The sequence below is a fragment of the Solanum stenotomum genome, chromosome 7 (genome assembly GCF_019186545.1).
Source record: "Solanum stenotomum isolate F172 chromosome 7, ASM1918654v1, whole genome shotgun sequence".
Lineage (NCBI taxonomy): Eukaryota > Viridiplantae > Streptophyta > Magnoliopsida > Solanales > Solanaceae > Solanum > Solanum stenotomum.
This window is the reverse complement of record NC_064288.1, coordinates 56,917,174-56,987,845: the sequence shown is the minus strand read 5'-3', so window position 1 is coordinate 56,987,845 and position 70,672 is coordinate 56,917,174. Positions and strand designations below refer to the sequence as shown.

At 30.4% G+C, this 70,672-nt stretch overlaps 8 protein-coding genes, 1 long non-coding RNA gene, 2 other non-coding genes and 1 pseudogene across 15 annotated transcripts in view; 6 read left to right on the top strand and 6 right to left on the bottom strand.

Moving 5' to 3' along the window:
• Window positions 1-7,290: 7,290 nt before the first annotated feature.
• LOC125871789 (protein NRT1/ PTR FAMILY 5.7-like) lies at window positions 7,291-10,906 on the bottom strand. Its single transcript, XM_049552458.1, has 4 exons — window positions 10,702-10,906; window positions 9,440-9,657; window positions 8,476-9,017; window positions 7,291-8,258 (listed from the first exon to the last, which is right to left on the bottom strand). Exons 1-4 carry the CDS (start codon window positions 10,847-10,849, stop codon window positions 7,394-7,396), a joined length of 1,773 nt encoding a protein of 590 aa, XP_049408415.1. The 5' UTR covers window positions 10,850-10,906; the 3' UTR covers window positions 7,291-7,393.
• Window positions 10,907-19,522: 8,616 nt separating this feature from the next.
• On the bottom strand, window positions 19,523-21,460 carry LOC125871726 (putative DEAD-box ATP-dependent RNA helicase 33). Of its 2 annotated transcripts, none has more exons than XM_049552382.1 (2): window positions 21,364-21,460; window positions 19,523-20,709 (listed from the first exon to the last, which is right to left on the bottom strand). In XM_049552382.1, exon 2 carries the CDS (start codon window positions 20,700-20,702, stop codon window positions 19,650-19,652), a length of 1,053 nt encoding a protein of 350 aa, XP_049408339.1. In that variant the 5' UTR covers window positions 20,703-20,709; window positions 21,364-21,460; the 3' UTR covers window positions 19,523-19,649. The 2 variants fall into 2 exon arrangements, with proteins under 2 accessions (XP_049408339.1, XP_049408338.1); XM_049552381.1 differs by having other exon boundaries at window positions 21,369-21,393.
• Window positions 21,461-21,556: 96 nt separating this feature from the next.
• On the top strand, window positions 21,557-21,627 carry TRNAG-GCC (transfer RNA glycine (anticodon GCC)). Its single transcript has one exon. It is a non-coding gene; the product is annotated as a tRNA-Gly (tRNA).
• A 1,221-nt stretch (window positions 21,628-22,848) lies between these two features.
• Window positions 22,849-25,542, top strand: LOC125871758 (uncharacterized). Its single transcript, XM_049552421.1, has 5 exons — window positions 22,849-22,965; window positions 23,104-23,224; window positions 23,887-23,990; window positions 25,005-25,136; window positions 25,227-25,542. The coding sequence occupies exons 1-5, from the start codon at window positions 22,963-22,965 to the stop codon at window positions 25,251-25,253; spliced, it is 387 nt and encodes a 128-aa protein (XP_049408378.1). The 5' UTR covers window positions 22,849-22,962; the 3' UTR covers window positions 25,254-25,542.
• A 4,648-nt stretch (window positions 25,543-30,190) lies between these two features.
• Window positions 30,191-36,912, top strand: LOC125871495 (probable proteasome inhibitor). 3 transcript variants are annotated; one of them, XM_049552100.1, is made up of 9 exons: window positions 30,191-30,463; window positions 32,529-32,703; window positions 32,868-33,014; window positions 33,097-33,183; window positions 35,768-35,845; window positions 35,973-36,007; window positions 36,093-36,156; window positions 36,230-36,307; window positions 36,608-36,912. In XM_049552100.1, the coding sequence occupies exons 1-9, from the start codon at window positions 30,289-30,291 to the stop codon at window positions 36,675-36,677; spliced, it is 909 nt and encodes a 302-aa protein (XP_049408057.1). In that variant the 5' UTR covers window positions 30,191-30,288; the 3' UTR covers window positions 36,678-36,912. The 3 variants fall into 3 exon arrangements, with proteins under 3 accessions (XP_049408057.1, XP_049408055.1, XP_049408056.1); XM_049552098.1 differs by having other exon boundaries at window positions 30,194-30,463; window positions 36,599-36,912; XM_049552099.1 differs by having other exon boundaries at window positions 30,199-30,463; window positions 32,532-32,703; window positions 36,599-36,912.
• Window positions 36,913-38,168: 1,256 nt separating this feature from the next.
• Window positions 38,169-39,100, bottom strand: LOC125871220 (uncharacterized). The gene is made up of 2 exons (XR_007446980.1): window positions 38,976-39,100; window positions 38,169-38,586 (listed from the first exon to the last, which is right to left on the bottom strand). It is a non-coding gene; the product is annotated as an uncharacterized LOC125871220 (long non-coding RNA).
• A 735-nt stretch (window positions 39,101-39,835) lies between these two features.
• On the top strand, window positions 39,836-41,880 carry LOC125870084 (F-box only protein 8-like; annotated as a pseudogene).
• An 8,272-nt stretch (window positions 41,881-50,152) lies between these two features.
• Window positions 50,153-53,986, top strand: LOC125870716 (uncharacterized). 2 transcript variants are annotated; one of them, XM_049551216.1, is made up of 6 exons: window positions 50,153-50,469; window positions 50,977-51,055; window positions 51,831-52,009; window positions 52,647-52,707; window positions 53,405-53,462; window positions 53,766-53,986. In XM_049551216.1, the coding sequence occupies exons 1-5, from the start codon at window positions 50,350-50,352 to the stop codon at window positions 53,419-53,421; spliced, it is 456 nt and encodes a 151-aa protein (XP_049407173.1). In that variant the 5' UTR covers window positions 50,153-50,349; the 3' UTR covers window positions 53,422-53,462; window positions 53,766-53,986. The 2 variants fall into 2 exon arrangements, with proteins under 2 accessions (XP_049407173.1, XP_049407172.1); XM_049551215.1 differs by lacking the exons at window positions 53,405-53,462; window positions 53,766-53,986 and having other exon boundaries at window positions 52,323-52,688.
• A 2,717-nt stretch (window positions 53,987-56,703) lies between these two features.
• TRNAP-AGG (transfer RNA proline (anticodon AGG)) lies at window positions 56,704-56,775 on the top strand. The gene has a single exon. It is a non-coding gene; the product is annotated as a tRNA-Pro (tRNA).
• A 230-nt stretch (window positions 56,776-57,005) lies between these two features.
• Window positions 57,006-60,458, bottom strand: LOC125870695 (rop guanine nucleotide exchange factor 7-like). The gene is made up of 7 exons (XM_049551192.1): window positions 59,755-60,458; window positions 59,292-59,408; window positions 59,023-59,177; window positions 58,773-58,847; window positions 58,401-58,691; window positions 57,958-58,308; window positions 57,006-57,820 (listed from the first exon to the last, which is right to left on the bottom strand). The coding sequence occupies exons 1-7, from the start codon at window positions 60,266-60,268 to the stop codon at window positions 57,344-57,346; spliced, it is 1,980 nt and encodes a 659-aa protein (XP_049407149.1). The 5' UTR covers window positions 60,269-60,458; the 3' UTR covers window positions 57,006-57,343.
• Window positions 60,459-66,421: 5,963 nt separating this feature from the next.
• Window positions 66,422-67,373, bottom strand: LOC125870714 (probable glutathione S-transferase). The gene is made up of 2 exons (XM_049551213.1): window positions 67,027-67,373; window positions 66,422-66,886 (listed from the first exon to the last, which is right to left on the bottom strand). The coding sequence occupies exons 1-2, from the start codon at window positions 67,333-67,335 to the stop codon at window positions 66,548-66,550; spliced, it is 648 nt and encodes a 215-aa protein (XP_049407170.1). The 5' UTR covers window positions 67,336-67,373; the 3' UTR covers window positions 66,422-66,547.
• Window positions 67,374-69,249: 1,876 nt separating this feature from the next.
• The window catches only part of LOC125870703 (probable glutathione S-transferase), a 1,597-nt gene continuing 174 nt past the window's right edge, over window positions 69,250-70,672 (bottom strand). Inside the window, exons 1-2 of the mRNA XM_049551198.1 lie at window positions 70,422-70,672; window positions 69,250-69,763 (exon numbers count right to left, since the gene is read on the bottom strand). The exon at window positions 70,422-70,672 is cut by the window's right edge and continues 174 nt beyond it. Coding sequence (XP_049407155.1) covers window positions 69,395-69,763; window positions 70,422-70,672 — 620 coding nt within the window. The 3' untranslated portion in view covers window positions 69,250-69,394. The remainder of the gene's footprint in view (window positions 69,764-70,421) is intronic.

The window sequence follows — 70,672 nt, the reverse complement described above, 5'->3', positions numbered from 1 at the left end:
AATAGAAATATCAATGGCATGGTAATCGACATCATTCGTTCTGACATTATTACATGAGAATGGGACCTCTTAGAAGCGGGCGGATTCCGGACCCGAGATGTTCACCTAAATTTCATCGACAAAAAATTATATTATATATATAAGACAATTATTTTTAATGTTTATTCCAACACAAGAGTAATAGCTTGCTTCATAATTCATTTCGACGTTCTAAGTTTAAATATGAAGTGTTATATTGTTATTTTTCGAATCTCCTGAATAAAAATCTTAGATTCATTATTGCCTCTTCGAGCAATAAAATATTGATCATAAGTCAAGGCAACACGTTAAAATTGTGATTGGGACAGGTCTATGGATCCATAAGAAGCCCAAATGAGTGTAATTTGTTTTTACAAGCTGGATTGTGGCCCACAAGAAGACTAATTGTAGGCCCAAATTTGTGTTTTTCTTACTCAGCATCTATCTTGTCCTATTCCTAGGTTTGTTATATTTTTTGAATTTTCCACTACCTAACCTAACAATTGACCATCTTCAATGAACATTTACTATAAAGTTTTTTGTCATGCTATTGATAGATTAGTGTACTATTCTATCATATAGTTAATCACATTGAATAGACTTTGATAGATACAAGGTATGGGAAGGAGATGAGCGGGAAACATATCTCTGATAATATTTGTCTAATTTAAACTTTTATTAGATTTTTTTATTATAGATTTTAAATTAATTTATTGAAATTAAAAAAACAACAAAGAAAAGAAATATTACACAAGAGATTTATACGAGGAAAACGAAATTTTTTATTATGTATGAGGCATTGTTTGATTGACAAATGGACATGAATGGGACCCATTTGCCAAGCTAATTAATAAAGGGACATCTTTAAGTCCCTTTGTATTTTTGGGATAAGGGTCTAAAAAATATCTCAACTTTGGTTGAGTTTGCTGTTGCGATACTAAACTTTCATGAAGACCTATTACCTCCCTAAATTATTTAATATCGTATTTTAAACATATATATTTTCCCACATGGACATAAAAAATAATGTAAAATTATAAATAGTAATGTGTCCAAGTGAGCACATATATACCTTTAAAATATACTATTAAATAGTTCTGGGGGTAAAAAATACACTATTAAATAGTCTAGGGAGGTAATAGGTCTACATGAAAGTTTAGTATCTCAACAACAGATTTTACCAAAGTTGAGATATTTTTCAGGCCCTTATCCCGTCATTTTTTTAGTTTTATGCCCCTTGTTCAATATATTTTGTGTTTTAATCTTTTTAATAATTTTTTCTTCTTTAAGATTAAGTTGATCAAATCTTTTAAGAATTTTATTTGCTGATCTTATTAGTTTATGCTATTCTTTTTTTACGTAATGAATTTTAATTTTAATTTTACGATCATTATATAAGTTTTTAGTTTATTATTTTAATATTAGTTTTTCTATTCTGTTATTTATTCTATTATAATAAATAGTTATTTGAAATTTATTTTTTAGTTTATAAAATCAAGATATAAGTAATTTTTTTAATCCTAACAATTAATTTTTTTAAAACTATAAAATAAATTTTGTAAAATTGCAAAAATTCTATTAAGGAATAAATTATTAAAATTATTATTTATATTTATAATTTCTTAAGAAACGTATAAGAAAAGTAGATAAACAATATTTATTAAATTTCACCTAGCTTGAATTTTAAGAACAAAAATATTGTATAAATTGATGGAAATAATATGTATTTATGTTGATGTTTATGGATTTTTTCGTTTTTGAATTTCATGACAATAGTATCAAAACTTATGCAATTGTTTGTCAAGAGCATTGATGCTCTTTCCGTTATATTTACTTATTGAAGAGTATTTGTGGATTGAAGTGCTTTTGGATTATGAAATTGTTGAGCGAAAAATAAAATAACTTATTAAATTTGTACCTTCTTTATTTTTCATATTAATAATCTACTTTCTTTTACAAATTTCTTAAGAAATCATAAATAGAATAATAGTTTTACTAATTTATACCTTAATTTTTTTTGCTAAATTTATAAATTTTATTTATACTTTCAAAAATAATTAATTGTTATAATAAAATAGGAAAATTGAAATTAATTATATCTTTGTAAATAAACAAATTATTTTATATAACTATTTTTAATAATATAAATAATCAATATTGAGATAAAAAATAATATCAAAATGTTAGAAATAGAATGAGTCCGACAAGATTTTTTGGATTTCATATTTTTCATGAATAAAGTTATTTAAGTGGAAGTATAAAATTTGGAAGAATTGTTAGAAAAGAAGCTAAAGTAAAAAAAGTAAGAAAGAGAAAAAGAAAACGTTAAAAGGTTGAGAGAGAGATGAGTTTGGCCATTTTTCTTAAATGGATCCACTTGGTAAAATATAAGTATAACTTACATAAATACCGTAGTGTAAAATTTAAATTAGCTTCTATCTATATTATTTTTGTAATTACATAAATTTCATATTTTTAAGGCATTTCGGATATATAATTAAGGATCCGGATACATTATTGTTGATACATTATGCATCAATTTAAGGGAAAAAAAAAGCTGAAAAATCAAATTAAGATCTCATAGTATCTATTTGTTGCACTAATTAAGGGGGAAAAAGAAAAGCTGAAAATCAAATTAAGATCCCATAAATTACGTTATTCCATTCCAAATTATTGTCAAGAATTCAAAATCCTAGCAAACCAAAAAATTCAAAAATTAAATTTCTTCTTCTTGTTCATCTTCTCTCTCTCTTTCATAAAAAAATTTGTCGAAATTTTGAATAATCGAGGTGAGTTATGAAGGATACAAAAGTGATGGAATTGTTATTGGACAATCAATTTCTTTTGTGAATCTTCAAGTTCATCGAATATCCTTTCGATTTTGATTCAATATTGTCGAAAATTTTGAGATTCAAAATTCTTCTCCAGTTCATTGAAGATCTTTTTCGTTTTGATTCAAAATTGTTGAAAATTTTGAGTTTCAAAATTATTCTCCTAGTTCATTGAAATTCTTTCAATTTTGCTTCAAAATTATCAAAATTTTTGAGAAGATACATCATGAAGATCCTTTCAATTTAAATTGATAAGTGTTGTATTTCTATTAGATACATTAAATAAGAACGTGTTGCCCATAAGATTTATGTTTGAGATCGATGCATTATTATTTGGTAATTGTTATGTATTAGATGCATTTGGTGTAAATTCAAATTTACGTACATAACTAAAAAATTAGTGCATGATACATTATTATTTATGTATCTTATTTTATTTGAGATCATGAAGATCCTTTCAATTTAAATTGATAAGTGTTGTATTTCTACTAGATATATTAAATAAGAAAGTGTTGCACATAAGATTTGAAGTTTGAGATTGATACATTATTGTTTGGAAATTGTTATGTATCAGATACATTAGTATAAATTTTAATTTCATATCATAACTAAAAAATTAGTGTATGATACATTATTATTTATGTATCTTATTTTGTTTGAGAAAGACTATATTTTAAAATAAAAATAAAATACATTATACATGTAATTGTTCCAAAATAGCTTCTTCTTTTTTGTGTGTGTAATAAATAACACAAAGTTTATGTATTAAGTACATTTATATTGAACATGATAAATACTAGGGGTGTACAAAACCGAACCAAACCGCAAATCGAGTCAACCCGGAAAAAAACCCGACTAGTGATTTGGTTTGACTTGGTTTGGTTTTGAAAAATAAAACCCGACTATATTTTGGTTGGTTTGATTTTAACTAAAAAAAACCAACCCGAGACCAAACCAATCCGACATTATATATATAATTTTAAAAATTTATTTTATACATAAAAATATTTACTTTGATATAATTTTTAAATATTTCTTATACTTTTTCATAGTTTTTATCTTTTAATATATTATTTCAAGTTTGAAACTTAGAATTATGAATGAGCTAATAAAGATTATAGTTCACATATGTTGGTAATTATAATAAAGCTTAAATCAAAATCAATTCAACACTAAGAATGACAATAATATTGAATATTTGTTCTTTAGTTTTACATTGGGTTAGACAATTAAAATATATAATCTAATTTTAATTTCCTTTAATATTTAGTCATGTAACTAATACTTATTAAACTTAATTTTAGCATGATTTAGTACTTTTAAATTATGATCATTTTCATTATGACTTGTTAATTTGCAATATTTGTTTTACACGATTTCATTCTTATTATTTTTGTTGGATATTTTAGTGTCATTAATCATATCATATTGTGTTATATTTTTAAGAAACATCTTAGATAGTTGTATTTTGGTAGGACTAAAGAAATATTTGAAGTACAAGTAAATTATATGTTTGTATGAAATACTTTACCGGAAAAACCCGAAAAATAAAAAAGTCCGAAAATACCCGAGGTTGAAAAACCCAAGTTTTATTGGTTTGGTTTGGTTTATAAATTTAAAAATCCGACACAAATGATTTGATTTGATATTTGAAAAACCAGAACCAACCCGACTATGTACACCCCTAATAAACACTAATCAAAGATTCAACAACATTAGAGTTATGTATCAATATCTTAAATATGAACATTATACATTGCATAAAACAAAGGTTATTGTAGCAGTGTATCTGATCAATGATAACACTAACAAAGACTAAGTTAAGACTCAAAATAAACGAGATACATTAAAAAATTGTATCTTTGATAGTGATGGCCATGCTATGGCAGATCCAACTTTTTTCTTCTTTTTTTTTGGACGTTTTTCAATAGTAGAAATATTAAAATAAAATAATTTTTTTTCAAGAAAAAATTTCAACGACAATATGATTAACTAAAATTGCAAACGTTCAATAAGATTTCAATGAGGGCAGGGGGAGGAGGTAATTTTATTTTTATTTTTTAAGATGAAAAAATTTAAAAATAATAATAAAAGAAATTGAAAATTGAAGTGATGGAAAGAAATCTACCTCTTGAATAATTTGAAATCATTAATTGGAAATAGAAAAGATTTGAAATTCAAAAAATAGATTAATTGATAAACTTGAGAGAGACACCTTCTGAAAATCGAAATGAATTTGAAATTTGTAACTGCTAAAGAAGTGGAGAGAATTTAGGGATAAAATGGAGGAGTGAAATGGGGAGTGGAAAACGTGGGTGTAGGCTGAAAATAGGAGTGAAATATTTATGTATCCCGAAGATTTTATGAATTGGGGGAATTAAGANATAGAAATCGAAAATTGAAGTGATGGAAAGAAATCTACCTCTTGAATAATTTGAAATCATTAATTGGAAATAGAAAAGATTTGAAATTCAAAAAATAGATTAATTGATAAACTTGAGAGACACACCTTCTGAAAATCAAAATGAATTTGAAATTTGTAACTGCTAAAGAAGTGGAGATAATTTAGGGATAAAATGGAGGAGTGAAATGGGGAGTGGAAAACGTGGGTGTAGGCTGAAAATAGGAGTGAAATATTTATGTATCCCGAAGATTTTATGAATTGGGGGAATTAAGGGATTTGTGCAATTTTTAAAAAAGGTAGGAATAAATGAATATTAAGGTAAGTAAATGTGTGTATATAAGTAATTTTCCCAAAATATAAATGGACCTCATACAATTTTTATCTGCCACATCATACTTGTGCCTCATGCATGGTAAAATTTTTCGAGGAAAACCATCTAAGCTTCTTGTTGTCTATTTGGACATATATTTCGTTACACTTTAGATATTTCAACATGAAGTTCAGATGAATAGATTTTTGTTTAGAAATAACTTGTTCTTGAAATTTCTAACATATGATTTATCATTCAAATTTACCTCAAATGAGCTCAAATTTAAAACATATGTTTTATGTTACCTATATCGTAAATAACAAACTTCAATAATCAATTTGTCAGAGTAAGAACAACTCATTTTACAAGAATGATGGTTTGCCATTGATTTCAAACTTTTCTAATAATACCACTTGATTTAGACTTACTTTTCATATTCGAAATTCAAGACTCACTTTTAAAAAATATCATACTTCAATTGTTAATTCAAGACTTACCTACATTTGCATACTAATTATTTTTTTTAAAAAGTAAGGTACAAGTTAATTGGGGGCGACTAATTAGAATGTTTGATGAAATTTATCGCTTCGAAGTTGTATATAGATATCAAAATCCCAAGATCTAAGTCCTTTTACTTGGGCCATTCTATTGAGTAACTAGCCCATAGTAAGGTGAGGGTCAATTAGAAAATTAATTGGATAAATTACATAAATATATAACCTAAGATATCATAATCTCTAAAATACTTTACCATTTCAAAAAATTACAAAAATCCCCTCTCAAATACATTTCTATCCCCTCTCAGATACATCCATATCTCCTCTCAGATATATCCCTCCCATTACTTAATGTATCATTTACAATGTATCGGACAATCAAGGAATGTATCCGAGATTTTTGTAATTGGAGAAACTTCCGGAATAGGATGAAATTGGCCCCAGTATGGGATTTCTGTAAGTTATAAAAAATAGGAAAAATTATTTAAATACACAACACTTCTTTACTTATTCTCAATATTTCCCTACTCTTTTCCTAAAATACAAAAATCCCTTATTTTCCCCCAATTCAACTTAACCGGATACTTTATTAGTTTAAGTATCCGCCCGTGATTAATTAAAGTATCCGTGATGCTATATTATGCATCCGCCTGTTAATTNCTACAGGATACAATTAAATCAAAGTGTGGTTATACCATTTAATTTGAATTATTAGTTTGCCATTATATACAATTTTCCCTATCAAAATCCCAAGATCTAAGTCCTTTTACTTGGGCCATTCTATTGAGAAACTAGCCCATAATAAGGTGAGGGTCAATTAGAAAAATAATTGGATAAATTACAGAAATATATAACCTAAAATACCATAATATCGAAAATACTTGATCATTTTAAAAAATTACAAAAATTTCCTCTCGAATACATTCCTATCCCTTCTCAGATGCATCCATATCTCCTCTTAGATACATCCCTCCCATTACTTAATGTATCATTTACAATGTATCGGACAATTAAGAAATGTATCCGAGATTTTTGTAATTGGAGAAACTTCCTGAATAGGATGAAATTGGCCCCAGATGTATGTATGGGATTTCTGTGAGTTATAAAGAATAATTCAGCCCATATTGTCTGGGCCTTAGCCAGAGTGAGTGAGTGGCAAATCTCAGCCTACCAAAGTGGAGTGTTTTTGCTCCTAACATAACAAAATATGAGTTGAAGTACTATATGTATTTAGGAACAAAAATATATATCAAATATGATTACAGAGTAAATTTGCCTTTCTTAGCTTGATGACTATACTAATTCAATTATTTACTAGAGATTGATCAATCTTCTAAGCCATCACTTCGCGATCATCGCCATCGTAGCAGTTAGCCACATCTGCTGTTCTTCTACTATGCACATTCTTGTAAGAATAGCTCCTTGCAACAACAACATAGATGAACAAGTTCACTGCTGTTATTGTAGCTAACAAGTAGTAGAAATAATCCAATCTGCTGCTATTTAGATCCTTTCCGAACCAACTCTTACCGCCTTTTTCTGTTACATGATCCACAATTGTGATCAATAAACTGCTTAAGAAATTTGCAGCACCGAGGACGCTTAGGTAAAATGCAATGCCTAAACTTCTCATTGTATCAGGTACTTGATCATAGAAGTATTCTTGTAATCCTACTAGCGCGAATCCATCTCCAATACCAACGATAAGAAATTGAGGGGCTAGCCAGAACACACTCATTGACATTGAACCCTTAAGTAGATTTTCTTGAACAATGTTAAGTCTTTTTCTTTCAACTAATGCTGCAACAATCATAGATGCAACTGAGAGTATCATTCCAATACCGATCCTTTGAAGAATGCTAATGCCTCTCTCGTTTCCTGTTGCTCGTCTTAGGAGAGGTACGAGGATTTTGTCGTAGATAATGACAGTTGCTATCATGCCTATAGCTCCAAGGGCATACATTGAAGCCGGTGGGATCTGAAAATCATGAGTGATCTTCCTGTTAAGTGTCGCGCCTTGTTTGATGAAAAATGTTGAAGATTGTGCTATGCAAATGCCAAATGGTAAAGTGGTTAGCCAAATGGGGATCATGTTGATAAGTAACTTCAATTCTTCCACCTTTGTCACAGTTGCAAGTTTCCACGGATTCTGTTTCGCGTCTATTACCTCATCAAAGATTGCAGCTTTATCAAGAAACCTACAAGTAGAGTTGCAAAAAATGTTTTCATTACGACAACAACAACAAATCTAGTGAAATCCCACAAATGGGGGTTCGAGAGGGTAACACAGACCTTACCCCTACCTTGTAAAGGTAGAGAGACTGTATCCTAACGACCCTCAACTCAAGTGCATCAAGTAAACATAGCAACTAATAAGGAAAGCAGTGCAGGACATTCATAAAGTCGAAATCTTACTTAAGCCCTTTGGTATGACATAGCCTCCTTCGATTAGTTTCTGACTCTTGAGTTTCATGTAGATAAGCAGGACTAGATGGATATGCAAGGTTTCTTTTCTTGATTGCAGCAACAAGAACTTGTATCATTGTTGTTAAAGGACTTTCAGTAACTTTTCGATAACGATAGAATCGTCTACCAACACAAAAAATGACTAAACTAGCAGCCATAACTAGTGTTAGAATGACATCTGCCACAGCCCAACTAACATGATCTTGTACATAAACAATCAGAGTGACACCAAGTAGTACACCAGCACAAAGTCCAAAACTCCACCAATTAAAAAAAGACATTTTCTTCCTTTTTTCTTGAGGATGATCATCATCAAATTGATCAGCTCCAAAACTCTCTAAAGAAGGCTTGTGTCCACCAGTTCCAATTGAGATTAAGTAGATAGCAAAGAAAAAGACTACCACATGAACCTTTCTAGGTTCTTGACAAAGGTCATTACCACAAGGCTTCAAGCTTGGTACCACGCTAGACATTGTCAAAAGAACCAAGCCCTGTTTAACAAAATAACATATAAATGAGATTACTTTAGTTGTTTCATATAGGTAAATGATGATTTGGTTAACCAATTAGTATGAAGAACTTAATGATTCTTGGATGAAAATTTGTGTCTATAGTAAAGTGATAACTTAAAATGTGTTCTTTTTGTTTCATTTTATAACTTAGTATTTGACTGAACACGAAATTTTAGAAAGAAAGACCGACATATGATAGATATCAAAAGCACCAAACACTTGTTGTCTATTTGGTGTGAACTAGGTTGCACGGACTCTTCAGTTTCGATGCTGCACCAGTGTTGGTATCACTAAAAATACACTACTCTTTTAGAATCCGATACGCACCGATTGACTTTTTTTGAAGAGTCTAATATATGAATAGCTCAAAATGTGAATACTATAAAAACTGTGATAATTACCAGTAGGTAGACAACAGTTGAAGCAAGAACTGTGTAAAATCTGCCTAAATATGCATCAGAAACAAACCCTCCTAGCAGTGGCATCAAAGTAGTAACTCCTGTCCAATAATTAACACTTTTTGCTGCAGTTTTAAGGTCTTGATGAATGACCTTTGTTAGGTAAATGATCAAACTTGTGGCTATTCCAAAGTAACTCAACCTCTCACTGAATTCAATTGCTGTTACATTCAAAATTAACACAACTCATAAGTTTCTCCAATTACATAAAATAATGCAACTTGTTTACACATGTCCATTTTACCAGATTTATAGTCACATAAATATCTATAACTTAATTATTTTTTAGATCATAAATTTCAAAAGTCTTTATTTTTTTCTCAAAATTCGAGTCAAGTCAAACTACATCAGATAATCAAGTCAAATCACATTTAATTGTGGTGGTAAACTTTGTCATAAAGCTATACTTAGTGGCAATTAGTTTTGCTTTTTCATTTATAAGATGTATGAGAACAAAATAGTTGCTTCTTACTTACTCCTCACTTAGGTTTTAGTCCAGTTGGGGATGGAATCTAGGACAATTACAGTGCCCAAAAAGTGATCATACAACTTTTTAGTGGTTCTCATTAATTAGTGACTTTTCTTAAAAGGGCATTATTCTTTTTATGGACAGAGGAACCACTGACTAATCAAGTCTTGGGGTGGAGGCTAATTATTCTTATGCTAATTTTTTGTTCCGGTGTATTTGCATTGAAGTCTGACTAGATTTGAATTCGCATCAGGAAGTCTCACAGTAGGGGTAAAACACTTTCTAACAAATATGACTTTATACCCATGGAGACTCCAACCGAAGATCTTTGGTTAAAGATGAAAATGTACTTACCGCTCCTTTTTATGCTAATCTTAATATGATTTAACTTAGTAGAAGTGTCAAATCAGATAAAAGGTAACTATCATAATAAGAGAAATAGTAACCTCACAAATAAGACAAATAATGTCAAATTCCACCGTTTACATAAAAATAATCGTTTATACTGTCGGTGAATACAACATAAATCCATATATAATAAGTAACTTGATAACTTCTACTAGTATTTTCAATATTCACCAACATCAGAAAAATCATTTAGGACTTAAAAACTTTGTACATTAATAAAACAGAGTTTGTATACATTTTGTTCATGATCATTGAGATTTAAAGCCAAAAAATGAAACTTTTATGTTCTAAACTTCTAATGACATTTATTAGATGAATTTTTTCTTACCAATAATCAAGAAAGAGGCCTTCCAGCCACCAGTTGAAGCTCTAAGAGGAACTCTGCCTTTGTAATCAACAGAAGAATCATACACCCATTTTTGCTCATCAATTTCTGTTGTTTTTTTCATCTTTATCTCATCCATCTCAACATTCATCTTTTCAATTTCTCTTAAGATAATATAAAAGAAGATATCTTGTTGTTGGTTAAGTTGGCAGCTTTTATTCTTCTTATATAGAGAAGAGAAATCCCCTGTAGACTTTTGAGAGTAGAAGAGCCCAAAAGAATATAACAAAAAGAACCGTCAGGTGCACAAAATATTTCGTGTTAGTAGGGTTCGAGAAAGTCCGCCCTCTAATGATAAGAGATAGTCAGACTATCATATAATGGTGGTTGATTTTACTGCTCAAACTTGTGATGTATAAGTTATTAAGAGATAACTTTATTGTTGCTTCCAGACTCTTGTTATGCGAAAAGAATATATCGTTGAAGTAAAAAAATAAAATTTCTTGTCAATAATTGAGATTAAGCAAATTAAAAGTTTTAAGAAAAGGAAACAGTTCATTTCCACTAAATTAAAGTAGTATCATTAGCCTATAATATAGTAGGAATAGCATCCATATTGTTGTCGATCAATTAGATTCTCCTTTTAGGAATTCATTTCACAAAAAAATTGTCATGATAGACATTGTTCAAGCTTACTTGTTTTTTATCTGTATTGGAGCCTGATTAATTCAAATTCATCCTATGTAGAGTCTTATTCGAAGAAAAATGCTTTTCTATCAAGGATTTTTTCATATTCAAGACTCGAAATTAAACTCTCTGATTAAGGAAGGAGCAGTCGATCCACTGCACCACATCCTTTGATGGTGACATTGTTGAAACTTGATGTAGCCTATAACTATTATGACCAAATTACTAGAGATAAGTTATCAGTCTACATGTATTTTCACATATTTAATCCCCAAATTCAGAGGAACTAAAAAATCAATATTAGTTGAGTTGTAGCAATCCATCTTTCATTTGGTTGACGTAATTAATTAAGTAATAATGGGAATTAAATTCTTTACTTTGACAAAACAAGCTTCAAGATTATTTTTCACATGTTTAATTAGGTGTAGAAATTGTTTATATATAGACTTATAGTAATCGTACAAGGTGAAGAACACATTGTGAAGATAGTATTTTTAGCAATATATGTGGGATGTTTGAACAAAATTTCGTAATGAATTGAAAAAATAATGAAATTACATATAAATTATAGGTGTAGTACTCTTAAACGATTAGAGGAACTGCATCACACTGTATTAAAGATAATTTTAGGCTAAGCTCGTCCAACAACAGGTATAAATATGACTCAATTTTACTTTTACTTATGTCAAAAGGTAGATTGAAGATGCACCCATCCAAGAAGAAGCTAACTTTGAGTTTCAAAAATCAATTGTGTCTGACACATAGTGAATCTCAAAAATTGGCATGTGAATCTGAGTAACGTCACTCAATCTAGATTGTTAGAATTAGGGTGTGTCAACAAAATCTCACAATGATAATTAATTTTATCTAAGAAATAATTAATATATTATAGTTGTATAAAGTGGACCTGCATGGATATGTTTGACTTATCCTTTTTAATAAAGTGAAACATGCCTCTATATGGACAGTATTCATATGCAAGTAGGTTTACATATATTGACAAAGAGTACAATTATGGGTTGGCTGCTTGAGATATATTGTCAAAGATTTTCATATAATAATTGATGATATAATTTCATTGAATCATATTTCTTCTTTGTCGTCTAAATGTACATAATTAATGTGTGTTTAATAATCACATCATCAAGGTTATGTCTCTTTTTTTAATTATCCGTTATGGTAGGAGGAAGAAGAAGATGATGGATAGCAGCAGATTCAGAATTCTTATTTCGAATTTATGATTTCATAAGAATTTAATAGGATTTGTTTAAATTATGTATTCTCTCTGTTTTAGTTTATGTGACATTAGTTGATTAACACAAAATATATGAAATAAGGAAATTTTTTGTTATGTTTATTAAATTGATTTTATTAAATTCATCTTGATGCTTATTTATAATTGACTTTTCTTCACAATAGAATGTTAAGTGAAACCCAACAAAGGTAAAATGGAATGATGCTATTAAATAGTTGTTAAATAAGGAAATGTGATATTCTTTTTTGAATGAACTAAAAAGAAAAAAATGTCATATAAATTAGAACAAATGAAAATATTCACTAAATATTTGATTATAAACTCAGTTATTATTGCATATTAATTAATTTGAAAATATTAGAGATCATAAATTTTAAATTCTTAATCCGCCGATAATAATGAATTAACGCTATTAATCAATCTTATACACCAAGTAGATCAAAACTAACATTTAATTAATCAAGAATAAATAGCCACTTCTTGAATTTGTCTACTTATTACTGGTCGTAGCAGCTACATATAATAGTGTAGTAGCTTAAATCAATAGATTAGATTTGCTTTTCAAAAGACACCACTAGCTAATTAATTACACTTGTTACCAAAAAAAGAAAAAAGAAAAAAAGAGAAGCTAATTAATTACTTCACATTTAAATAAGGTGAACTAAATATCTATTTTGTGAAGAAGAAAAAATATTCACGTTTGTTTGTTACTGCTCAAATTTATAGCTTAAGATTTTCTTAAAAAACCAGAATCTTGATTAATTATTGTTTTATATGGTGCTAGTATATATTAAAATAAGATATCTGAAGGTCAATGCTAAGTGAAGAAATAATTAATTAATTAATTTAGTAGTTTAGCTTGCATAAGACAAGAACTCGTGTGGTCTTAATGGAGTAGATTATTACTTTTGAAGGATTGAGGTTTCATAAAAACACTTTACTAATATAATATTATGTGTCATAAAATGATAAAGATTTTCTTAATAAGATTAAAAATTTCTGATTCGAAATCTAAAAATAAAATATTTCTTGATAAGAATATAAATCCTTCATTAGTAAGTTTTTTTCTCCGTAATATCATCAATTAATTGCCTAAGATCCTTTGTAATAGTCTTCAAATACATATTTATATATAATAGTAAAAGAATATCTTAAAATCGCAAATAGTTAAATTAAAGAATAAAAGTGATGAGTTGAAATCCTTTAAGACGAAAACCTCATGTACTCACAAGTACTATAATAGATTCTGAATTAGATTTTGGATAAATTTATATGCTCCATTATGTTGTTACTAGTAAATAATATTTTTTTTTATCAAAAATATAATTTAAAAAACAAATGTCATGTATGCATTATTTTTATTTCATATTTAGTACTCTCATAAATGGCCAAATTGTGCTCTCAACGGATCAAATAACAACCTTACAAATTATGTCGGTAGGTAGGGACGATGGATAATTTTTTAAAAATTTACTAGCAACTTTTATTTATAAATTCAATTTATCTTTTATTCTAAATTAAGTGTCTGAACATAAGATAAAGTATTCATATTAGATAATTTATGTTCAAATCTTGTAAAAAAAATTGTGTGTAATCTCAAATGTTTATCACTTAGATAACTTGACCACTTAAAAGACATCATCTCCTTTAATTATACCCATCATCCTTAATTGAGACATGCTTAGGGTTTTGCGACTTATTTAAGTCAGTTCATATAATTTAAAAAGTGACATATTTTAAATTAATTTATAAGTTCAGTAATCATTATTTGAGAACACGTGCAAAAAAAAAATAAACTCAAATTTAAATTGAAAATATCTAATAGGATGATCTGATCATTTTATAATGTGTTCAAATGTTTTATTGAAACTCGTAATTCGAATGTCTAATTCCCCCATCCCACAAGTATCCATCCTTTCTTTTGCTCTTCTTTGGCTTAGCTTCACGAATGCGTCAAAGTCCTATTTTAATGAGTTCATTATTCAAAAGATCACCCAGTCCTCCCTGACAAGTTTTTTTATTCTCCAATTAAGAGAAATTACCTATTAAATTAACTAATGTTTGGTGTAAATTCAAATATAAAATTAAGAGTGAATAAGGTTAATTAAGAGTCAAAGTTGAGGACTGTGAATTCCCACCACAAAGGTGGCTAATACAATCTTCATCCATAATCCATTGTACAAAAGTCAATAGAATGTGATTCATGAGTGCAAGAATTTGGTTCTCTCTTAAGAAGTGATATATCCCTTAATAGTTTACTTATATTATATCGATATCACATCTAAATATTATTATATTCCATCCACGTATCTAGCCAATAACGAATTTACGGTGTAATTAACGAATTTGTGTGAATTTATAAATTAAATTCACTAATTATTTTTAAATATTGATTGTGAAGATTAATTAGCTATAAAAATTTCAAACTTTTTCACATCTGGTTATCGTCCAAAGAAGACCTTACTAGCTAGCTACAAAATCAATAATTTCTAGTTGTGAACGCATATTCATGATACTCGATGTCAATTAATAATTCTCCTACATCTCCTTACTGAGCCAACAAACAATTATTTATATTTGATATTTATAAAATTAAATTTAAAAAATACCTTTAACAATTGTAAATTTAAAAATAAAATACATCACTTAAATATAGTAGTTAATAATTATTAAATGGGCATAATAAAATATTTTGTATTTATTAACTAATTTAATATAAATATTGATCACGCAAATAAATATTATTTGTCATATAAGTACATTCACATCTAGTGGACGGTGAGATTGACAGAGATAAGTTTAAGGTCAACGTTGATTAATGTTCGTACAATATGTATTTTGCCAAACTAGCTACATTGAAATATATCGTGATATAAGAAAACATTTGAAACATAAAAAGAATACTGAAATTGATATGTATAATTAAAGAAGATGAAATGTTTTATTAGGTTAACTTATCTACGTAATGGATATTTATAGTAGCTGAGTAAAGAATTTCACGAAGGATGTCCAAAAAATAGGGAAAAAAAATTGTTGCTAATGAGATTCAAACACATGAGCACTGAGGGCACTTTCAGGGCATCTAAAATTACTGGGCTACAACACTTTGTTTTATGTTATTTAATCACTTCGTATATCATTTGACTTATATATACAATATTATTTTCCGATAAAATGAAGGCTTCACTATTCAGGTTTATACCCTATCTAAAGTGATAATATGCTTCATCCAACTAACATTTTTGTTAGTTCAAATCAAGCGTTATTCTCATTGTCATTCAATGGAATCTTATCTCATAAACTTCTTGGAACAAATCCTAGGAAAAAAAATAAAATTAATAACTAAACAATCAAAATAGTTTTGAAAATCTAAGGATTGAAACTCGTTGAAGTGTGAAATCATCTTATCTAAAAATTTAACACATTTCAATATGATATTAGAGCAGACAGAAATTCAGGGATGAAATCTCACTGTCATTCATATAAAAATTTTTTTCACATGTTTGACCCATGAAAAGACACGTAAGGAGGTGTGTTGAGAGGATTATTTAAGATTCTTTCCCTTAAGGCTTAAACTACCGACATGAGACTCCTCCACGCTTTAAAACACCATAACATTCTATGACTACTTAATTCAGAAAGTGATTAAGGTGTGTGGTACCTAAATCATACTATTTTCGTCGACTTTTCATTGTCATAGTTTCTTTTTTTTAGAGTTAAACTATAAAAACTTTTACTAACATTTTATGATGTATTTTTTCATTATATTGATATGCAAAAAAATTACAATTTATAGTACATTTCGTATAGTTTTTGAATATCTAAATTTTTTTATTTAAAATATCAAATTAATGTAATCTAATTTAACTTTAAAAATTAGTGAAATTGACTTTTATAAAACGTAGCATGACAAATAAAGCGTACAGAAGAAGTATGTTCGATAAATCGTATGGTATTTACTAAAAGTAGGCTGACAAGTGGATTTGACTAATGGTTATAGTTGTTGAATGCTATTAATTATTTTATTATAATAATTGAAAAGAATTCGAGTGCGAATGATATACAAGTTCAAAATTAAGTAGATAATGATTTTTTCTTACCTTTCTTTACTTAAATATTGTATCTAGAATTCAAACTCGTGACGTGGGATTAATTTCAACTCAAAACTGGATCGTATTAAATATATATATAATTATAAGCAAAGTTCACTTTGTTTAGAAGTCATAAGAACATTGTTGTAATTTGTGGTAAGGGCTTAGAAGAACATTGATGTTGTAAAAATTATTCTTTACTGGCAAAGTTTGATTAATTGATTTAATCAGACTTTATCAAACTGACTTCTGATTTTTAATATAAAAAACTTTTCGAAAAGATTTTTCGGCCAGAAAACTATTCTCATCATAAAAATTAAATGTTCAGGACCTGTCGTTGGTGGGAGGTGACAAGTATCTCGTGAAAATAGTAGAGGTGCGCGAAAGCTAGTCCAAATACCACGATCGTAAAAATAAATAAATTAGATGTCAATATAACTCTATAACTAATCATAGTGGATAGGAATAATTTTGTAATGTTAAATAAAAATTAAAAAGATACTAAATGCAAGTACTACACTTATAACTTTTTGTGCCTTTAAACTAGATTTTTGTGTATCATTATCACCAGCATTTTAAAAATTAATGGAATCATGACTAACTTTAATTTACTAAAATTAGAAAATGTCTTAAGTTGCTTATCACCGTATAGTGGGAATATTTTAGGTTCCCCTTAATATCTTACTTTGATGAAATCCACTGCTATCACTAGATAAGATACCCAATCTTTAATTTTTGGAAAGTTTACGAATATGTATAGTTCGATCAACTAGTTTGTTAATATGATCGAAATATATATAACATCTAACAATTGGTTGAAAACTTTATACTTCTAAAGTATACATCTTTATAACTTTGTTTTAAAGAATCACAATTTTGAAGGTTAATGCGGTTGATTTGGTCGATTAACTGTTTGCTTTTTAGGTGCAAATGTTAATGATTAGTGAGACAAAAAGGATATAAATTAGATTAATTATTGAGTGGAAATCTTCAAGATCTTATTGTAAAGATGAAGCTTTCGAAAAATTAGTTAATATTTTCTCATTTATCTTATGTGATAATTCAATTTGCTTGATCCACTGAAAACACTCTTTCACTTGACTAACTCAACTTAAATACACTAGATACTTTTATATGTGTCACTTTATTTTTGATTCATCATTGGTGATAGATGAATCCAAAAAGATCATTCAACTTATTCTTTCAATTGAAATTTGTCTTTTAAAGTAATTTAATTAAAATACTTTTAAAACATAGGTATAAAAAGAACATATTTTATTTAATTTAGCTATGATATGCTTACATAACTAGCTATTTCAATTTTCTTTGCTTTTTTATTGTTCTAAGCAAGATTCGACTTCTAGTAATCTTTCTTTGTCATATCAAGAATCAAATCGCAGCCAATCCATATTCACTGTCTAGTACATGAGTTGTTTGGTAATTGATTAGAAGCTAAATTATTAGTAATATATTAAATTTTGGATATGTAATAGCATATTTGATAGCATTCTTTTGTTAATATATAAAATTCAACATACATAATACGTTGTCTGATTTGCAATTTAGAAACTTATGTAATTAGTTTGTATAAGTTATGAGGAAATGTATATTGTTATTATACATGATAGAAGATGGAACAAGTTATCCTGGACAAGTATAGGTTGACATTGGACAATGAATATTCTGGGAGTACCTTTTGAGTAGTAAAAGAATATTCATTGTCCAGTGTCAACCTATACTTGAGAAAATGGTTGGAAGAATCAACTCCTGGACTGCAAAGCACCTATCCTATGCTAGAAGGTTATATTTGCTCAAGTGGTAAGCACCATCCACCTCAAACCGAATCACCAAGGGAGGAAAAAGGTGGAAGCTTATAGGGAGGGGTTAAAGAAAAAAAAACAAAGTGTGATGAACTATCAATAAGATGATACTGAAATTGATAGAAACAACGTACCTAGAGAGGTGTTGAGATATCAAGAAAGGCTTTGTTAGCATAGGGCAAAATTTGGTTGTCCCAGGATTACAGGAGGGTTCAATGTGTTGGAGCCATAGACAGGCTGTTATGGAACCTATGCAAGGAGGAGGATGAACGCGAGTATAGTGGGTACATGAGTGCTATGGGAAGGAAGAGGGGCCTAATAACTGAAGCTAAAGCAATGCAAGCATCTTGGATGGTTCAGAAGATCATCAAAACAAAGATTATACATTGAAGATTATAATCTTTGTTTTGATGATCTTTGTTCACAGTATGTGGACGCGGAAGAAGTATGCTAAATGCAGTGCTATATTACCAGTCAACAAATCACCAATGAGTTATGCAACTCAGTATTCAGTTGGTTTTGAACTAAACAACCTCGACATTAAACAATAAAAATTGAAATAATCATTTCAGTACTCAAACAATTAAATTGAAGAACTTCCTAGTCAACAAACAACATATAAACTTCAAGCAGAGAATAACATGAAGTCATCTGGAAGCAAACTGTTATATATTGCTACTGACTTAGGTCCCAAATCTCAAATCTTCATCTCTATTCCACACAGGAAAGCCTGAATGTGGGATACCATTCACTGAATGGAAGGTGCACAACAAGCTAAAATTACCGGAAATAATAGTAGAAGATACGAAAGTAGCAAATTATTATCGTCCCTCCTCACACCCTTGAGGGAGAGGCGAGGATAGTAATATTCTGCGGGCAATCATAAGCAATTGTAAGATCAAACTCATAATAAGTTGTATATCATTTTGAATCCTAAAAAAGCTTCACATCCCCAGTTCAGACTTCACGTATAGTTCTTAATTGTTTCCGATGTTGATTTAATCAGTAAATAGTTAAAGATGCAAAAATATACACCTATGAACAAGGATGATTTATATATTCTTTCAACCAAACCTGAGCTTGTCTACATCAGAACTCTTAATTGTCTGGTTGAAGCTCATAACTCCCATCGTTTTGCAAACTCAATTCAAACACTGGAGAATCTGAATCATCAAACATGTCTACCAGATTAAACCTTCCATGCTCTCCATCACTATCAACTGGGATATGACTCTTATTCTTTACTCTAGACATCCCAGCTTCCGCTGAATTAAATTTTTCAGCATGGACAGACAACTTCCTCTGATTTGTGCTCTTCCTGAACTTATTCTGCATGCCCGTGCGATTGTTGCCATCTCTTGACACTTTATTAGAAACTAAACCCTCATTTCCTTCTCTATTGGATCCACTTCTTAGTTTTGTTGAATTTTTCTGCTCATTTCTTTTACTCTTCATTCTCACCTTCTTATCACTTTGTACCTCTTTCTTTGCTAACTCCGCCTGTATTTGAGCACAAACTAATCTATCACTTCCACTTTGAGAATCTGAACCCAAATTTGAGGACTCATTAGAACCATGATCAGCATTCTCAACGTTTCCATAAGGTTTAATGCTATGAACAACCCCCTTAGGGAAAAATCTTGCTGAGGGTAATCCATCTTCAGGCTTGAACAATTCTGGCCCATCTTTGTCAGACCACATATCAAACCCTCCAGGCTTTTGAAACCGATCTGCCAAGACTCTCAAATGCTCATCAGCACTCACAGAGAATAAAGTAGGTGCCTTTTCAACCACTTCCCAAGGCCTCTCAAGCTCAGAAACAGCAGCTTTCAGCTCAGCCCGCTTCCTCATCTCATAAATTTGGCGTTCCCGAGCCAATCGGGCCTTAAGGAGCTGCTTAGACTTCTTAGCTTGCATACGCTTCCACTGCCACTTTGAGACACCTCCTGGATACGTTCTTGGACCACCACCCATCCTAATTATTAACTTTCTGTAAGGAACATTGGTTATTGTGGTGGTGGTGGTGGTGGTTAGATTAAGGGAAGAGAACTTGGTGGAGAAGAAGAGTTGGGATTCCCCTGAAATTGTCTTGGACGAAGATACACTCTTATGAGGTGCTGAAACTAAGAATGATGAGCTGAGGAGAGACATTTTCTTCCTGTAAACACAAGATCCAAAACTTCATAACGGAACACAATTTAGCACGTCGAAAATGATACACATTGTATCATTTGTTTAGGATTCTAAACTGATTTCTCCACCTTACTTTGGCTCAAATGAACTGGAATTCATAGTAAGCAACATTTATCTCTTTATCATTAACTTCTTCTCCCAGTAATTACATAAGTAAGACATTTTTCCATCGCCAAGATCAGTTCACCCCACTTAGGATATTATCGTCAACAGGTGAACTAGCCTAAGTTGAGTAACTATCTGAGATATTATTATTGTAACCGGATGAACTACCCTAAGTTGATTAATCATCTGACATATTATCTCCATCTATGTATTAACATCCAACAAACAACTATAAGTTTCAATCTCAGATTATTTGCATCAGTTATGTAAATTGTACCAATTAACACAAAGCAAAAGTTTTTTTTTTAATCTTAATTTTGTTTTTTCTCATATCTTCATTGTTTTTTAAAACTAGGACACTAATTAAATAGGAAAAAAAGAGAAACACTCCAGATATCAAAAAGTAAACAGATTTCAACAGAGAAAAAATTCGAAAATTCACAAAGTAGCTGTCAAAGGCGCAGAGACAAAAGGGAGGACGAAGCGAATGAAGAAAGAGAGAAATAAAGCTCACCTAACCTGGAAGAAGAAGTTATGTGAACCGAATAGAGCTTCAAAGCAATCGATTCGCCGTTCAACTTGAAATTATTCCGGCGTCTTCTGTACACTCATCTATCTCTTTTCATATGGCAATATGTGCATTTTGCGAATATGCAGATTTGTATTAACATAAACAATTTGAATTAATAGGATCATATCAACAAGGAGCACCAGTGGTCTAGTGGTAGAATAGTACCCTGCCACGGTACAGACCCGGGTTCGATTCCCGGCTGGTGCAACACTCTTTTTTTCTTCTTTACTCGGGGGCGATATTTTTAGTATTTGAGTCCAATGGGACCTTACGCGGGCGATATTTTTAGTATTTTGGTCAAGTTACGTATGGGATCTTATGTGGGCGATATTTTTAGTATTTGGGTCAAGTTACCCATGGGACCTTACACGGGCGATATTTTTTGTATTTGGGTCAAGTTACATAAGGGACCTTACGCGGCCGATATTTTTAGTATTTGGGTCAAGTTACCTATGGGACCTTACGCGATGCAATATTTTTAGTATTTGGGTCAAGTTTTATATGCTCCTCAAGCGCTTCCCCCATATGAGGCGTGATATTGTGATACTTTTAATATTTGGGTCAACTTTCACACGTTTCAACTAATTTAACGGAGTGTCTATCATCTACCACTTGTCAAATATCAAATAACTATAACCATCAAGATTATAACAAAGGTAAAGATTCACCTACTTCTTAAGTAAATATCTTTAATCATAATAAATATTGAAAATATTTTGAATATCAAATAAACACATAAGTAAAAGTAAAAAATGATTGATGATTTAAATTTTTTAAAGAGTATCAAAAGTGTCCCTTGGAGAACTAATTAGAGTTTTTTTTTTTGCTAAATTAGTATACTTTCGATCATGATCTTAACTTTTAACAATGTCAAATCTTAATGAAATTAACAAATATATATGCAATTTTTTCAAGATGTTTTTTTTCCGATCAATAAAAGTCTTTCTTTTTCGTTCAACGCCTGATCATCAATAATTTTAATCATAACTTTGCCAATAAAAAATATTTTTTATCAACGATTACTCATTATTTATCAATGAATGTCAAAGACAGCAAAAAGTAATACAAATGCTAAATAAAAAAGACAATTTCTTTGATACTATTATAAAGAAAAAACATAAAAGATTTGATACTTTTCTCATAAAGTTTTATGAGTAATTTGAGGATAAACATTATCAGTTATTAAGTTATAATTAAAAAATATTGTAAATTTTATTTTAGTTAAAATTGACAATTTCTTATAAAAAGTCAATACTAGTAAGATCTAAACTAAAAACACATAATTAGTCGAGATGACCACAATTGATATGGTAGACCCAGAAATATCTCTAAAACTAAATAAGTTGTTTGTTTTTTTTTTTAAAAAAAACATTTGGAAAAAAAAAGAAGAAATGAAATAAATAAATAAAAAATATTGGGATATTTTTGTATTTGTGCAAAATATTCCTATTTATAGTCAAAACTTTTCCTTTAAACCCTAGCATCTTCTTCTCCTAAACCCTAAACTTCTTCTTTTCACAGTTCTCTGAATTCGCGGCTGCCATGGTACTTTCTCTCTCTCTAATAATTTTGCTTTCGAAGTTCATACTTTTGCTTAATTTTATTGAAATTTGTATCTTTTTGCTTGATTTTTCTGTTCTAATATACAACTAATTTTGATTGTTTTGCTTTATGTAATGGCAGGCAACAGAAACTGTGAACCCAAAAGCATACCCACTTGCTGATTCACAGCTTACAACGACTATAATGGATTTGGTTCAACAAGCTGCTAATTATAAGCAGCTTAAAAAGGGTGCTAATGAAGGTTATTGACTTTTTTACACTTTTTTATTATCATGCTGCCAATCATTTTTGTATCTACTGCTTAATTGAGATTTAGAAAACTGAGTTAGTTTCGTTTTAGCCTCAAAGATTTTTATTTTTTATTTTTTGGTGGTGGTGGTGGGGAATAAGAGCTAGAAAGATTGTTACTTGTGTTGTTTTGAAACTTTATTATATGGTCTTTTGGTGAATAAGTTACTCATGTGTAATGCTTAACTAAAGATAAAGATAGAGAAAACTGAGTTTGTTTTGTTTAAACCCCAAAATAAGCTTTTTTTCATTTTTCTTGGGGATAAGAGCCAGAAAGATTGTTACAGTAGTATTTTGAAGGGTTATTATATGGTCTTTTGGTTAATACTAAGTTACTTTTATGTGTAGTGCTTAACTAAAGATACAGAAAACTGGGTTAGTTTTGTTTCACCCCCAAAGGAACTTTTGTTTTTTTTTTTCATTTTTCATGGAGGTAAGAGTCAGAAAGATTGTTACAGTAGTATTTTGAGCTGGGTTTGGTTTCATTTCTCCCATGGAAAAGGAAATAGGCATCAAGATTTGATTTTCCTACCCTTTAGTGATAAATCGGTAATGTGTTGCTCCTATTTGTTCTGCTTAACTGAAAGAGAAAACTGTATCCTTGTTCTGTTTCAGCTACGAAAACACTTAACAGAGGAATTTCAGAATTTGTTGTCATGGCCGCAGATACTGAGCCCCTTGAAATCCTTCTTCACCTTCCACTCCTTGCCGAAGATAAGGTGATTTATTTTTCCTTTTTCTTTTAAAAGTTCTATTCTTTCACCCTTGTTGGTGTTGTTCCTTTTTTAATTGAGTAATGGACTAAACAGCTCCAAGTAGAGGTAGTGAGTATTGAGAATATACATGAGGGACTCTGGCTAGGTCAAGATTAATACATGTCTATTCTTTTTCTGGTGTAGTTATTTTCATTTTAAAGAGTTGTGTTTGTTACTCTCTTGTGTTATATTGTGTGAGGTTACATTGTTCTGATTTCAGACTATGGAATTCGGAAATCATATGTATATTATGCACTTTCCCCTCTATAAACTCTTATCATTTTGAAGAGCTGTATTAAATGAGAGTATTGTAGCTATTTGCTGTTTCATTCTATGATTTGGCATGTAATATGTCTGTTCCTCTTGAAAATACATCTAAAGCAGCAAGACCAAGCCTGACTAAGCATATTCTTCCAATGTCTTGCCATTTTCTATTAATTTTATTGCATGGTGTCAAATGTTGCGAGTTTCCAATTGTGTCAAATCCCGCTTAAAGGGAAAATTCCTACCTAGGGCTAGGAAGCGAGATCTCTAGTTAAGAGTGGAGCATCGTATACATTCTACCATAACCTTGGGTGGTAAACAAAGGAGAGATCTTGTTTGAACTATACAGTTGCAAGGATGCCATTATCAGTATAAGGGCTATACAGACCTCTTTTACTCAAAGTTGTTTATTTGCTGCTTTATTCAGTTTTTTATTATTTCGAATTGTTTCCTAGTTGCTTATGCATGGTCTTAGTTATAGTTATAATAGAATTTTGTTGTCCTTGAGCAACAATGTGAGAATTCATTCATGTCTTCCAACTTTCGGTACACTTTTCCTACACCAACCTTGCTCTCTTCTGGAACTGTATCATCCTTTGTTTGGTGCTCAATTAGCGTCTACAGCCTACTGTGTTCAAATAATCTTTGAATATAACAAGGGATTTTGGTTTCAAGTAATGAGTTCTAACTTTTTCCTTTCATCAATTCTTTCAGAATGTGCCCTATGTCTTTGTCCCTTCAAAGCAAGCTCTTGGCCGAGCATGTGGTGTTACCCGCCCCGTCATTGCTTGTTCAGTGACAAGCAATGAGGGAAGCCAGTTGAAATCTCAAATACAGCAACTAAAGGTAAACATTCCAAATCTTATATTCTTCGTCATATCAACAACCGTTTTCCCTTGTGTAAATACTCAAATCGTTGTTTCTCGTCTTATGCAGGATGCCATTGAGAAGCTCCTCATCTAAATGTTGAGCCTTTTGCAGCATGATGGGCCTCAACTTCACTTTTGAGGCTTGGACTGAAGTAGTTGCCGTCTTGTTGGCACTTTTTTTTTAATCCTTGTTTCCTTTTTGTTCTTGGATTTTACGATTAATGTTGTAAGAGTACCGATAGAAGCATGAAAATTTAATATCAGGTTTACGTTATAGTTAATCCTGAGTTTTATTATATCGTGCATCTATGTTTAATGTAATTCTAGTTTTGCTCTTATCATTTGGTTGGTGCAATGAAGGATCCTCTTTGCTTCCTCTTCTATATAATTTGTCAGCTGGTAGCTTTTAAGTTATTAGTTCAACCTATTAATCATCTAATTCCAATTTTAGGCTCAGTTCATTTCACCAAATTTTGGTATACTTGGTCTTTGTCTCTATGATTTTCTATTCAAAAGTTGAATAATAAGATGCATTATAGAAGTGCTCTATGTTTCTTTTGCTCCACATTTCTAGGATCATGTGGTCTTTTGTCTCATTGCTACCTAATTGAAAACATCATTCTGCATGGAATAAGATTTGAAGTTTATGAATTTTGTCGAATGCATCTGTCAATAAGTGTGCACGTGCAACTAACAATATATCTGCTTAAAAATATTTTTAAGTTTTATATGAAATTATGATGGAATCTTCCGTCTTTCTTTTTAATACACAAGGTGTTTCCAATTTAATGGACATCTTAGTTAGTCAAATCCATAAACAGAGGGTTTATTTCCTTAACTACAAATGTTATAAATTGTTTGTTATTATCCACACCTTAGATTTCTTTGATACACTGTTTCAACACTAACAAAACAACAATCAAATTTGTGAAATGTTTTGATAAGGGATGAATCTTCTCTTTGGAGTATATGTTCAACAAAATTTAATAATTTAAATCTAAATTATATATTAATCTTGAGAAATTACATTCAATTAATATGTCTTGATTAATTCTGAATTCATAAATTTCAAATCTTAAATCTGCTTCTACAGCATCATATGGGATAGTAGTACATTGATAATGTGACATGAGAAATCATTAATCAATTAGATTGGATTGTCATTTGGTCCATGTTTGGATATTCGTTTAGTGTTTGCAATGTTTTTCACTAACATGATGTCTATCAATTTATGTTTTTGGTCGTGGAAATGAACAATTTGCAAATATTCTTGGATTCTTGGTTCAATTATTATTGCTACTAATGTTGGATGTTTCCATTCTTAGATTATAAGTAACTCAACTTTTGTAATTTCATATTAGAAATTTGTTGAGAAAAAAAGTTTTTAAACCTCTAAAAATTTATCCGTATTCAAATGTTTACACTAAATTAATAGATACTCCCTATGGGCAAATCTTACTGCATTTTGCTAGATTACAACTGTCAAAATTATTAATTTTAACTATTAAACACAGCTGTTAGGACATCAATTGAAAAAACCAACTAGGGAAGGCCACATCTCCCAACAAAAGATTCAAACTTTACTTTTATTGAGGTTTGTACCTTAGCTTCCATTAAACTAATCATACCTTTGAGTAATATTTCAAAGTAAAAACACTTAGGAGTATGGTCTAATAGTCAATTAAGCATATGAAATTTAAGAAGATGATTCAAATTTCAAAAGACGAAAAAAGGTGAAGTGATTTTTCTAATTTGTTTAAGTTTTAGCAAATAGAATTACTTGACATCTATTTTAATAGAACAAAACAAATATCAATCAAATAATTGAGACATTATCGATAGTTATGTTTTTATATTTCTTTACTGCAACATACTAATTTTTTTGTTCATCAATCGAAGTACCAATTAATTATAATAACACCTATGAAATCAACCAAGCATCATATTGTAAAAATTGAATAGATTCATCTACCGTAATTAAGCTTTCTAACATAAAAAATATTTCAAAATAAATACATCACAAACGTTACAAAGAAACATCATGTTCCCTTTATTAATTAAATCCAGTTGGTATTTCAAATATTCTATAGGTTCCACGTGCATCTTCTTTGATTTCCCCTACTTTGCAGACAATTTCATAACAAACAATTAAATTATTCTTTAAATAAAGTTTAATCAAGACAAATGGAACTTTCCATCCAACCACATGCTAATTATGAGATCTCTATATATAATAAACTCAACAACAAATTGTCCTAATCAACATTACCTCAAAGATCAACAAGCAAAAAAAATTCATCAAGATTTCAAGAATATATGGCTAAGTTTATTGTTATTTTCTTGATCTTAACACAATCATTTGTGTGTTTAGTCATGGCTAATGAAACTGCAATAAATGTTGCAAAATCCCCTTGTTTTAGTCCATCACCTTCAATTAGAAAACTTGGAAAACACAATCAACAAGAAGAGAAGGGTATTAATAATAATAATAATAATATTATTATTATTCCCAAAGAAGTGTTAATTGGTTCTCCCCATCAACAAGAGAGTATTAATGAAGTTGATCAAGCTGATCATGATGATGAAATCATGATTAATAAACATCATCATGATTCAATTGATAAGTCAATTTATGGAGGTGGAGTTATTCTTGGAGGATTAGCAACAACTTTCTTTGTGGCAATATTTTGTTATATTAGAGCTACTAGAAGGAAGACAAATGTGGAGCCTAGTTCCCCTAGTGTCACATCATCAGCAGTATGATAGATTCAAGTTTTTGGTATGAAAAAATTTCTTGGTAGGAGCATATCCATCTTATGCAGCACGAATTTTAAATTGTTGGACTTCAATGTGGATATCAGATAGCGAGTGAAAACTTAAAAAAGTAAAAAAATTATTTCAACCCCATTTTGGTAGAAAATTGTAAAGATACCATTAGTCGAATCTGATTTTTGGAATTTTTGTTGTATAAAAATTAAATAAAACTACATATGTTTTACACATAGACTATTTACTTGATGATATCAATTAGTTGAAATTTTTTAGTCATGTTAGTGTGCTATTTTGCGTCCCATAGTTTCTTATAATCTTATGATTTTGTCGGAGATTTGTGTGTTTTTGGTAAATTTTATTTGTATAGTGTTAGGTTGATGAGAGGTACTTAAATGAAATGATCAACAATAAAAAATCATATAATTAATTATGATTCGATCGGTTGAAATAAAGAAATAGTTATTATTGTCGTATATCTCATATTTGTTTAAAGCCACCAAAAAAAAAAAAAATTTTAAAAAAATTAGAAACAAACTTAAGACCATCAGCCTTCAACTCCTATAACTTCACCTAGACAATCACAATATTACTACTATAACTTCATCTTGACAATCACAATATTATTGTAAATGATTTAGAGTTTAACATAATGTGCAATTATTCATTGTCGAGTTTTATTTGGGATAATTTAAAGCTTGAAAGTGGTGGATTTAGGCTTGGCTGTTGGAGGCACTATCATTGGAGGTTTTGAGTATTGAAGAAGACGATATTAACACTATTGAAATATTAACCTTTTTAAAAAAATTTAGAAACAAATCTAACCATTTCACATCATTCAAGAATAAATTTGATCGTTTTTCCTTAAAAGAATAATTCATATATTGAAAAGTTTGCACTAATAGCAAATAAGAGAAATTTGAACTATTTCACAAAATTTAAGAGCTAAATTAAACCTTTTACTTTTTTCAAAAATGTATACATAAACCAACAAGATTATGCTCTCGTCTTGATTTTTTTTTCTTACTTCCATAATTAAATTATAAATATTTGATGAAAAACATAAATAAAATAGTACATAATTATATAAAAAGTGTATATAATTTATCAATTGAGTTGTTTATTTCTTCAGTTTTTTTTTTTAAAAATAAAATCAAAATCAAATTAAATAATATTAATTCTAAAAATATTGATTTTTACAGTATCATTATCAGTCTTTTTTTTTATGGGAAAATTATATGAAATTGCAAACTATTAATTCAAATTAAATGTTATAGCCATAGTTTATTTTAATTGTAATTCACAACAAGCATCCCTTTTTTTTGCCATCTGATTCGGTAAACAATTAGCTATTTTCGGTATACAATTAGTCATTTTATACATTTCAATATAAAATGTATAAAATACGTTTTTGTTTGTATAAAGAGAGAGAAAAATGTATATACAAATACAAATACATATATTTTCGTCATATACACTTATAATTGTACNATAAAATCAAAATCAAATTAAATAATATTAATTCTAAAAATATTGATTTTTACAGTATCATTATCAGTCTTTTTTTTTATGGGAAAATTATATGAAATTGCAAACTATTAATTCAAATTAAATGTTATAGCCATAGTTTATTTTAATTGTAATTCACAACAAACATCCCTTTTTTTTTGCCATATGATTCGGTAAACAATTAGTTATTTTCGGTATACAATTAGTCATTTTATACATTTCAGTATAAAATGTATAAAATACGTTTTTGTTTGTATAAAGCGAGAGAAAAATGTATATACAAATACAAATACATATATTTTCCTCCTATACACTTATAATTATACAAATACAAATCTTATTATATAAATTATAATGTATAAATGAATTTACACAAAAGTTAACAATTTGTATAAAATTGGATGTTTGTGCGAATTATACAAATCAAAAGCTCCATAGCAAACATAAAATTTGCTATGGAGCGCAATTATGCAAACTACAGTTATAACATACAAATATGATTTATGTTTGCTATATGTGAAAGTTGCTCTTTTTTTTAATTTCTCCCGGTGTCGGAAATCGACATTGAGGTCCGATTAAATTCGGATCCCTATGCAAAGCCCATTCGGAAATAGTGCTTCCATTAGAATTTTTTCCATTTACAAGGCTTGAACATGTTTCTGATTAAGAGTGAAACATGCCCATCGCGCTGCGTAAAATGCCCCGTCTGCGATGTTAAAAGAAGATACGCGAACTCGGTGCGGTAAATATAGATATTGCCTTTTCTTCTTCCACAAGCAGTTCATTTTCTAGGAAGAGACCAAAAAAACACAATCAGAGTTGGTGTTCTTCTCATCATCGATTCTATAACAATGGCTACGGAGCAATCTGTTATGGCGGTGATACGGGCAGCAAGACCCACTTTCCGTAATCCCCACGACAAGGTAGCGTTTGCTGTTCACGCTGCCTTCCTTGCTTCTGGCTTTGTTCTCCATGCCACTGGCCCTGCCGCTTCCACTGATGATGCTCTTTCTTCCTCCTCAACTGGTACGTTTATTTGCCCTATTATTGACTTTGAAGTTTCCCCTTTATTATGGAGTTTTTGGGGGTAGGGCTTTACCTGAGTACTGGGTTTTTGAAATTGTTGTGATTGGTGATGATTATGTCTTTATTTTTTCTTTTGATTAGTTCAATGCAGCTCCAAAATTTTGTGTCTTGTTTTTGTTTTGGGAATTTCTTGAGTTTATAGGATCAAACTTGGAAAGCTGAGTGCTTACTGATTGTTCTTATTTAAAAGCTCAAGGCTTAAAGAGATGTTATTTCCTGTTGCTGAAGACTGGAATCGATTACTTTTTTCATTTGTAAAGATGAATAGAGGAACTTTATAGGGAAACTAGCACCATAAGAAGTCTTAAGTTGCCTTCTGTTTTAAAATGGAAAAGCTGCTTTCGGGGATGTTTTGATTGGAAGTGGTGCTGATAATTGGAAATAGGAAGTATTGAAGCTCTTTTTTGTGCCTGGATAAGGAATGTGGAAGCTCAATTTAAGAGCTTACAAACTGAAGATCATGAGTGAGGTTGTTTATTTTGAGGGTTCTTCGATGAAATTTTCTATGAAGCTCTAAATGGTGACATAACTTTGATTTTGATCCTCTTCATCCATGTTATCATGTTTTCTCTATTGAATTTGGTCTAGTAGGTTATCTTTCTTGTGGTTTGTATTGACCCATCAAAAGGTATAGTTGGTCACCTTTCTCCTAACTAGTCCAGGAAATCCATATAACTGATGCAGATCTAGTAGAACTGCATTTACCCCAATAATATAGATTATGAATACATCTATTCTTAATTCTTGAGATGTGATCTCTATGCCCTATGAAGCAAGCTTTGTTCTTTTCCAACCATTAGGTCGAAAATATGCACAATCGGATGGTCCTCCAAATCTGCTTCAGCTTTTTAGATACCTTTGGGACAGCCACTCTACTAACAAACTCTTTATAGTCTGTGGCGTTGACCAAGAAATGCCGCACATATTTAAGAATAAATACCAGCATTGTCTAGATATTCCGCTAGGAGGAAAATATGATTCACTGTTTTCAGATTTCCTTCACAAAGTTAGCATCGGTTACATAACTTAAGTCCTTTTTTTGGCAAATTATCTTGAGTCAAACAAGCCTCCCAAGTTGCTGTCTAACCGAAGCATGCTACCTTTACCGGAGCTTTTGTCTTCCAAATCATTTTCCTGCGCCAATTAACTTCACGGCTTGACTTCTTGGGGTTTATCATTCTTGATGAGATTATTTATTTATTATATAATCAGCTTAATTATCAATTTTTACATGCATTTTTTTTTTTTTGACGTGGGAGGTACTCTTGCTAGTTTGTTCAACGTCAAACTTGAACTGTCAACCATGAGTATTTTTCTCAAAAGCCATGTAAGTATCAGCTCAGGTGTACTTCATGGATTGCTACTCAAGTCCTTCAGCTTCTTCTATGTATTCCGAATCACAGTGGGGTTTCCTTTTGCAACCAGTTGGGGCATGACTGAATTATTTGAAAGGATTATATGTCAACTTCCTTGATCAATTAATATAAGAAAGGACTAGATGTCAACCTCATCTAATTTTCCCTTTATTTATCAACTTTGTTTTGGTCATTGGTTAGCACATCTTTGATATCTAGTAAGTATCTATATTGGTGGGATTGTTATCGTATTAAGTGGTACTGTAGCCATCACCATTGGGATTGACTGACAGGTTTACTAGGTTGCTATTTTTAGTGGAATGTCATCATTTTATGTTTCTTCTTCCCATTACAAAATTTGTCTCCTAGTTTAGGTTTTTAAGTTTTAGTCTGTGCTTGTCTAGTTAAAAGAGGGAGTACCTGCCTTGATTTAAGTCTGTTCATAGTACATCTTTGTGGGTGTCAAAGATTGATGGAAGCTACATTTTCTGTTAATATCCCTATAATCGCTTTTATTTTCCTTTTCCACTTTCTTCCTCTTTGCAGTTCTGTTTTTTGAGATTTTCAGGTTATTTGAAAGAAACTTCTCTGATTGGAATGCTTAGTACACATCATATATATTTGCAATGATTGTGTGTCTTCCTTTTTAGTAGATGAGGTGGGGATTGATCATTGGAATGAATTTGAGGATTGTTATGCATTTGTGTATTCAAAGCCTGAGAAGAGCTCCAAAAAAGTGTTAGTGAAGTGCCTTGTAATGAACAATAAGCTGCTTATAGATGCATTCAGGGATGGCGATAACGAGCCTTTACATCTTGAACTAAGGCAAGTAACTTCCTTCCTTTACATCAGCAAACCTCCCGGTCTTCCCTATGCCCCCCTACAAAGGATGGAACAGAAGGCATCTTTACCCCCTTCCATTGCTAGTTGCTAGTTAATCAGGGATTACATTCTGTATGTTCTAATGAGTCCATCTTGGTAATTTGCAGTGTTGAGGACTACATTGTCGAGGATGGGGGAACTAATTACAACACCCAGTTCAAGAATTTGGGAAAGCTGGTAGGAGAACTGAACAAAGCCATCCTGACTAAATATACTGGTTCTCCTACATCAAATTCCTCTACTCAAACTTCACGGTACATGTAGTTGGTTTGTTTTTCAATTTGTGTTTTAGTGATGTGACCATTAAATTCATAAATTACACTTCCTTGTATGCAGTTCTGAAAAGGGAGGACTCAACGACCAGCCTAATGTTGAACGCCAACCTGACTACCCGTATCAGCCTGCAGGTTCTTTTCCCTCGGGGTAATGTTAGATAAAAGAGTTATTGTTATTCCTATCAGTAATTATTGATATATATATATTGATATGTTGCTCATTGGTTGTTCATACCTACAGGCAGTAGGTTCACAATTCTTAAGAAAACAAATTCTTTGAATTTTCACTTTCTATAAATTACATCATCATATTCTGTGCGATATGAGTGTATACTGCTCTACCTCGAAAAAGTTAAGAACTGCACGGAAGGATCCCAAGCTGTTAAAGATAAAAGATGTAAATGAAAGCAGTTAGTCTCCTCTTGAATCCCTACGACTTCTTCTTCTTCAATCCATGTGTCCTTGATTTTTATACTTCCTTTCTCTTCCCTGAGGCCTCAAAAGGGGTGAACTGATTGGTAGTAGACAACGTAGCCCCAGATGCTATTCACCTCGAAGTACACATTTAAAGGGTCCATATATATCGGCAGCCACTTGCCTTGGAGAAGACATCTGGACCCCTAGATGGCCATGCCTCTTCTTCAATTACTCCAAATAGTTGCTTCTTTAGCAATTTGAGCTACATTGATACTAGCATGCACTGTTGGGCTTCCTTGTTTATGCACTTTGTGATGTGAAAAGGCTGGACTTTTTTTACATCTCCCTGGCTTCCTTGCTACTTACTATGTTTTCTGCACTATCTCGTTCTTCTTCACTTGAGTTAATGGTCTTTCGGAGAAAACCTCTCTACCTCCACAAGGTAGTGATAAGGACTGCGTACATTCTACCCTCCCCGATCCCATTTGTGGGATTTCACTGGGCATGCCATTCCTAACTTTTTATGCTCAAAATAGAAAAAAAATGACTTTGCAAATTGAAGAAATACTCCACATATAGAACTTTGTACAACCTTATCCTGGAAAACATGGAAAGCACAACAACCTGAAGATAGGAGATTTCTTGACCATAACCACCTAGAGGAAAGCACAACACCTAGGAATGGCAAAAGATTCTGCAAGCCAAAGAAAACCAAGTCAGAGCTAGTCTGCTCTTCGATATTTCGATGCTATTTGTGCCACTGGGATTCCAAATTTCCAATAAACTTTAACTGGTTTACCAGTAATGACCATTATAGTGTTGGAAAATATGCACAATGGAAGCATTACATAATCATACTTCTTACATGAATAATAGCCAACGCATATGATCACATAGAACATACAAACATGCTTGAATATAACTTGACAAATACCTCTCGAAGCGTGAACAAATATCTTCCAGCAAGTTTGACCCTAGCTCTGCAGTCTTCTGCCCAAATTAATTGTCATACTCTTTCGATACCTGGGTGGCCCAGTATTGTTCAAAAACTTGTCTTTGTAGGTTGGAAAGATCCTTATACATACACACATTTTTCTTTTACAAAACCTAGACAAAAATGAGTTTCTTTCCTTCTTTACCAAGAAATAAGATTTCTAATCTTAGTTAAATATGAGCACAACAAGGACCACAAAATTAATTACCAAGGCTCCCTATTATGGGAATAATTCAAAAATCTCATCTGCGTTATTCTTACCATAACAAAATCACAAATCGTTCCATTAGAAATTCATAATTGCACTCCATTTATATTTTCAAATTCCCTATTTAATCCGACACATGAAATAAGTCAAAAATTGCTCTAAAGGAAATTAAGCATTGAATAAAATGCGTCAATAATTTAATTTATTGATTAGTATTTGTAATATTAACATGAGAAATTACATAACTATTTAATGGAGAATTTTGAAATATAAACGGCGGAGTGCAATTACAAATTTCTAGTGGAATGATTTGTCATTTGTTATGGTAAGAATAATTCAAATGAGATTTTTGAATTATCTCCATAATAAGAAGCCTCAAGCTTCAAATTCATTATGTCGTTCCTTTTGCGACCATATTTAATTAGAACTCAGAATCTTATTTTTTGGTAGAGAACGAAAGTGTTAAAGAATGACAAAAGTCCCACATCCGTGGTTAATGAGATGGGTGGACTCCTTATAAGGCTTGAGCAATCCTCCTCCCTTTGAGCTAGCTTTTGGGGTGTGAGTTAGGCCTAAGACCTAATTTAACAGAAAGAATCACATTTTTGTCTAGGTTTTGGTTAGGAAAACATGCCTATATATAGATTTTTAATTTTTTTTTTTATCAAGAACTTGGTCTTCTAGGGCTCTTTCTACCTAGAAAAGACACATTTTCAAACATTTCTTACCCACCCAAGTATTGAAGGAGAGTACGACAGTAAATTTGAGATTGCTATAGAAGGCTGGAGTCCGACTTGCGAGAAGATAGTTGTTCACATCTCGAGAAGTATTGTATGTTCTACATGATCATATGTGTTGTCTATTATTCATGTAAATGATTGTGGAATGCTTCTACGGTGCATATTTTCCAACAATGTCCCACTTAGAGTATTAACCATGATAATTGTTAGAATATACTATGTCTCAAAGTACGACCAGCATTTTTGTTAGTCAGCAGAAATACGTGAACTTACCCCATCAGGGAATTTTTTTGTTTTCAATTTTCAAGTTTGATATCTTGTTTTATTGGAGATGGTGCATAATTTTTACTTCTTAAGTTGCCTGGATTTACAGGTATGTGGTTCCTCCCATTCCTGGTATTGGCGGTGGTGATCTTTTCCCCGGGCCTGGTGCTGGAGTATACCCAACCAGGTTTGTTATCTTTTTCGTAGTTTGATATGTCATGGTGAATGGCACTTGCCAGTCCGTGTGTTCTGAATTTTATATATGCCAACTAATCTTGTCCCCCCCCCTCAACCAACCCGATCTGTCATTGTAGAGGCGAACCAGGAACTGGTGGGAGCATGCTTGTAGGTGTGTGACTAGCCTTGTCCAGTTCATGTATGGAATTCCAAATTGTGCGTTTTGCAAACTCAGCTATTTATGTTTTATGATGCAGGGCCTAATGACCCTCGTTTTTTTGGTGGAATGGGTGGGGATCCTCGTTTACCTGGAGGACTGCCGTAAGTCTCTCTTCCCTCCCCTCTCTCTCTTTCATTTCACAGATAAGATTGATTTTATTTCGTCTGCATACAGGGGTGTTCCACCTGGTGCCCGTTTTGATCCGTATGGTCCACCAGATGTTCCTGGCTTTGAACCAGGTCGCTTTATCAGGTAATTTGTTGAAAAAACATTTTTACCTATTAGTTTTTGGTGAAATTCTACATTTCCCATCTAGTTTTTACTTGTTAGATGTGAACTCAAAACTGCTATAGCAAGTATAACTTGCAAGAGGAAAACCTCAAAAACTCTACTTTGGGTGCCTTTGGTGTTCCTCCTCGAAAAAGAATATACATATATGTGTGCTTCTATTTATTAGTTTACAAGACGATTACAATCTGAACACTGACAAATAATCTAGCTTGCAAGTTGCTTCTGCCTAATGTCATCTGAAATCGCATGCAGGAACCCAAGGAGGCCTGGAGGTGGAGGGAGGCCTCATCCAGATCTCCCGCATTTTGGTGGCGATTCCGACTTCATATAGAGTATTATGAAAGACAACTCAGATACACTTGTCTTGTTTTTTTCCTGTTTTTGTTAGTCTTGTAGACTGCAGATCTGAGTATTTCGAGTTAGGCAACGGTGTATATAAGTTTTTCTAAACTTCAAATTTACGTCTTTGAGCATTTTCCAGTGGTTGGAACATGACAGGATAATTTGTGAAGCAACTTGTAATGTAACAACAAAATCAAAATAAACAGGTGGAGTATTTGGTGCAACTAATGCACCCCAACTGCATACACCACGAGTATCTAGGAACCTACCGCCAGAATAATTAACATACTTTGTTAATTTGGATTTAAAAATAGGTACTGTCTTGTTCCTAATAATTCTTAGTGCTTTTAGGACAACAGCTTATCTTCTAGACAAGCTAATTAATTGTTTTTTCTATAAAGATGTTATTCCCTTTGTCATAATTTATATGACTCGTTTTTCTTTTTAGTTTATCTAAAAAACAACACATTTTTAAATTTAATAACAAATTAACTTTAAATGTCAATGAAATGATTTATAGTCACACGATTATTCATGACTTATTTCAGATTACAAATTTTAAATTTTTGTGTCAAATCAAACTATACCTTACAGATGAATAATTTAGTTGTTGTTATGTGTATTATTAGTACAAGCAATTGGATCTAGAAGGGCGGTATAATAGAGAAAAATAAGTAATATAAGCAAAAGGAAACTTCCTACACATGTTAAACAAAAAACATAGTAATTTAGTAGGTATGAAAATTGGACCTTTAAGAAACGTGTGGAGCCCTGGATTTTCTGTCTTGTTATCCAGAAATCTCTCAAATCTCATCTCTAGAAGCTCAACATTATTATGCCTTTCATGTACCTTTCAAAGTTGATTATAAAAAACAGCCAAATTTTGTAGATTTTCCATTCATGTTCAGTATCCGTTTTGAGGCCTGATTAATTCAGTTCACATTAAAAATATTTCACTTTAAAAGGTTAAACGTTCCCTCATAGAGAACCAAGACTGAAATTCGGTGTTTTCAATCAGTATAAAAAATATTAATCTCGTATATATAATGTAATTTTTAGTCGAAGCCCACTTGCAGAAAAGACAGAGGAGCACTAGGGTGGTCACCATTCTAGATTTAAATATGACTTTATATCTAACTTTTAAAATAAATTAAATACTATCACTTTCCTCTAAAGTCTTCACAAGGAACATCTAAGAACATGCATCTTGTATTATATAAATACTATTTGTCTTCTGGTTTTTATAATCATTAGCACCATATAAATAGATTGTTTTCCCCTTAGGTCTGAACCAAGATTATTTTTTTTTACATAACATGTCATCATTTAAGGTTCATTTTCTATTGCTATCTCTTTTGCTTATCAATTTTTCAGAATCAAGATCTGCAAGACCAATTTCTTTACAACAACATAGTACTAATAAGTTATCTTCAAATTTGAAGATGTTTGAGACACTTGGAATGGTTTGCAAGTGTTGTGATGGTGTTGGGTGTAGTGCTACTTGGGATGGTTCTTGTTCTAATCTTAAGTGTTTTCCATGGAAATCTCAATGATTTTTTTTTTTCAATTTTGGTTTGTTTTTGTATGAAAGGGTTTTACCTTTTTTTTTGTTGTTGTATATATAAGTATCAAGTACTAAGTAATATTTATAGAGAATATTTAGTACTACTACCCTGCCTATTCTCTCTGTTTTTTTTTTTTTTGGTTTAACCATATTCTTTATCTTTTAACTCACCAAGCCGATTAATTTGAATTCGCGTAATTCCACCAAGAAGGGATTGGAGTAACACAAACTCTTAAGGAAGGAGTTTTTAATTTTCATGAGTTGAATTCGAAAACTTTGATGAAGGACGAAGAAATATTTATCATTTCATCACATTCCTCGGCAATGACATGACCTATTCTTTTCGTTTTTCACAGTGTGGCATATGAGAATCTCTTTGAATTGCCCTATTGAAAAAAGAGTCGATATTTGTAAAAATGTNCCTTTTTTTTTGTTGTTGTATATATAAGTATCAAGTACTAAGTAATATTTATAGAGAATATTTAGTACTACTACCTTGCCTATTCTCTCTGTTTTTTTTTTTTTTTTGGTTTAACCATATTCTTTATCTTTTAACTCACACCAAGCCGATTAATTTGAATTCGCGTAATTCCACCAAAGGATTGGAGTAACACAAACTCTTAAAGGAAGAAGTTTTTAATTTTCATGAGTTGAATTCGAAAACTTTGATGAAGGACAAAGAAATATTTATCATTTCATCACATTCCTTGGCAATGACATGACCTATTCTTTTAGTTTTTCACAGTGTCGCATATGAGAATCTCTTTGAATTACCCTATTGAAAAAAGAGTCGATATTTGTAAAAATGTTGAGCATATGGATTCAAATATCAACAGTAATAATAGTAAATCGAATCGTACATTAATATTTACCTAAGTAATTACAAGATGGGAATTTCAGTCATTTCCTACTTTCAGTTAGTAACTAAAAAAATCTGTTAGAAGTTGTTAGGAGTAAACTGATAGATGGTTAGTGGAACTGTGGATGGTTTAGCATATAAACATACCTTGGACTCGTGTTGGGTAATGTCAACATCCTACCTATGGCAAGGCCCACGAGGCGCTTGCTTGGTGGACTTAGTTAAGAAATAAAGTTGTGCCGTTACTATCCATTGGCTCTTTAACCACATAGCTATGTTGTATTGCAGCCTGAAGCTGTGTTAGAAAGAAATAAAGTCCTATTGTATGGTACTGTGAATTCAGGGTACTGTTACTTTACTTACACTCTGTTTGTTTGGATGGTTATTACATAATGTATCCTATTGTATGGTACTGTGAATACAACGTTTGGATAGATTATATCATTTTCTATTGTTACGTAATGTCACAACATCAACATTTGAATGATAAACCTACAAGAAAATAGGATACATGGTAGACCTACTATGAAAAGGTAAGGTAGGGTAAGGCCAAAATGAGACTTCCCATCGATATGATATAATAAAATTTTAAGTAACAATCAAACTATATATTGCATTTAAGCTAACAATACAATAAAATACACCGGGTATATATATGTGTGTGTGCCTGAAAGATTTAACATCTTCAACAAAAGAACTACTAAAACACTCCACTTGTCCTATCTAGGTCATGGGTATTCACTTCCCAGAGGAAATAATGATGGAGATCATCAACAGGTTACCTGTGTGGTCTCTTCTTCGGTTCAAATGTGTTTCAAAAATTTGGAAGGCATTGATTGTTGATCGTCACTTTAAGATGAAACATGACATTCATACCAAGCATGACCAAAATTCCCAAAAATTTCTTATGACCCAAATATGTACTCATAAGAAAGATGATGTCTTTAACTTCTATTGTTCTTCTTTATCGAGGGTTCAAGTGGTTCACTCGATAAACACATTTTGCTATGGAACCCTTCCACAAGAGAATCAATATTACTTCCGCATCCAAAATTTCCTTGTTATATTATCTAAACGGATTGGGGTATGATGCAACTAGTGATGACTATAAGATTCTTGCAGTTAACCTGAATGCAGGTGATGGTCACTATATTTCGTAACAATATTTCAATTGAAATTCTCGCTCTAAAAAGTGGATCCTGAAGAAGAATTGGCTATCCTACTGGTTTTAGAGATTGTGGTATGAATTATTTGGCATTTGTACATGGTGCATTTCATTGGCTTAGTAAATGGAGCATTTCAGGAGATTATACTATCATTTCATTCAATATTTCAAATGAGATGTGTGGAAAGATATCATTGTTGCAGCAAATGGTTAATAGATATATACTCCACCTTCCTCTTCATAGACCATAGTGTTTCAGTATTGAAAGGAATGCTTTACTTTTATCGTACATGTAATAATATTCTGGAGCCGGAGCACAAGGGCACTTTTAAGTTGTGGGTAATGAAAGAGTATGATATCAAAGAATCTTGGACTTAATTGATTACAATACAAGATACTAAACTTTTTCTTTTTTATAGGTTTATTATTCAAATTGTTGATGTGTAATATTATGTAAAGACAACAATACAATCTATTCAAACAGTATATAATTTATATTTATTAAAATAATATAATATAATTATATTGTGAAACAAAATGTAATAACCATCCGGACATAGTGGTAGTGTGAATGATTTGAATTTAGTGGCTTTCTGTCCGTTAACTCACTCCTTTATCCTCTATTAACAGAAGTACAAAAGTAAATTAGAAGGAAAATTAACACTCTAAACAAAATTATGTATGTGTAGGGTCTTCTAGTTATATGCACGGGCGAGAGCCAGCCGGTAGTTAGGGGTTCATCCGAACTTTCTTTCAATGAAAAATTATATTATTTATATATGATTAAAATTACTTTTATGTATATATAGTAGATGTTGAATCCCTTCAACTTATTTATGTGTTTGCTTCTCCATATTTTGAGTTTCCTTAATAAAAATTCCGACTCTGCCACGGTTCATATGAACATAAGAAAGTATAGAAACGTGTGGGGTGGGCTTAACTGTCGTGTTGTACACTTTATCTCTAGAAGTTCACATTACACTTTTCAAAGTAAAGGAAAATTGCCAAACATTCTAGATTTTAAAATGACTTTTGGCCAGAAAATTTGATCAGAATTTGGTCAGAATGGTAAAATAACATATTTCACACTATGTTATTTTACATTTTTGAACATTTTTACTCTTTTAACTTTAATATCTTTTAATTAAAAAATAAAAAATATATCAATTTATTTTTAAATAAAAAAGATATTATAGGTTTTTTAAATTTCTGGCCAAATTTTGGTCATTTAGTGTTACCTACGTATATAAATATATCCTTCTACTTTTACAATCATTACCATATAATAGGTTGTGTTTCCCAAGAAAAAAAAAACACAAATGTCATCAATTAAGGTTTACTTACTCTTGCTATCTCTTATTGTTATTAATTTTTCATTCCATGAAGAATCAAGATTTGGGCTTGCACATGTTGCAAGACCAATTTATGTACAACAACATAGTAATAAGTTATCTTCATCATCAGTAGAGCATTTGAAGATGTTTGAGACACTTGGAATGGTTTGCAAGTGTTGTGATGGTGCTAATTTTGGACAAGATTTGTGTAGTGCTACTTGGGATGGTTCTTGTTCTAATCTTAAGTGCTTTCCATGGAAATTCCAATGATTCTTTTGGATTACAATTTGGGTATGAATTATCATTCAAATTCATTCAATAGGATCTCTGTTAGCTACGAGCAAATCAACGACTGAATAATTAACTAGCATGTATGCATATGAATGCAAAATTAATTATGAAAAAGCTTTTCATTTTGTGGCCATGTACATGATATTTGACAACACGAATTAATTAGAATTGTATCAACTTATTATAAGTGGTGTACATGTTCTTTAACTACACAAGCTCAATTCCTTCTTATCAAGGTACCTTCGGAGGGCCTATGAATGTACTAAAAACTTTTTGTGAAGAATATAGGTCTTTATCCTTGTGTTATATTCGAAAGTAAGGTCAAACTGCTTTTTTTATATTTAACTCATGATATATAACACCCCACCCAGATAACCTAAGATAAATTTAACCAAAAAAAATAATTAAAATGCAGTTTTACTTTCAAATAGAAATTCAGTTAAAAGGATGGTAGAGTCTCATTATAAGATATGTCCTATTTATTGCTGATGAAAGAGTATACACCACCTAAATTTAAAATTACTCCAAGATAATAAATTAACTGATTCTTAGCTAGGAGATTTGAAAATTTCAAAATATTTTGGACTGCATCTTACTTAAATTTTGACCTATTTTAGTAAAAATCTCGATTTCACTTATACTTTACGTATATGTAGTCATACATTTTTAGAACAAACATCATGTATAACATCATTTCATTATAAGATTTTTTGCTATCATTTTTTTATGTTATATTATATATTCTATAACAATATTTTGTCATAATAATAAAAAAGTATTCAACGTTGTATATAATTTTTCAATTTTTATTTAAATATAAATAAGTCAACAGGGAGTGCCTTACAAAATTAATGGATCCGAAAAGGTCACGTAATACCTAATAATAATTGGTCCGAAATGAATATGTCATATTGAATATGTCTCCAACTAATTTCATTAAAGTTTTGGAATAAAATTCCTTCTGAATTTTGTTTTATTTCATAAAAAAAATACTCTATATCGTAAAAAGTATGCAAATTATGAAATTTATTACTTACTCCAGTCCAAAATAATTGATGTTTTAGTCTCTATAAGTTAATCCAAATTAAAATAAATTAACGTTTCACAAAATCGAGAAGGTATTATTCATTTTTGTAAATTTTCACTTGACACATATCTAATTTAATGTACAAATTTATGATGATTATGTCGACCTAAAAAGAAAAGAAAGTCATAGTACTCTTTATACTGCCTCCGTCTTATATCATTTGTTCATATTACTAAAAATATTTACTTCAGATACTTGTCAATTTGCAAAATCAAGATAGAATTAATTAAAATTATACCATTTTATCTTTAAAATTAATTTTTTTAAAAGTATACTATTGTAAAGTTTCAAAAAAGCTCCTCTGTTATAAATAAGACAAATAAATAGTGTACTAAAAAGAACTAAGGGGTAAATGAATAATTAAAAAACATCCTATTTATTTATGATTTCCAAGGAACATATAAAAAGGAAAAATTGAAAAATAATATAGGACAAAAGGAGTAATTTTTAGGAATAAATGATACTTTGATTTCATGCATGCAAGCCTAAATCATCAATTATTTTAGACAGGAGGAAGTAGAAAAACTCTCCAACATAATTAATTATGTATTGTAGTAGTATTTTTTATGAAATAAAGGAAAATTTCAACATGTACACTCTGTCTCTAGAAGCCCACATTTATACCTTGCACCCATTCAACTTCAAGAGTAATTAAAAGTTGACTTTAATCTTTTTTTTTTTTTTAAGAACTTGCATATATATGCCTATAAATGTGTCTTCTGCTTCTATAATCACAAAGTTTGAAAACAAGAAAAAAATATAACATGTCTACATTTAAGGTTTATAAGTTCTTGTTATCTCTTATGTTTATCAATTTTTCATTTCAAGAAGAATCAAGATTTGGTTTTGCATATGCTGCAAGACCAATTTCTATACAACAACAACATAGTAATAAGTTATCTTCATCAATAGAGTACTTGAAAGTGTTTGAGACACTTGGAATGGTTTGCAAGTGTTGTGATGATGTAGATTTTGGACAAGGAATAAATAGTGCTACTTGGGATGGTTCTTGCTCTAATCTTCATTGTTTTCCTTGGAAATTTCAATGATTTTTTTTTTATTTTGTGCATGTCAAATTGTCAATTGTACCATATTGGTAGAAGGAACGGATCGTTGTCTCCTTATATGGTCTTTGACAATCTTTTTCTTATAAATTAATTTTTGAGGTTAAATTAGGCGCAAGGCTCAAGGCTCAAGGCTCAAGGCTCAAGGCTCATTACTTTACTTGTTATATTGAGTCAGAACCATTTAAATTCTTTGTTTACTTAATTTTGGACCGAAGCTTCAAATGTCTAGGGTTTGAATACATATATAAGAGGTATTAAGAGTTCATATTGGTTGAGGAGATGAATTGTTAGTTTCTTATATGATTTTGAACCGTTCTTACTTCGTATTAAGCTAATTTTAAAGTTGAATTAGGTGCGAGATTCATTTTTCTTTCGAAGTGTACAAGAGGTTTTTGCTTAAGAGTATATATATTAAGTGGCTAAATTGACTGTTCTTTTTTGTTTTACACGAGACTTTCTTCTTCCATTCTTCATTCTTGCAACTTATTTATGTGGAAAGAAAAGGAAAAACGAAAAAAGAGAAAATTATAACTTATGTTTATTTATTTATATAATTTGAAAATAACATAATAAGCCTAAGTTATAATTTTCGTCTGGAATACAACATTGTACAAAACTCCAAAAAAAAATCACAATGTTTAAAAAATTCAATATGCAATAGTATATATCCATATACAAATATTATATGAAATTGTAAGAGGTGTTTATACACTCATATACATTACTATACAATATTTACAAAAACTAACTTCGTCTTCTTGTTTGAATTCAAGCATTATATATATTCATCCAAAACATCTTTTAAGAAACTACATCAAATCATCCTAAATTTCAGATACCCGATTTGTTGCAATAATAATTTTATATTTAATTATGTAACTTGACAAATACTTTTGAACGACCATTTTTAATAATGTTAACAACTAATATAAAACGGAGCTAGAGTGCTTATCGCACTGAGCTTTTGACTTGATTTAACTTCTATAAACTCATTATCATACGCAAGATTAGATAGCACAAGTTTGTTTGTTTTTTCCTCAAATAATTAAGAAATTAATTACGTAATAGTAGGGGTGTGCATTCGGTTTTTCGGTTTGGTTTTACACTATTCGGTTTGGATTTTCGGTTTTTGGTTTTGTAAAAGTGTAACCCAATCCGATCCAAAATAAATTTGGTTTGGTTTGGTTTTCCTCTATTCGGTTCGGCTTTTTTCGGTTTGGTTATTCGGTTATGTCAATAATTAATAACATTTATAACCAAAGTAATAATATTTAATCCCTTAAATATACTTTCTAATATAAATCATAAGTAAAACTTAAAACACAATACTTATAAGTATACCTATTATAGATGTAATTCAAACATAAAATATAAACGTAATCATCATGAAAGGCAATAACCAAAAAGGAACAAAAGTGGTTAACTCCAACTTAATTCTAAGCCTAAACATTATATATATATATAATTCGGTTTTTTTCGGTTTTTCGGTTTTTATTTTTAAAATCCAAAACCAAACCAAAAACCCAAACAAAGTAATTTATTAATCCAAAACCAATCCGAAAAACCAAAAAACCAATCCAAATAAAAATTCGGTTTGATTTGGTTTGGTTATTCGGTTTAATCCGAATAGTGCACACCCCTACGTAATAGAGTAACAAATTGTACTGGATTTGAATTATTCTCAACTGCTACAAAGCATGAAAAAGTCCTTTCCTCCATAATAAATTAATGACAACAACTTATTGTTATATAGTTATAGACCACTAATAATTTTCTTCTATACTGTATTATTAATGAGGAGTTTAGTGGTTCAATTTTTTAAAAAAGACAAGTCAACAGGATGTGTCATTCCAAATTAATGGTTTCTAAATGTTCGATTAAAATTTCTGTTACAGATATTTTAAACTACTTATAAGTTGTTTACTTGATTGCAAATTGTCTAATTATTAACGATAAGAGTGTATATTATACTTGGATTGTGTTTTGGATAAAAAAAACACTTTGGGCCGGATGTATGCTGCAGACTGGCCCAAGTGAGTTTAGATAATTGGGCCAGACTTGTTATGGTCCATTTAAACGAACTCAAAGACTTGGCCTTTTTCTTTGGATCTCAAAGACTTCTCGCTCGTCTCTCTTCCTAATCTCTTTCTTCGGTAGAATAATGAGAATGATTTGTTGTCGAATAGAAGAGTTCGTTGGCAGTAATAATTAGAACGATTTGTTATCGAATATAAAAATTACCTGATACTTGTTGTTCATGAAAAATAATAGAAATTTCATAAAACTAATCGACGTGTACGAAAGTTGATCCAGACAACTTAGTCGAAAGGGGGATGGGGATGGTAAATGAAAAGAATAGTGATTTAACATGTGGCAAAATCTTGGACACATGTAGATCATGCGTGGATCCTTGGTTGATGTGCTTTTATTCAATCAAAATACTATAAAATAATACAAAAACATTTTGCCAATGAAACGTAATCTTCAAACGTAGGATCCACTTTGTCATCTTCAAGCTTCTTGTCGGCTTATCCATTTAGTAGGACCCTTCATATTATCTCAGAATCTTTGACCCTTTTTCCTGTCATAAATATATAAAGAGACCATAAAAAAACACCCCTTTAGAGTAAATTATTAATTTTATTGAGTCTTAAAAATATTCATTTACTTTAAATACAACTTCGATATACAATATGACATAACAAATAGTTTTAAATTCTTGTAAGAGTATGAGGTTCTTAATAAAAATCAAAAGAATGTTTAAAACACTCGTAAATTTGATGAAAATTTAGTGATATTTCAGTTAGTAAATTTAGGGATGTTTTTGATACTTTGTATAAATAAATAAATATATAAAGGTATCATTTATTATACTTTCTATTTTGAGTACGTAAATTTTGTTTTCATTGTCAAGTTTGTATTCAAATTTGCATTCTCTACTGACTTTTGGAAGTATTCGTTTGTGTAACGTATCAAAAATCCTCAGAAACAGATGAATCGTTACGTTGTCAATTTTGTTGGATGTTGGAGCGGTTATATATGTTTACCGGTAAAATGGTATAGTTAAATTTATAGAAGTGATTTAAGGAAGGATGAGCTATTTATAGAGAAAAAAATAAATTGGAAATAACTTGTGTTGGGGTTCGTCTCGCTATTAGTTTTTTGAGAGAAGTATTGAACAGACTCGTAAATTTGATGTAAATTATTAGTTTTATTCTTAAACTATTGATAGTTTTAAAGACACTTATCTATAATTGAATGTAAATACACTTTCGATCTTGCAATATGATTGAAATACATCCGTAAATTCTCATCAAGTTTAGAGAAATTCTATTAATTTTTTTATTAGGTCATTAACTCTTTAATTGCATATTTACTCATTTTAATTTTCAGCTTTAATTACATTTTCACTGACGCCTTTCTTTTACTATTAAAAAATTGGGGGAGAATAAGCACTCTCAGTCAACTCAAAATTTTATTCTCGAAAATAAGAGGAATGTTTATTTATGAAAATCTGGACAAAATTTCTTTAACTTTAAATTATGATTGTAATTTCAAATTTCTAAAAAATTAGAACTAGAAATTTCAATGTTGTGATTCTAAATTTTTTAAAATATATACTTTGACTTATAAGCTTATAATTTTTTTTAAAAGGAAGACTCGTAATTTTTCTTTCTAAAAAACTTATATATGCTCAATGTAAAAAGATTGTTCATATCACATTAGAAAATTTTATTAAAGAAAGTTAGTTATTATTAATGTTGATTTATTAGATCTCAGCGATCTTTTAGAAAATTATGTGTATTTAAATATTTGTAATGACATGTGTTGGTGTAATATATCATAAATATATTAAAATACAGTTGAAAATGAAATAAACAAAAAATGAATAAATTATCATTCAAGCTGAGACGTAGATATCTCGCTCTCTTTATCAAAATTCAAGTCCAATGCGGTATAATTTACACCAATCTAACAATATCACTCTTGACTTGTCTCCTCCATGATACAATAACCCAACAACCTCGTACAAGTCAAGTAATTCCGAGTTAATTGAAAAGCCCAAATATTCACATAAGAACATCTTTCTTTAACATATATATAATTACTCTATTTTATATAATAAATTAGTTAAAGACTTAAAATATTATTATTTATCTTAATTCTCTCTTTCACTACACTAACTTCAATATAAACACAATATAGCACTTGTCATCTTTTCTTACACGCTTTCTCTTGTCTATCTCTTATGTACACAACACAAAGTAATTTACCCATTTTTAAAAATGATTTTCTCAAATTATAAAATCATCATATTTATTAAAAAAAATACTTACTTAAAAAATCTTAATTACATATCCACACAACTTCTATATCCATGAATTCTCAGTCAAAGAGACAATATCCTTAATTTTAAAAATGAAACCTCATGCAGAAATGAAGCGGCTACCCTATAGTAGCAGTTCATTGAGGCTCGACAGACCTGGGCTAAGGAGATGATCTGGGTAAACCCCCTTTTTTGGTGAGGTAAGGCACCTCTCACTTTCTGCTAGAGCAAAAATGAAAGAAATCGTGTATGTAATCCGCCCTCAAAGAGAGCTCAGCGATTCATATAATCAAACAACCAATCAATAAAAAACTAAAATCTTCAATAAAAGCTAATTTTGTTGTTGACTTGGTAAAGAAAAAAAAACAATATCCAAATCTAGGAAAAGATAATCCAATTTCAGTTCCACTGTTTAAATCTAAATGGGGGTAATTCTATTTTGTTTCATATTTGCAATATGACAAGTTGATGATAAGTTGTACATTACATAACGATCGATCATATCAACATGTGAACAAATATGATTATGTATCAAAAAAATGTGGCGCAGTCAATAAGATTGTTTTTAATCTTAATCAAAAAATTTAAGTTTGAATTTTAAATATAAAATTTTTTTTCATATAAGAGTTAAAACACGTAATAAAGTTCTACTCGAAACATTTTGAGAGAAAAATAAAAATAAAACTGTTATATATCAAGGATTAAACCTCTGCATCTTGAGAAGATTTTACAATAAAATCAGATGAATAGACATTGTACTTAATCTTGGAGTTTACCTCATTCACCGACAAAAAGTAAAATTAATTTTTTTTTAATAAAAAAAAAAATAGGGGTACAATTGAAAATAAATAATTCCCTCAATACCTCCTAACTACAGCGAGTTTGAAATTTGAGTTTTGAAAATAAAATCGATTATTTTTGCAACAAAAATACTAAATTGTACCTTTTTAGTTGAATGTTGAGTTGTTTACTATAGAAATTATGAAATCAATTTTTATTTAATATTTTTTTAATCATATTTTAGAAACTCTAAGCTAGTAAGATTATCCTGAAATAAATATTAATATTTTTTTTCGGTTGTTCTTTTTAATATGATACATGTCTCACGTCTTTTTCCCACCAACTAAATAATAGAACAATCAATTAATTAAAGTCAGTCATAACTTCCATACACTGTACGTATACACAATTTTTATTTTATTTTTGTAATGTTGCTAAGAGCACAAGATGGATAATGAAGAAGAAAACTCACTTTTTGTTGCTTGATCCGATAATATAAAATGATAAATCGAGTGTGATGATTTGTCATGCCATTTATTTAAGTACTATATTATTTCGTTTATTTTGATTTTTATATAATTTTAAAAAAATAATGATTGATATTAATATTTTATTAATTATCATATTCATATTAATTGATACAGGAAGAAAAAAATTATTCATTTATTAAAATTGACAAATAAAAATGAAAATTTATTTCTAAAAATATAAACAAATAGTAATAATTAGTAAAAGAAAGTATTTGACATATATTTTATCATGTAGAGGTTTTATATAAATAATTTTTACATAATAAACAGTCATTATAATACAAATATGTCTATAACATAAAACTCTTTCATTCTTTTATATTTCGTGTCACCCAAATTATATTACATAAATTATAATATATAGATTATTTAATTACTTTTTCTTTTCTTATTACTACAATTAAAATTTAAAAATTAAAATTGCGTCACTCATCTTTTCACGTCTCTCTCTCTCTCTTCCTTTATTCTTTCCCTTTTTCCTCTGTTTTTTTTTTCTGGAGAAATTAAAAAGCTGTGGGCCTTTTACGTTTTAACTGATCCTATTTTTTGTGCTTTTTCCTATAAAAACTCACTTGAATCTCCTCAAATTTCAACCAAAGTTTTTTATTTTATTTTATTTTGTTGTTGATAGAAGAAAAAAAAAATTAAAAAAAAAAAATGGAAGGAACAAAAAAAACTAGCAGCTGTTCATTTACTTCTGATCTTTTTGGTTCTAAAGAAACTTCTGCTTCTTCATCTTCTTCAATTTTTGGTTCCATTTTCCCTCCTCCTTCCAAGGTATCATTCTTTTTTTTCTAATGAAATTTTATAATTTTTGTAATGAATAATGGTATTTTATGATTTTTTTTGTTCTTTTCATATATTTGTAACATTTGATTGTTGTTTAAGGAGAAAAAAAAAGGATTTTTTCCTTCAAGTTTATATTTTTCTTGATATTTTGTTGTTTTAGGTTAAAAAAATTGGGGAAAAAAATATAATAAAAAAGGTGAAAAGAGTGGGGCGTTGAGAATATTGTTTTCTTGATTCCCTTTAAGAATTGTGGAATTTTAGCTTAAATTTTGAATTTTGAGTTTTTTTTTTTTTTGTGATAGAATCTTTTTTAGACAAGAATAGAATAGAATAGGAAAAGCAGAAGTTGCTATATTCTGTTTGGTTTGTACTATTAATTTTAGTGATGCTGTCTTTTTGAGAAAAGGTAATGCTAAACTTAAATAGAATGTTCTTTCCTAGTATTTTGGATGTTATATTGGCTATGATCTCATAATTCTTTTCGTCGTGTTTAAGGGACATGGATCGATGAATTCGGAGCAATTGAAGCATGATCCTGTGATTCAGGAGAGAAATGCTAAAGGTGGAGACTCAGGTTAGTGGAGTTAATAGCTTTGGACCTGATAGAACGTGACTTTCTGAGATAATAACTATAAGTTGAGTGATCATATGAGTAATTAGCTTCGATCACTTGTATATTGTAGTATATAATGGAAATGATTAAAGTATGTATATTGAAGAAACGTGACTTTCTGAGATAATAACTATTAGTTGAGTGATCATATGAGTAATTAGCCTCAATCGCTTGTATATTGTAGTATATAATGGAAATGATTAAAGTAGGTATATTTGTTCACGATTTGTAAAATATTCAGCCAGAGCTCCTCGTGTATTAAGAGTAAGGTATTGTAATGTAGCTGGGGAACCCTCATTAGGTAATTCCTTAAGAACACAACGAAAATGTTACCAGATTTTGTATTGTGGTTAGTCTATAGTAGAATTGAAGAAGATCAACTCTTATTCCTAATCACAATCTAATAATCTATGGTGCTCGGACTCGCCAATAGTGTTGTTGCATACTCCACAAAGGCACTATTTCTGGAGTTGCCGACATGCGAAATTTTTGAAGAGTCCGAGCAAGATTAGATTTAATTTATGTAAATTGCATAAATATAAGCTTTCCACTTGTGGTGAGAGTAGTCTCTTTGAAATTATGCTTTAATGGCTAGTTCCATTTCTTTTAGTGAAGGATATATACAATGAATTCCTCTGAATATCGAAATATTTGTTTATTTGACATTTTTCTTGTATATTTCATACCCAAAAAAACGTGAATTTCAACCTGCTTTATTTCCACTTCCGTTTTGCAGGAAGTACTCCTACTAGCAATGAAGCTTCCAGCCAGCAGGCTGGACAAAACAAGCAGCCGAGTTCATTTTATCAGAACGAAAAAGTACAGCCATGCCATCTTAGCTCATCGTTATACTATGGGGGTCAAGATGTCTATTCATTTCCCCAAAATAATAATCAGAGCTCTACATACACAACTGTGAGTACATATTCTCGCGTATTAAAAGTAAAAGACAAAATTGCATGGTATTGAGATCTATTGGTGCAACGCTTCTATGTTTACTAATGGTTCCATTGTTAATGATCTTTTGCTCCTTGCAAGATGATGTAGTTTTTATTAGAACATTTAAGTGTCTGTATATTGTTAAATTGCATGGCAGAAGTATCTGAATTCGGAATTTAGAGTCTGTGGGTTCATAGTGATTATGTTAAATTATGTACATGTATATGTACTACATATTCACTATCTTTAATTTTGTGTATATGCACGAACACATGGTTCAAACCAAAAGAACGTCAAGGAGGCCTGGATTTTAGGTTGTTTGATCTGCCAGTGGAAGTATTTGAGACAGATATTGATTGGATTATTTTTGCAAGAACGTCGAGGAAGCCTGGATTTTAGATGCGGAAGCTGTCATTGAAGAAATAGATGATCGGTTTTTGCTCCCTACCGATATGAGGGAGACTTGTAATTCATTGTTTATATCCCATTTTAATTAGAGTTATAAGGCAGAGTCAATTAGGCAAGGATTAGAACCATCACCTGTGTTCTTAAGGTCATTTGCTTATTCTTATGTTTCTAATTGTCTTCCTCTTTGATTTCGAATTGAGCGCAGTTCAACAAAGATAATGGAGAAGATGATTCTGGCAGTGCGTCTCGAGGAAACTGGTGGCAAGGTGTGTAGTTTTGATTTTTCTTTTTTTATAACAGAGAAATTTCAAAGGGTGTTTTGATGCACAGTTCGAAACTCGGTGGATAATAGGCGCTTGTCTGCCTTTTTTCACTCAAACATAACTTTTGTCCGTGTAGAGTTAGAACTCATGACGCACGCCTAATGTTCTTATCCGCGTATGATGAATCTTGTAAAGATGGATCTTGGGCCTAACTCAACCTCAAATTTTTTACTCAAACATAACTTTTGTCCGTGTAGAGTTCGAATTCATGACGCACGCCTAATGTTCTTATCCGCGTATGATGAATATTGTAAAGATGGATCTTTGGCTTAACTCAACCTCAAAAGCTAGATTATGAAGGGAGGATTGTCCAAGTCCATATAAGGAGACCAAATTTCCATCCCTTTTCCGATGTGGGAATTCTTAACACTCCCCGCACGCCCAGACCTCGTTAACTAGAACATGGACACTATAATATGGGGGCCAACATCGGTGAACAAAGAAATTGGGATGAGTCTGGCTCTGATACCATGTAAAGATGGATCTTGGGCCTAACTCAATCTCAAAAGCTAGCTTATGAAGGGAGGATTGTCCAAGTTCATATAAGAAGATCAAATTCTCATCCCTTTTTCGATGTGGGAATTCTTAATAAATCTCATTCTTATTATTTATTAACAATACATGGTTTTTTATTTTGCAGGGTCTCTTTACTACTAGAGCTCACCACCAATGACATGGATGTTACATTTTCTCAAAAGGTATAATACAAAAGACTTGGTTATGTTTATCTTATTCTTGATAAAAGTTCCTTTGGTTTTTGCTATCTCTGGTTAATAAAAGACCAGTCTGGTGCACAAAGCATCCTGCGTTCGCAATTGCTTACCTAATTTTTAAGTCTTGTAGGCATTTGCTTTTTGATTCTAATCTTACCATAAATTCCATGCAACTTTTATTTTATTTATGCTTGAAACATACTACTAATATTGATTAATCTTCTTTTCATTTTGCACCTATTATGTTATATGTTCTTTTTGTTGAATTTTTTCTGTGTCTTGTGGCAGGAAGTTAAATATATAGAGAAGCAGTTATCTACCTCAATATTAAAGATGGATGATTACTAGTAATTAGCCAAAGAGACCAGTAGTTGGTTGAACACTACAGATTATAATTATAATAATATTAGTATATGTAATTGGTAGTTAATTAGTCTTTTTCTGTTACATGTAAAGGATTATAGACCTTATGCACTTCGCTTTATAATGTAAAGACAATGTTTAGGAACTAGCTTACAACTTTGTGCCTATCGACTTTTTTTGTTTGGGTAAAAGAGCTTCTTTACTCCTTTAAATTTGCCTCAATGTTAATTGCAAACAACAACAATATGTTCAGTGTAATTTCGCAAGTGAAATTTAGGTGTAATTGACTTGGAGCGCATCGATGTATCTTCACTTGTATGGCTGTATTGTCTCACCCCGTTTCCCTTATCTTGTCCACAATGGAGGTTGTCACCTTCATGTCCTAAGTAGCTTCATTCTTAACCCTAACACTTTTAGTATGCCTACATATTCATCTCATTTTTAATTTTGTTACTCTTTATCTTCTAGACGTGTACGTAGTTCTTGAACATACGTGGTTTGACCACAATTTATAAAATTCACCTTTAAGGTTTGGTGGTACATTCTTATTACACAAGACACTAGCTTGAAGTTTTTATTTCAACCACTCATTTTACACCGTACAATAGCATCATTAATCTCCACCACTCATTTTACGCCGTACAATAGCATCATTAATCTCCACCACTCATTTTACACCGTACAATAGCATCATTAATCTCCTCATTTTCTTGGATTATTGACCCCACATATTTATACTTTTTTTTTAAGATGACTTGTGTATCATCCTTATGTCAACATTTGTCACGTGAATTACATCACTGAACTTGCACTTCATGTATTCTATCTTAATCTAACTCAATTTGTACCCTTTAGACTCAAAGGTCTGTTTCCAAGTTTTTTGCATATTATTAACTCTGTTGTGTCTCATCTCAAAACTATTTGATGCAAACAACATACACAATGACACCTCAATACAAATAAAAATAGGCTAAGAGTGATTTCCAATACAACCCTATCATTACTGAAAATTGACCAGAATCTTCTTCCACTGTCCTCACTATGATCTTGACTAATGACGAGGAATACTTACTTTTCCATGAGATTCACTTTCGTTAAAGGTGGTTTCATTTTCAAGGTTTGAAGCAGAGACTTTTATTTAAAGATGAATATACACTTACCATTTAGAATAATATTTATAGTGACGATAAAAAAGACTTGTTCCTCACTAAAAACGACTTCATTATCAGAAATGAAAATTGAGATTCATAAATATAATACTTATCATCCCATTATTACTATTTTAAAAAGACACATTATTAACCAAAGACAATTTCTTTTCCTGAATTTAAAGACCTCTTATATGAATATAAAAGAATATTACAATGAAAATGACTTGGTTAATTAGAACATTTGGATGTAACTATTTGTCCTCCTTCTATGGTTATTATTCAAGATCAACATTATCTCTAGATATTTTATTCTAGAAGTTGTCTTTTGATAATACCAATGTTTATTTCTTTTTTTTTGGTTCATTGTCCAATCAAAACTTAAACTAGTTGTGTAGATAAAGAACTCTTGGTTGTCAAATACACACAATTAATATTTCTGTTGGAATCATATGCTTTCAATAATTTTCTTATCCATTTTATTTTTGTCCACCGACTAACCGTCTAGAACTGACTTATCTTTAAATAACTTTGACTGAATTGTTCCATATCCCAACTATGTTTTATTTTTTTTGGACAAAGACAGGTTAATATGAGGATGAAAATGAAGTTCAATCAATGCTACTTATTATAATTGATAAAGATATATGTATATGTGTCGATATACTAACATAGTAACATGTCTCTTTTTTTTTTTTTATTGTGATATGATATAATAATTTTTATTTTATTTTTTTGGACAAAGACAGGTTAATATGAGGATGAAAATGAAGTTCTATCAATGCTACTTATTATAATTGATAAAAATATATGTATATGTGTCGATATACTAACATAGTAACATGTCTTTTTTTTTTTTATTGTGATATGATATAATAATTTTTTATACTTTTTTTTTCTTTTTATAAGAAATTTTTGTTTTTACACACAAAAATCTGAAAAAGGTCATTTGATTCAATATCGATAAAATGATAAAAATAAATATGCCGTTTCCGGGAATCAAACTCTAAAATGAAAAAAATAAATATGTCGTTGCGGGGGATCAAACCCGGGTCACCCGGGTGACAGGCGGGAATACTTACTACTGTACTACAACGATTTATTGGTTTAATGGCTCCGTGATTTGAGTATATAATAACAATTAAAGAATACGAACATAAAATCACACTCGAGCACCTTAAAGATTCAGTGCTTCAAGTTATAAAAATTAAATCTTTAAAGAAAGAAAATCAGAAACAGTCTCTTTATCTTTTTAAAATAATGATAAAATTGCGTACACATTAATCTTTTCAGATCCCAAATACAAAATTATACAGGTATATTGTTGTTGTTAAATCTAAGCACATCTAAAAGGACTAATGCCATTGCGTTTTGAAGCCGTTGGGTGAGATAAAAACATCTTATTTCCAAATTCCTAGCACATGCATGCAACAGCCAAGGCCAAGATGAACGTTTTTTTTAGTGTAAATACTCCGTCGTTTCATATTATTTGGCTCATGTTGACTTGACACATTTGTTAAGAAAACTTTAATCAGAAGTGTACTTACTAAACTAACTTTATTAATTATGTTTTGATAGTCTAAATTTGACTATTACTACTTTATGTAGTTATTTAATACTAATGGTAGAATGAAAAAATATATATACTAAAATTCTATCGATTTCATAAATTAAACAAGTAAACATAATAGTAAATTTAGTTTTATAACCAATCTGGGCATTTGGTCTAGTGGTATGATTCTCGCTTAGGGTGCGAGAGGTCCCGAGTTCAATTCTCGGAATGCCCCAACTAATAATTTGTAGCATTTTTTTTTGCTTCACAGCAAACTATTCATTTAGGTAGCACACTAATAATTTGTAATACACACAATGTGTCATGCTAGCTGTCAAAATGACATAGCGGAACATGACATGAGGTGTCTAAAATGAACATCGGTTGTCTAAGTGAAACTTGATGCCAACTTTAGGAGGCCACCGATGGGTTTGACCAACTTTTTTTGTACAAAATGCTGAAACAGAAGCAATCTTTAGTACTAGCATTACTGGAAATAAAAATACATTTAGGTAGCAGTAGCACTGGCTGATAAATATACATGGTAACGGGGACGATCAATATAGTTTTATACATTGTAATGTTAATCACTGTCATCACATTTTAAGCCTGTAAAAAAGATAACAAAACTACACAACAGAAGAAATGTTGCCAGGATAGAGAATATTAATGTTGTATCATAAAGAAATCGCTCAATGAACATTTTAAATAACGTAATATTGAACCTATATCACACTAGAGGTACCCTTTTCTATATCATCAGTGACAATATGTTCGAAGGAGCTAACTTTATCCATAAAAACTTATGCTTCTCTGAGTAAGTCATGTGTGGATGGACTTACAATTTCTCTTGAACATTCAGAGGAGGAGCCTACCGATGCTGTTGCTGAATCTGATCTCTTAATCTTATTGCTGATGTCCTTCCCATTCGAATCAACGATCCAATAATCAGTTAACATCTTTTTCACGCCAAAACCAAACTGAGAAGTCTTGTTGTTGTCAAGGAATTGTGATCTGTCTCCTTTTGCTGGACTAATATGCTGGGAAGATGAGATTGGTGTCGTGAAAGGAGCTTTGATCTGACTACCCGAGACGTGTATTGAGATTGGAGTTCCAATGGTTTTATGAGAAATGATGCCTACTTTGGAGATTGGAACAAATTGGTCTGAGAGCTTTGTTAAGTTATCCACGTAAATAAGATCATCGATACGAGCAACAATATTGAATGCCAGGCTCTCAAGAACTCTTGAGTAGCTCTCCAGGATTGATTTGCCAACATCCTAAGAACATCATTGAACAACAATTGTCAAACTTGAGTTTGCTAAACGAGACAATAGTAGTAGTACTGATGTATTATAACTATAATTGGTCGAGAGAGAAAAATGACAATAAACGTTGAGTTGATTCAAGTGAAAACCTTGTTATGTTGGATCTTGCTCATGTCTAAGGTGGTCTGAGGAAGACCAGGAAACCGTTGTCTTAAGCAAAGCAAAAGGCTTTCAGCTCTATCTGCAAGCAGGTCCCTCTTATCAACATCAATCATCAAATCTTTAACCATTTCCCATGAGGACTTTGAATTGGATCGGAGGAGACTGGATTTTGCCTGAGTTCTTCTGCGCCACACGTAAATTGAGGCCTCTACTCGGTTTGCTATTTCTAATGCTTGATGCTCAGACGACAAATCAAGGCAGTCGAGCAAACATTCAGGTGAAAATTGATCTGAGGTGATATATCGGTGGATAAGATCACCTAAGCTAGCTTTTCCGTTCTGCAGGGGGATAAAATCCAATGCCAAATCAGCAACAATCTGATGGTTTTAGTTGCATAAGCGTAAGAGTCAATATCTCAATGAAATGGTACCTTAGGAAGATTCTCAACATATGATTCAGGCACCTCCATATCAGCTAAGGTGTTGCTGTTAATTGCCATTACAGCTTTCAAGATTTGGTTTGTGCAGTCGCGTTTGTGCTGCAACTGCTTTTTTGCATTTTCGCTAAGACCATCAATGGGAACTCTAGGAACAGGAAGCCACCACTTCTCCTCTTGACGAGGGAGAGGATTCCGAAATGAGGACGATCCATCAGCTTCTTCAGCTAAGAGCCCCTGATCGACATACCAGAATTCTGTTTTACTAAAACTGTCCAAAATCTCCTGTAAAAGAGGCAGAATATTCAGCTTATATCATTCAGCAGTTACAATTGAAATCTCAAGGAAAAAGGACGTGTATCTTACAAGAAGCATATTATCTAGTTTTCGGAGTGCTGGAAGGTTGGCATAAAGATCCAACCGCGGCCTAGAAGTCATTACCTATAATAAAATATAGAAAGGACAAATGAACACAAAAGTAACATTGAAAGAATTGTCACTCATACCTAAATATATACACAGGCTTTCTCAGCTTTTGCATTAATGCCCAAATCACATTTACTCGCAACAAATCAAGTGTTTTTCCAAGTTCCAAATGTTCGATAAACATATTTACCTCAAGCTTAGTGCCATCAGGAAATGTCTGCCAAGAGGGTGTCAATTCTACAATGTAATCACTAACACAAAGAAGCCACTCCATTTCTCTCCTCCACATTAACCTCTTCTCTGTAGGTAAAGGTTCCAATCTCCAAATTTGTCCAAAAAGTGTAGCTAAGGGCATAAAAGAAAAAAATAGGAGACACAAAGCACATCTTTACAATTAGTAAAACAAAAACACCAAAACAAACCAACCCCATCAATCATCAAATAACTAGCAAAACATACCACATAAATTAGTTATAGCATTTGAAATTACAAGTGCTGTGCAAACTCCATTTCCACAACCAGACATGTCTTCACCTAGCAGCAACTTTGAAAATCTTTCCTTCATCATCTCAACCTCTACAGAAACCGCAAAAGTTCAAACCAAACAATCTAATTTTCCAACGATACAACAACAACAACATAGTCTAGTCCCACAAAGTGGTATCTGAGGAGGATAGAGCGTACGCAGAACTTACCTTTACCTCAAAGATAGAGAGACTGTTTTCAATAAACCTTTGGCTCAAGGAGAAACAGTCCAATAAGTACACTAAATACAATAAACAACATATAGTAGCAGAACAGTATTACAACGAATAATACTATAGTCAAAGTACACGAAACAACAGATAGTAACATAAATCGAAGGACAAGTAATACTATGACTACTAATGTGGATGAACAGCAAGACAATTCTGCAACATACCTGATAAACAAGACCCTTGTTTCTCCAACTTCCTTTTATCCACATGGGGTTTCTCCACTTCTTCAGAACTGGCATTCTTCTGAACATGCCAAACAATTGAAGGGGGTGAATATGAATCCTCAGAGCTACTATGTTCTTCATCATTCACAGTTCCTTCAGAAACCAAGAAATCAGAACTTAAACTACTTTCTATACCCTCCTCCTCATACACAAAAGACTCAATTTTTATGTCATTCTCCTCACAAAACTCAACTTTCCCTTCTGCCCCATCACTCTTCTCAGTCAAAACCTCCATTTTATCATCAAGAAAAGCTGAGTTTTCCACTACAACCCCATCAAAATCAAATCTTTTACTACCAAACCCTTTTGATTTTTGATACAGATTCTTGATAGATTTGCAGACCTGGAATTTGAATACAGAAAAAAGGGTACAATTCTTGGAATTTGTACAAGTGTTTATAGGAATAAAATGCTTGAGCTGTGGCTGAAATTGTAAAGGAACCCCTTTTTCCATAAGATTTCAATTTGAAACATTCTTAAAATTGAAAAAAATTCATACAAAAAATCAAGAAAAAAAATATAACAATGATGCAAATTATATAAGAGGCGCCTCTGTTACACTCGTTAGGCGTTTGCTTAAACAAGAGCTCTTTAATAATTACTGCTTACTACATTGGTGTAATACAAAAATACATTCAATATTTTGAGCTCCTTTTATGTGACATTATTAAAGGGATTGTTGGAATCGTGTACTTGACGGATCAATTTATAATTTGTACAATATGTTTTTTTTTCTTTATAATTTTTTTATATATATGATAAAGAATAAGTTGATTTTAAATATAAGAGAAAGGAATAACTTTTACTAAGATTCGAACTTATTTTGTTTCGGTAGATATTAAGACGATTTTTTTTTGTGTTAGAGTTACAATTGTTTTAATAGGAGTAATTGTATTGGATAGGTTGTCTCTATGTGTCGAAATGAGAGAACTTAAATAATCGGTAAAGAAAGAGTTTCAGTTAAGATTCTGACTTGTTTGAAAATTAGATTTTTTGTTTCTGCATGCAGACGTTAAAATACGTATTTTTTTAAAGATTATTTACGTCTTCAAATGGAAAGGAAATAGCTTACATAAGAGATATATTTGTTTAAGTGGGGGAGCATTGGTATTGAAAAGACGGTCTCTCTGTACCAAAATGAGAGAACTTAAATGGCGAGTAAAGGAAGAATTTTTGCTAAGATTGTGACTAATTTGAAAACTAAATTTGTTGCTTCTGAACACGTTTAAATAATTTCATAGACTATTTATATCTTCAAGTGCAAAAGAAATAATTTGCGTAAGAACTACAATTGTTTCAGTGGGAGCATTTATATTGCAAAGGTCACCTCTATGTCTCAAAATAGGAGAACTTAAATAGTTGGTAAAGTAAAAGCTTCGGTTAAGATTAACTTATTTGAGAACTAGATATGTTGCTCCTGAGACGTGAAGAAGATTAGATTTTAAAACTATTTTGATATCTTAAAGTACAAAAGAAATAGCTTAGGTAAGACTATAATTGTTTCAATGAGAGCATTGATATTGAAAAGATTATCTCTATATATCAAAGTAAGATAACTTAAATAGCTTACAAGGGAAAAGTGTTTGCCAAAATTTCGACTTATTTGAAAATTAGATTTGATATTTTTGCATGCAAGCATTTAGTTAATTCATTTCAACTGTATATAAATTTGATATATTTTTCAAATTCATTTCACCTGTATATGTAAATAGTTTAAATTATATATGTTAATGTTTGATTACGCAAGGATTAATTATTATTATTTTGAAAATGACATATTTTTTAAGATTAAACATCTTCATCAACAACTATAGTTGACTATTAATATGGATCATTTCAATATATTATAAATCCTTCAGGTGCTTTTAGCTAATTCAAAATCTTATTTGGGTCGTTTTATACTTTTCAATTTTCGGTTAGTAGAAAAATAAAGTTGCAAGAGGAATTATTATATTAAATAAAAAGATTAAAGTGTAATTTGTCATTATTATATAGTATTTTTTTGGTTAATAAGGTTTAAAGTTGTCTTACACTGAATCTACTAATGTCCTTTTTTTTTCACTTTTCTTTTAATTTTTGTTACTACAAATTAAAGGTCTGTCAGTGATGGATATTATTTAGAATCTATGTACCTGTATTTTGTTTGTTTCTGCAGGTAGGACAAAAATATTGAAACTGACAGATTATGTCATATAATATAGTAGTTTGTATTCAATACAAAAGAAATTTAAAGTTGTAATTTAAAATTAAAATATACCTAAAATTTGGATCCACCATTTACAACTTGTTTGGATGGTTGTTACCTATTTTGTTGTTAATTTAAATATATTATTTACATAAATTTATTGTAATATCATTAAATCATTGATATAAAACGATGAAAAGTTTCATTTTTATGTAGCGATTCATTTAGTATGATTGTGTTGTCATATAATTAGTATTATTTTCTCATTTTGTCTTTACTTAATATCTAATAGTTATATGTTATCCTTTACCTTACTCATTTTATAGTAGTTCGACTCTGAATCCTATTTTTCTTGTAAAATTATCCTTCAAATTATGTGACAACGAAAAATGATACAATATATTCAAACATTATATTCATCAAAACAATATAATATGATACAATACAAAACAGTAAAATATACTAATATGTAACGACCATCCATTAAGCAAATAACTAATTGTTTAGAGTTAATTGCTTTGAGATTTACTATACAATAGATGGTGATTAATGAAATGGTTAGTTACTAATAAATTTTATATAAATTCAACCAAGTATATAAACTTCGTGAAATTATTGAAATAAAAAAGATTTTTTTTGGATAATCTCTTTTGCCTCTATTCGATTAGGTTTAAAACTTGATTTAAACTTAACATAAATCAAGCTATAATTTCCCTTTAAAAATGCTCCCTTTTTCATAATTCTTTGTAAGAACATTTCATTGTCGTCCTCGTCATTAAATAACAAGGGAAAAATTAATTATAAGATATAATTTTGTTTGTTTATTAATCCATGTGCCCGTATTTTGTTTGTTTTAGATGGTAGGGCAAAAACTTTGAAGTTGAAAGCTATTATTACTCTTTTCATTTTATTTTATTTGATTGAACACGTCGTTTTAAGAAATATATATTTTTAGCACAATAATTAAAATTAAATTACTTTAGATATTTTTTAACAAGTAAAAAAGAGTGTAATAAAATAAAAGAAGAAACATACCATGTTAATAAGAAACAAATATTTTTGTCTTTCACAAAAAAATAAAACTGAAATTAGCTACGGAACTTCATTGCTAATTTATTACTAAATCACTCATAGCTAATAATTTATCGCTTAACATGATTAGCGACGATTTTTTTTTCTAGATAAACTAATTTGTCCGTAGCTAATTTCTATTATTTAGAAGTGTTTATTTACTGTTTAATTGGTTCTTTTTTAAAAATAAATAAATAAAGTACTTCTCTCATTTTTAGAAGGGTTTATTTACAATTTAATTGGTTCTTTTAAAAAATAAACAATTTAAGTACTTATCTTTAGACTCCATAATAAATAAGATAAATAAGTACGTTATTAGGATTTGGTAAGATAAGGCATAGCCCTCCTTCCTTGTACTTATCCGTGAGTTTTTATTTTTTATTTTTAATAAAACGCCACAAGACACTGTTTAGTGGTATAAATTTGAGAAGAAAAAAAAAAGAAAGAAAAAGGAATCAACTACTCCCTAATAGCATAGGGTTAGAGTTAGAATTATTACCTTTTCACCAATGTGTTATTTTGGAAAAAAAAATTATATCTAAATTTGAGACTGATCATTCAAGATCAATATAGATGCCAATTTAAATTATTGAGGTTAATTAAATACAACTACAGATGCCATTATTGAAAATGATGCAATTTACGATTTGGGCCACATATAATCATAGTATATAAGAAATATATATTTCTTAACATCATATATCTAATTTTTCCATTTAATTTGTATTTAGTTTTTGCTTAACTTTATTTTGTAGCTTTACTTGTAAGGATTTAAAGTTCTCCATGCCAATGAATACTATTTGATGATAGTGCTACTTGTTCCAACAGAAAATAACAAAAGATTAAGTTATATAAAAAAGAATAATCGATCTACTCGTCTTTATTAGAGAACGTTTTATTCTATTAATATAGAATTTTTTGGCATGAATTCAAATTTAATTGGATCATAATATGAATATCGAACCACAAGCAAAAATCAATACTCCTCTCAACCGCTATAGATATACATGGTATATAATTATATTGTTTGTTATTCATATGAATGGAAAAGTTGATAGTTGAATTTGAACAACTACAATTCATACTTCTGACCGTTAAGTAAAGTTATGACCTACCATAGGTTAAAGACAATTTATTTTATGTAAAGGTAAAGATACTCATCACTTTATAACGTACCTTTGTATTTGAATATGATCCCTCCAAAATTTTACCAATGTAGAATGTAATAAATATGCACTTCTTCTTTCTTGTAGAAAGATTATAACAATGCTACATTCAAAATTCAAATCATTTAATTTTTTTCTACAAAAATACTTTGTAAAACATTTGGCATAGATTTATGTTTTTGTTGGAAAACTAGCATTTGCGTTCACACTCAATAGCAAGTGTAATTATTCCATCCAAGTGAAGATTTAGATAAACATAGTTTATTATTAGTACTTTTTATTAGACTTAAATGTGACTAAACATCAAGAAAAGTTTCACTATGCAATATGATTCATAAGTAGTGTTAGTAATACTCTATCTCTCAATTTATTTGATACTGTTTGATCAGACAAATAATTTAATTTAAGAAATAGCAGAAGGCTTTGTTATATTTATTAAATTGCCTTATTGAAGCCACTTTAATGATTACTATTGTTGACTTTTCTTCACGATAAATTGTTAAACGAGACTCAATAAAGATAAAATGAGAATGGTGTCTTTAAATAGTTGCCAAATAAAAAATGATGATATTCTTTACCGAAAAGAAAAGAGTCACATAATTTGAATCTAGATAGAATTTTAAGTCAATAGCATTAAAGATTTGACATTATGGAACTTGGACCACATAGGTCAATTTGGGCTTTGTCCATTTAGAACTCTTAACAAGATAAAAGGCCCAACTGAAATCTATTGCAAGTCTAGCTAATCATCAAGTGAAAGATTCTCTCTCATGACTTGCACAATTTCATTTGTCCATGTATAGCTTGTATGTCATGCATATGTCAATGTATATAATTGACATACATATGATGTGGAGTCGTATACATTGATATACATGTAAGATACACACAATATATACTAATATATATATAATTGTATGTTGTTGTATGTATACACATGTGATGTATATGTCACTATATGTATAGTGCAATATATAAGACATGTATTCGAAGCACAAGTTGCATAGTCCGTCCTACAACCATAAGCTTGGAATGTTATATTAACTAGAAAATACATTATAGTCGGTACTCGGTACTATATATCCTTAATACTCCCTCTGTTCCATATTAAGTTAATTTTTGAAGCATTTTTCATTTTTCAAATTAACTTAATTGTTTAGTTTTCAAGACTACTTTTAGAGTGTTCTTCCAATTTTACCCTTCATTAGTTAGTATTGGAATTAGTGATTAATTAATATTTAGTTATTTTAATCATAAATTTGACAATAATTAATAAGGGTAAAAATAGAAAACCAGGTTCAATTTATGTTTTAATCTACTTTTCTTAAAGGGTGTGAAACACCTTAAAAATTAACTTAATATGGAATGGAGGGAGTACACTCTTTCAAACGAATCCCAAAGTACTCCTTTTGTCCCTACTTAATTGTCTACTTTTCTTTTTTTAGTTGTCCCTAATTACTTATTTATTTTGACAAATCAAGAAAGAACAACAAAAATTTCTCTATTATACCCTCAATTTATTACTTTGAAAAATGTAAAACTTTTTGAAAATCTTAAGTTTTTAATTCATCCACTTCATAATTTATAGAAATAAAATGATAAATTTACTATATCAATTATTATTTTTTTAATAGGTGTGCCACCTCAAAAGTGATGGACAAGTAATTAGGGACGGAGGGAGTAATATATAGTCAAATTACTGTTTCCTGCTTTCATCCATCTTTGTCAGATCATTTATTGGAATTTATGAGATTATTTAATTTCCAACCGTGTAAGTAAGCACTTGGCTATCTTTAATAATAGTCAAAGTAGAAAAGTAGACAAACTTCATTAATGGCATAATACCCTTTAAATGTACACAAACAAGAAATTAAAAACTTGTTTAAAGTTGAACAATTATACACAACGTCTTATATCTTATAATACAGATAGAACATCACATAGAATATGTATAAAGAGTGAATCACCATGCAGGACACCAAAGTAGAATATGTGTGCCTACTTGTTAAACTCTATACAAAATCAGGTGTCTACTTGTGTACACACAAAATTAGAGGACATAAATATCAAATAAGGCCAAATTAAAAAAACATATTTATATATTATGCCTTCATTAATAAAGGCTTACCAGTAGTTATGCAATATTTGATAATTTAAATATATAGTTCTATATAGTAACAATGAATGCAATTTAATCTTGAGAACAATAAGATACTTAGGTGATATATCATTCGTTATAACAGTGGCACATATGCTTATAAATGTATTCCGTTACATAATTCGAAACTTCATAAGATGAATGAGCACGTGTTTATGTTTTAGAAGCATAAGCTTGGATAAAAGCAAGCAAATCATTTCTTGGAGGCAGATATTCCTTGACTTGACTGCAATTAACATACTCATCTCTCCAAGCACAAAAATTTGGAAAATTTTCACTTGTTACTAATTCAACTCCAGAGGCTTCTTGAAAAACTCCTAGCCAATATCCCACAAAATTTGCAGCCATATCAGCATAACCAAATTTGTCACCCACAAAGAACTTTTTATCCTTTAACTCATTATCAAGAATTTTCAACATCTCACAAACTTCCTCTTTACCTTTCTCTTGCTCCTCTCCTTTGTGGAGAAAAGTATTCACCACTGCTCCCTTCTACAACAATCATGACAAATACTACGTCTCAATTTCAAGCAAGTCAAAATCGACCATATATATATTATTCAAGTAAATATATTATAACATGACTAAATTATGCAAATAAGTGTGTATATATAGCATGAAGACGAAGTCACCTTATCATCAAGGAACTTATCCCAAAAACGAGCTAAAGCTCGATCATAAGGGTCTTTAGGTAAGATGGAAGGGCCTTCAAATGTCTCATCAATGTATTCAACAATCACACTTGACTCACAAATTGGCTTGCCATTGTGAATGAGAACAGGAATTTTTTTGTGAACAGGATTGGATTCAAGAAGTAGAGGGCTCTTGTTTTGTAGATTTTCTCCTATAAATTCATACTTCACTCCCTTTAATTTGAGAGCCCACTCAACTTTGTGACTAGCAGGGCTATACCATAGACCAAGCAACTTTACATCTACCATCTCTCAACTTTCCTAATTGGGGGAATTTTATGTGGTTGTTCTCTCTTGAAGTCTAATCTTCTTTTATAGATGGAAGTTTCTTAGCAATACACCAAATACATTAATGTTTCTTGTTTGACTATTTTGTTTTGTAATTTAAAATGAAAAAATCCTTTTTGCCAGAATGGTAAAATAACATATTTCACACTATTTTATTTTACTTTTTTGAATATTTTTATTCTTTTAACTTTAATATCTTTAATTAAAAAAATGAAAAAAAGATCAATTTATTTTAAAATAAAAAGGATAGTATAGACTTTTTAATTTTCTGACCATTTAGCATAACCCATTTAAAATAATGAAAAATCTTTTGGCCAGAAAATTTTGACCATAATTTGGTCAGAATGGTAAAAGGATCTATCCAGACTACAAACTAATTTCTTTTTAAACATTTTTACCCCTTTAGGCTTTAACTTAAAAATTGAGAATATATTCTTGGAAACTCTATATTCTTTCATCATGTTTCCAATATATTGAAAATAAGTAATGACATTAATTATTGATGATTTTATAGTCTATTATGAAAAAAGACTACAAATTCCACCAAAGAGAACATTAAGTGAAAAAAATTGTTTATAAATTATTTTTAACAAAAAAAAATTGTGACATCAGTAGTAAATATTTTTTTTTTTAACTTTAATTATATACATCTTGGGTGTTGTTTAGCCATAAATATTCCCAAATATATTTGACCTAAAAACAGAAAATAGTGTTTGACCAGGTCTAATATGTTTTGAGTTAATATTTTTTAAATGTTTTTACAAATTATTTCATATAGTTTAAATTCAATACAGATTATATAAAATGAATTAAAAGTTGTAATTTAAAATTAAAATATACCTAAATTAGTACCAACGATTTACAAGACGTTGTTCACATCTGCCATCTCTCAATTTTGATTGCTATACTAATTGAGGGAATTTTCTGTGGTTATTCTCCCTTGTGGTCTAGTCTTCTTTTATAGAGGGAAAAAACAGGGAAGTTTCTTAGCAATAATATACCAAATACATTATTGTTTCTTGTTTGACTATTTAGTTTTGTAAATACTATTGGTACTCCCACTCCTATCATAACAAGTGGTGTTTCACATAATAAGATAAATAGTTGAGAGAGTGTACACTATGGTTATTTAGGTATAAAACTAGCTCATTGAAAAATTTTAGATGTGTTTTTGATCATTATAATTTATATATCTCTATTTCATTATTTCATTAAATTACTTGGATTACTCTTTTTTTTTCAATACAATTGTCAGGATAGAAATAACATGATATTGCGCGAAAACTAACAATTGCAAGTCATGAAGATGATATAAAAAAGGCATAATATATAAATATACTATTTAACTTGACTTCAACTGACATCTATGCACTCTAACTTTGAATATGTATAAGTAGACACTCAAACTTTTATTATGCACAAAATGCAGAATCCTAGAATCAATAATTCTAAAAAAAATGAATATGCCATTAAATAGTGTAACAACTCTAATATCATAATAGAAACGTTCAAATATTATAATTACTAAACTCGAAGTTATAGCGGAAAATTGAATTAACAAAGAGAACTATTGTAGAAGATAACTAGAAGGGAGATGAGAAGCATAGACTCAACAAAAGGGATGAGAAGACTAGACATTTTTATCAACAATTTGCATAAATCGCTTTCTCATCCGTCATCCTTTTAATTAGTTATTAATTGGGCCTGGATCCCAAATCATGCTTTCCAGTTTTGTTACTTTTTCTTGGTCCAATAACTAATTGTGTGACATTCCTATGGATATTGACATTGGACAAGGCTAGTTCATAACAAGTAGTGTGCTTAACTGCTTATTAGTAGCAGTTTTTTTATTAATTGTAATAAATAAAATCCTCATTGGTGAGAAGCACAAATAAGTAGGACAATATTTTAATTATACTTTCGCATACAAATACATAATTGAATCTATTGAATTCGTTCTAGATTCGCAAGTTTATTTCGATACATAATTCGAAACTTCATAAGATGAATACGAATATGTTTATTTTTGAGTAGAAGAAGAAGTTGTAGCATGAGCGCGAGCGCAATCTTGGAAAAAAGCAAGCAACTCATCATGTCTTGGAGGTAGATATTCCTTAACTTGACTGCAATTGATATATTCATCTCTCCAAGAACAAAAATTTGGAAATTTTTCACTTGTTACTAGTTCAACTCCAGAGGCTTCTTGACAAATTCCTAGCCAATATCCCACCAAATTTGCAGCAATATCAGCAAATCCAAATTTGTCACCCACAAAAAACTTCTTGTCTTTGAGCTCAATATCAAGAACTTTCAACATCTCACAAGCTTCCTCTTTACCTTTCTCTTGCTCCTCTCCTTTACGTATGAAAGTACTTACCACCGCTCCCACCTACAAAGTACAGTTACTACGTCTCAATCTCAAGCAAGTCAGAATCGATTATTTATATATTCTTCAATATATTCATATTTCACTCCCTTAATTAATCTTTAAAGCCGCCCACTCTAACTATGAGACTAAATGGGCTATACTAATAACCTAGCAACTTCACTTGTGCCATATTACAACTTTGGTTATAATTGTTTGCTAATTTACTATGTTAAAGGATGTTTTAGTGGTGACAAATTAAAGTACTAAATGAGGGAGTAGTTGAAGGTACCTAATTTTTTATAATTTTTTTATTTTTAAATTCTTCTTATAGTTTATTTGCCTTTACATGGGACCAAATGTTGTGCAAGTCTTGATAAGGCAAATGCTTATTAAATTAATTCAAATGCATTAAATGACATACGTAAGCACTTAGCTAACTCTATTCTGAGACACAAAACCCAAGGATTTAAATAGTACTCTTTAACATATTAAAAATGATTCCAGAACACTCTCAACTGGATCGATCATATTTTCATGAGCTAATTTTACCATCACTAACCTCTTGTATAGATCTTGTTTTTCACTATATATGTCATATAGTGTCATCGAAAATTACATAGTCTCAAAAAGGTTTACTAAATAATGGAGATAGCAATATATAGTATGAAGACGAATTTACCTTATCATCCAGAAACTTAGCCCAAAAACGAGCTAAAGCACGATCGTAAGGATCTTTAGGCAAGATGGAAGGGCCTTCAAATGTCTCATCGATGTATTCAACAATGACCATAGACTCACAAATGGACTTGCCATTGTGAATTAACACTGGGATTTTCTTGTGTATTGGATTAGATTGAAGAAGTAAAGGGCTCTTATTTTGTAAATCTTCTTCTATAAATTCATATTTCACTCCCTTAATCTTTAGAGCCC

Bases quoted from the DNA above. Each gene is read 5' to 3' on its own strand.
- LOC125871789 (XM_049552458.1), bottom strand. From the start codon at position 10,849: ATGAATGTTGAGATGGATGAGATAAAGATGAAAAAAACAACAGAAATT. The intron at 9,658-10,701 runs GTAAGAAAAAAT...TGAATGTAACAG, and splicing joins GGCCTCTTTCTTGATTATTG to CAATTGAATTCAGTGAGAGG. The intron at 9,018-9,439 runs GTAATTATCACA...TTTGTTAAACAG, and splicing joins CAACTGTTGTCTACCTACTG to GGCTTGGTTCTTTTGACAAT.
- LOC125871726 (XM_049552382.1), bottom strand. From the start codon at position 20,702: ATGTCTCTCCTCAGCTCATCATTCTTAGTTTCAGCACCTCATAAGAGT.
- LOC125871758 (XM_049552421.1), top strand. The intron at 23,991-25,004 runs GTGATTTATTTT...CAATTCTTTCAG, and splicing joins CACTCCTTGCCGAAGATAAG to AATGTGCCCTATGTCTTTGT. The intron at 25,137-25,226 runs GTAAACATTCCA...CGTCTTATGCAG, and splicing joins CTCAAATACAGCAACTAAAG to GATGCCATTGAGAAGCTCCT.
- LOC125871495 (XM_049552098.1), top strand. From the start codon at position 30,289: ATGGCTACGGAGCAATCTGTTATGGCGGTGATACGGGCAGCAAGACCC. The intron at 33,184-35,767 runs GTAATGTTAGAT...CTGGATTTACAG, and splicing joins GCAGGTTCTTTTCCCTCGGG to GTATGTGGTTCCTCCCATTC. The intron at 36,308-36,598 runs GTAATTTGTTGA...AATCGCATGCAG, and splicing joins GAACCAGGTCGCTTTATCAG to GAACCCAAGGAGGCCTGGAG.
- LOC125870716 (XM_049551215.1), top strand. From the start codon at position 50,350: ATGGAAGGAACAAAAAAAACTAGCAGCTGTTCATTTACTTCTGATCTT. The intron at 51,056-51,830 runs GTTAGTGGAGTT...TCCGTTTTGCAG, and splicing joins TGCTAAAGGTGGAGACTCAG to GAAGTACTCCTACTAGCAAT. The intron at 52,010-52,322 runs GTGAGTACATAT...TCAAACCAAAAG, and splicing joins AGAGCTCTACATACACAACT to AACGTCAAGGAGGCCTGGAT.
- LOC125870695 (XM_049551192.1), bottom strand. From the start codon at position 60,268: ATGGAAAAAGGGGTTCCTTTACAATTTCAGCCACAGCTCAAGCATTTT. The intron at 59,409-59,754 runs GTATGTTGCAGA...CGGTTTCTGTAG, and splicing joins ACAAGGGTCTTGTTTATCAG to AGGTTGAGATGATGAAGGAA. The intron at 58,848-59,022 runs GTAAATATGTTT...ATTTTATTATAG, and splicing joins CTGATGGCACTAAGCTTGAG to GTAATGACTTCTAGGCCGCG.
- LOC125870714 (XM_049551213.1), bottom strand. From the start codon at position 67,335: ATGGTAGATGTAAAGTTGCTTGGTCTATGGTATAGCCCTGCTAGTCAC. The intron at 66,887-67,026 runs GTGACTTCGTCT...TGATTGTTGTAG, and splicing joins ATAAGTTCCTTGATGATAAG to AAGGGAGCAGTGGTGAATAC.